General features: G+C 40.3%; 1 protein-coding gene and 1 non-coding gene across 2 annotated transcripts; both read right to left on the bottom strand.

Annotated features, from left to right (window-relative positions):
• Positions 1-32,441: 32,441 nt before the first annotated feature.
• Positions 32,442-42,902, bottom strand: LOC121978483 (GDSL esterase/lipase At3g26430-like). Its single transcript, XM_042530825.1, has 7 exons — positions 42,887-42,902; positions 37,514-37,589; positions 33,848-34,065; positions 33,553-33,762; positions 33,152-33,318; positions 32,777-33,047; positions 32,442-32,704 (listed from the first exon to the last, which is right to left on the bottom strand). Exons 1-7 carry the CDS (start codon positions 42,900-42,902, stop codon positions 32,442-32,444), a joined length of 1,221 nt encoding a protein of 406 aa, XP_042386759.1.
• Positions 42,903-63,019: 20,117 nt separating this feature from the next.
• Positions 63,020-63,125, bottom strand: LOC121978813. Its single transcript, XR_006111157.1, has one exon. It is a non-coding gene; the product is annotated as a small nucleolar RNA R71 (small nucleolar RNA).
• Positions 63,126-72,089: the final 8,964 nt, after the last annotated feature.

The following is a 72,089-nucleotide window of genomic DNA, read 5'->3' as shown; positions in this document are numbered from 1 at the left end:
CTTCTTAGTCTTAGGTTTGTATCTCAAACCTCTATAACCATTGAATGACCTTTGTGTTCCTATGCCTAGGTTATGCTCATTTTGACCCTTAAAAATATTTTCAATTCTCTTTAGGGTCTTCTCTAATCTATCAAGCCTTAACCTTAATGTTGGGATCGGTAGGGCCAGCAAGAGGGAGGTGATTTTATCTATCAAAAATTAAAACAACACCTTTCTCGATCGTTGAACTCAAATTAGCAGTAATAGTATAGTTAAAATAAACAATAAGAAAAATGGAGGAAGAGGCACGGGATTTACTTGGTTACAACCTAAGTGGTTGTTAATCCAAGGACAAATGAAAGCTGTAAAAATCTCCTTCGGTGAAGGCGGAGAAGCCTCTTACACTCGTTAATTGCTCAAACCATTGCTAGGAAAAGAATACAGGAGTTGTGTTGTATTTCCAAGGTCCAAGGGTCTTTTTATAGCTCCTGAAAAATCTTATCCATGGCTTGAAGGCACCTTCTATAGGGCTGGAAGGTGCCTCTAATGAGGTGCCAAAGGATAAAGCTTTATCCTTTGGTACTGGCTAAAATTAGGTTGGTCGAAAGAGCCTTCCATAGGGATGGAAGGTGCCTTCGTACTGTTCATCGAAGGCGTCTTCCAGCCATGGACGGTGCCTTCCACAGTGACGGTGTAGAGGCGCGCGGAGGCGCCTCGAAGGAGCCTTCAACTCCCTTTGAAGGTGCCTCCAGCAATATTTTCAGCCTTCTCTTGCTCTCCTGCTACTCCGACCGCCTGGGTGATGTCGGCCAACTGAAATAGGGCTTACTTGAACCCAATTTACGGCCTTCTCCTCGAGTAGGATTTTGCTCCAGCTTCTCTGTAACGACCCGCCTTCTACTGGCTAGGCTGTAAGGCCGGACCGTCACAATATGTTGTGCTAAGCTATATCCATGACCATCACTAAGTCTAGATACGGAAGCTGTACTAATTAAAACTTGGCTAAACTATTATCATTTCTTTATTCTATATGTGCTAAGGGGTGTAATCAAACTATTCATGTCATATATTACATTCCCCATGGTCAAGGAACTGGAATAAGGGGTTTCCCGCTGCTATCAGGCTTCCCAATCGATCGGTGGATCGATTGGAATGGTCTAATCGATCCAGTGATCGACCCAGCATGCTATTGTATGTGAAACTTAGGCTGGATCGATCCAGTGATCAATTCAGCATGCTACTGTGCTCCGGCAATATTCTGGATCGATCGGCTGATCGATCCAGACTGGCCAATCGATCTAGTGATCGATCCCAGGGCTTTCTGTTCGCGACCGAAGGCATCCGGATCGATCGGCTGATCGATCCAGGAGCTTACTATTCGCGGTACAAACTTCTCAATCGATTAGCTGATCGATTGAGAAGCCTCCAATCGATCGGTCGATCGATTGGGGTTTCTGATTTCGTACCACCAGTCTGATTTCAGCACTGTTTCATGCCAAATTCACACACACAAGTTCTAACATGACCATAAACATCCCAATAACACTAACTGACATTCTAAGCAGGAACACTAACAATCTAACCAGATCTTTCATGATTCATAGCATTAAAATAACTGAAATAAGGAAAGTAACAACTTAATAAAATGCTAAAGTTTCAGATTTATTTCTAGTTTCTCCAAGGTCTTTATTCCAAGTTCCATCCACACACATCTTCATCGCATTGCCCTCCAGCCTCCGCTAGTCCATCTTTCCTTTACCTTTATCTGCAGTATAAGGAAAGAGTATCTGTAAGCTTTATGCCTCGTAAGAAACCATCTACCTCACAAAACATGCATACGATGCAATTTATACTTTGAAAACATGCTATTTGAAATATATGTATACTGAATATGCTAAGCATGGAATGGCATGGCATACAACACATAGGAATCGAACTAATCATGGCAATAAAGCTAATCATAACTATCACATTGTATCAATAGGAAAACTAATTTGATACAGAAAGCTGAGCTAAGCTAATGCTAGACTAATGCTGAGGCTATACTGCATTCACATAACAATCTTGTGAGAGTTTGAAAACTATATATAATAAGTGAAAATACATAATCATGCTGCTGTTTGGGCCCGGCAACTGTACTTGCTGTGCGCGCATCCCTAACTAAACCCGGGGTTGCAAATTCTGAATCTAGTAGGGTTTACTAGGTTAGCTGAACCTAGGGACGACTATGAGAGCCCAACCCAATGGATATCTAATCCAGTACAGTGCCACTGAGAAAGTAAAATACTGAACATAGCTAATTATTACTTGTCTTGCTCTTTCTAGGTTATCTGAACCTAGAGCTAGGTTGTCTGAACCTAGAGGCGACTGTGGGAGCCCACCCATTGGACATCTAGTCCTATAAGAGTTGTAGCAAGACTAAATAAGCTGTGAAAATGCTTATATTGCATTTATCTAAGCTAATAAAATGCCAAAGTTACATTTTAACTATGCTAACAATTTATTCGAACACTTGGTATGCGCTAGTTCGCATCCTTTGTACCGAAAGTCTACATACTACTAAACTGAAGCTTAAAATTCATACGAAAGCTACTTATACTACAGGTGAGGGGTTTCTTACCTCCTGTGCTAGGTTTCTTACGATTCTAATCGCTAAATTCCCGGTGGAGACGATCTTCTCGACGATTTTCCCGCGTCCACGTGTTCCTCTCGCGAAGGGAAGCGTCCTCGTGTCGGGGTCGTCGCCGGAAGGTGCTCCTAGAGCCTAGGGGCGGAACCCTAGCCTTTGCTTGGTGCGCCGAGAGAGGAAGAGGAGGGAAGGGGGCGGCGTGAGGTTAGGGTGAGGAGGAGGAAAGTCACGAATAAAATCTAATAACCCCTCTTTTAATTTCCTATTTATATTAAGTGGTTAAATTCACCCAACTCAAATATAAATATAATTGTTTCCCTTCCCTTTCAGCACGGCCCTGCTGGGTTCACTTGGTTACTAGAGTCCGCTATAAGTCGTAAGACCCAATAGGTCTCGGGTTCAAAACCCGCGTAGGCTATTTTACGACTCCATTTATTTTTGCTACTTTCGCTACTCTAAAAATTCCCTAAAAATATTCTAAAATTCCAGAAAAATCATAGAATATTTCTAAAAATTATTTTAAGAATTTTCGGGCGTTACAATCCCCCATACCTTATAAAAAGTTCATCCTCGAACTTAGAATAACTCTGGGTACTTCTGTCTCATACTGGCTTCTGTCTCCCAAGTTGCCTCTTCTGCTGTGTGACTTTGCCAAATGACCTTTACTAATGGTACTTCCTTATTCCACAATTTGTACCAGCTGCTGAGGTCTTCGCGAACTTGTACCAGCTGGGGCTCAATCACCTGGGTGGCATCTGGGATATGCTTCTTCAGCATAGAGACATGAAATACATTATGGATGGCTGACATCTCCTGTGGTAGCTCTAGCTCATATGCTACCTTGCCAACTCTCCTGCTGATAAGGTATGGTCCCACATATCTGGGACTTAGTTTGCCCTTCTTCCCAAAATGCATTACTCCCTTCATGGGAGCTACTCTGAGGAACGCTGAATCCCCAACTGAAAATTCTAAGGGTCTGCGCCGTGTATCAGCATAGCTTTTCTGGCGGCTCTGAGCTGTCTCTATCCTCTGGCAGATCTGCTGTATAGCTGCTGTGGTATCTGCTACTAGATCTGTCTGAAGTTCTAGTTCTTTCTGTTCACCACTCTCATACCAGCAGATTGGAGATCTACACCTCCGCCCATAGAGAGCCTCGTAAGGTGTCATGCCGATGGTGGCCTGATAGCTGTTGTTATATGCAAATTCTGCTAAACTCAGATATTTGCACGAACTACCCTTGAAATCTAGGGCACATGCTCGGAGCATATCTTCGAGTACCTGATTTACACGCTCCGTCTGACCATCTGTCTGAGGATGGAAAGTTGTGCTGAATTTTAACTTCGTGCCCAATGCCGACTGTACACACTCCCAGAAGTGAGAGGTGAACCTACTGTCTCTGTCTGAAATAATGGTCCGTGGGACTCCATGTAGTCTGATGATCTCCTTGAGATATAACTGAGCTAGCTGTTCCATGGAGTAGGATATCCTGATAGCTAAGAAGTGGGCTGATTTAGTTAACCTATCAACTATTACCCAGATGGTATCAAAACCATTCGTGGTTCTGGGCAATCCCACTATGAAATCCATAGAAATGTCTTCCCACTTCCATTCTGGGATCTGGATAGGTTGCAGAACTCCTCCTGGTCTCTGGTGTTCTGCCTTGACTCTCTGGCAAGTCAGACAGGTGCTAACGTATCTAGCGATGTCTCTTTTCATCCTAGGCCACCAAAAATGTTTCTTTAGGTCCTGATACATCTTGGTGGAGCCTGGATGCATCGCATAAGGAGTCCTGTGAGCCTCGTCTAAAATCTTCCTCGTTAGTTCCTCCTGATCTGGAACACAAAGTCTGTCACCAAAATACAACACCCCGTTAGTGGACACTCTAAACTCTCTACCTTCTGATTCTGCTAGCCCTTGCTTGATCTTCTGAATTTCAAGATCCTGTTCCTGAGCTGTCTAGATGTCACCAAGCAAGGTAGACTCTAATGTCATCGTAGAGAGCTGTCCAACTATGAGTTCAAGACCAAAATATGTGATCTCTCTCTGTAGGGGCGGTGACATGGCTGCTAGCGATAATAAAGTAGCACTGGACTTTTTGCTAAGCGCGTCTGCTACCCTATTGGCTTTCCCTGGGTGGTAGAGGATGTCTATATCGTACTCTTTGACCAGCTCTAGCCATCTGCGCTGCCGCATATTCAGATCCTTCTGAGTGAAGAAGTACTTCAGACTCTGATGATCTGTATACACTCTGCACTGAGCTCCATACAAGTAATGTCTCCAAATTTTGAGAGCGAAGACTACCGCTGCAAGCTCGAGGTCATGAGTAGGATAATTCCTCTCATAGTCCTTGAGTTGTCTGGAGGCGTAGGCGATTACCTTGCCATCTTGCATCAGCACTGCTCCTAGTCCCAACTTAGAGGCATCACTATATATATCAAAGTTGTCTGTGTTTTCTGGTAGAGTCAGAATAGGTGCACTGGTCAATCTTCTTTTTAGCTCGCTGAAGCTATTCTCATAGTCCTCTGTCCACTGAAATTTTCTATTCTTCCTGGTGAGAGCTGTCGTGGGGAGGCTATCCTGGAGAAGTCCTCTACGAATTTTCTGTAATACCCTGCTAATCCCAGAAAGCTTCTGATCTCACTAGCGTTCTTGGGTCTTTTCCAGTTACTCACAGCTTCTATCTTACTGGGGTCTACCATGATACCATCCTTTGAGATGATGTGACCCAGGAAGGACACCTGATCTAGCCAGAATTCACATTTTGTGAACTTGGCGTATAACTAGTTCTACTGAAGGGTCTGCAATACTATTTTCAGGTGCTCTGCGTGTTCTTCCTGAGTTCCTGAATAGATAAGGATGTCATCGATGAACACGATAACGAACTTATCTAAGTATTCTCTGAATACCCTGTTCATGAGGTCCATGAAAGTAGCTGGAGCATTGGTCACGCCAAAGGGCATGACTACGAACTCGTAATGTCCGTATCTGGTCCTGAATGTTGTCTTAGGTATATCCCCTTCTTTAACTTTCACCTGATGATATCCTGATCTAAGGTCTATCTTAGAGAACATTGCTGCTCCCTTTAGCTGATCAAACAGGTCATCTATTCTGGGAAGAGGATACCTGTTCTTGATGGTAACTTGGTTCAGTGCTCGGTAATCTATACACAGGCGCATGCTCCCGTTCTTCTTCTTCACGAACAATACTGGCGCTCCCTATGGTGAGTGACTAGGACGTATGAAGCCCTTGTCAAGCAGCTCCTGTAGTTGCTCATGAAGTTCCTTCAGTTCTGCTGGAGCCATGCGGTACGGCGCTTTGGAAATAGGATTGGTACCGGGAATGAGCTCTATCTCAAATTCAATCTCCCTGTCTGGTGCTAGGCCTGGTAACTCTTTAGGGAAGACTGCTGGGTAGTCACATACGACTCGGACCTCTGCTAGCTGTTGGTCCTTGTCCTGACCGACATTGACTACATGCGCTAAAAATCCCGTACATCCTGTATCCATTAACTTCTGTGCTTTCAGAGCTGAGAGAAACTTTTTGGCTTTTCTCTTTGGTTCTCCGACGTATTCAAACTGTACTTCTGCTTCAGGTTGGAATATGACTTTCTATTTACGGCACTCTATAGAGGCACCGTATCTGATCAGAAAGTCCATACCAAAGATGACATCATAATCAGTCATGTCTAGCATTATCAGATCACAAAAGAGTTCTCGGTCTGCTATAATGACTGGCACCGCTCTGAGCCAGTGCGTGGATGTCATAGTTTCTCCTGAAGGTAATGTCGTCAGAAACTGACTACTGAGTACCTCTGGGGGTATCGCTAACTTTTCGAAAAACATCCTGGATATATAAGAATGGGTTGCCCCAATATCAAACAAGACAGTTGTACTTTGCTGTAAAATACTAATCTGCCCTGTGACAACTGTCGAGGCATTTGCTACGTCCTCTCTGGTGAGTGAGTAGATCCTTGCATTGGTCGTAGCTGGAGGGGCTTCTAATCGGCCCTGGCTGATATGTGGACCATCTAGAACGGCCTGCATCTGATGTAACTGAGCTGGTTGGCCTCCGTACTGAATCGGCTGTGGTTGAGGAAGAATTGTCTTGTTTGGGCACTGCTTAGCCATATGCCCTTCCTGCCCACACTCAAAGCATCCTCGGGTGCCCTTATGACAAACTCCTGGGTGGAATTTCCCACAAGTAGCACACTTGGGATAGCTGGGCTGCTTACTAGCTGGTCCTCCTTTTGGGTAACTCCCTGGTTTGCGCTTGTTGCTAGAGTTCCCTTTCCAGTTAGAGGTGTGGCCCTGTTGTTTCTGAGTACCTGAGCCTCCTTGCCCTTTGGACTCTGAGAGGACTTGCTTCTGCTGCTTGATATTATTCTGGTAGTGCTCGGTGGTCAGAGCACTGCTGACTAGTTCTTCAGTGGTTTGCGGCCTATGAACACCGTCAGCCACGGTTATTGCTATTTCCGGCCTCAGCATCTTGAGCATCAACCGGACTCTTTCTTTTTCTGTGCTGACTAGTTCGGGGCATAGACGAGCCAATCTGTTGAACTTCTTCACGGCTTCCTCCACTGAAAGGTTGCCCTGGCGAAACTCAGTGAACTCGTCGTAGTGGTCGTTTATGACCCGCATGTGAAAGAACTCCTCGAAGAATTCTTTCTCAAAGTCAGCCCATGTCATCTGGTTTACTGGACGCTTCGCTCTGATTCTCTCCCACCACATACGTGCATCTCCTATCAAGCAGAAGGAGGCACATTTCACCTTCTCCTGTTCTGGCCAGTCCAGAAGCTCTATCGTACTCTCCAGTGTCTTGAACCAAGCTTGAGCATCCCATGGTTCACTGGTGCCTGAGAAGTTCTCGGGCTTGACTCTCTGCCACTGGATCAGATAGGCTTCTCTCTTTGCCTCTACTGCTGGAGCTACTGGTGATGTAGGCTGGACTGGGGGAACCTCTATAACTACTGGGGTTGCTATGTTTGGTTCCGGGGTGACTGAGGGAGTATTCTGCTGATTAGCCTTTAAGGTGGCTATCTCCTGTTGCTGTTTAGCTAGCTGCTGCTGTAACTGAGCCACTAATGCTGTAAGATCTGGAGGAGGCACTGAACTGCCTGCCTCATGCTGGGGCTCAGTGGCTGGTGCCCTTCTAGCTGGGCGTTCTCGTGCCATTTCTAGAGACATAGAGGACATACATAACTGATACAATCATAATTGCATATCTATGTTTATCATGTTAGGTACTATCATAAATAAACATGCTTCATTTATCTCTAACATGAAAACAAGAAATATAAACAAAGTGAGAGATGTTCTTACTTGGAAGCGGCAGGTTCAATGCTGATGTGTGTAGGAAGTATGGAAACTGCTCTGATACCACTCTGTAACGACCCGCCTTCTACTGGCTAGGCTGTAAGGCCGGACCGTCACAATATGCTGTGCTAAGCTATATCCATGATCATCACTAAGTCTAGGTACGGAAGCTGTACTAATTAAAACTTGGCTAAACTATTATCATTTCTTTATTCTATATGTGCTAAGGGGTGTAATCAAACTATTCATGTCATATATTACATTCCCCATGGTCAAGGAACTGGAATAAGGGGTTTCCCACTGCTATCAGGCTTCCCAATCGATCGGTGGATCGATTGGAATGGTCTAATCGATCCAGTGATCGACCCAGCATGCTACTGTATGCGGAACTTAGGTTGGATCGATCCAGTGATCGATTCAGCACACTACTATGCTCGGGCAATATTCTGGATCAATCGGCTGATCGATCCAGACTGGCCAATCGATCCAGTGATCGATCCCAGGGCTTTTTGTTCGCGACCGAAGGCATCCGGATCGATCGGCTGATCGATCCAGGAGCTTACTGTTCACGGTACGAACTTCTCAATCGATCGGCTGATCGATTGAGAAGCCTCCAATCGATCGACCGATCGATTGAAGTTTCTGATTTCGTACCACCAGTTTGATTTCAACACTGTTTCGTGCCAAATTCACACACACAAGTTCTAACATGACCATAAACATCCCAATAACACTAACTGACATTCTAAGCAGGAGCACTAACAATCTAACCAGATCTTTCATGATTCATAGCATTAAAATAACTGAAATAAGGAAAGTAACAACTTAATAAAATGCTAAAGTTTCAGATTTATTTCTAGTTTCTCCAAGGTCTTTATTCCAAGTTTCATCCACACACATCTTCATCGCATTGCCCTCCAGCCTCCGCTAGTCCATCTTTCCTTTACCTTTATCTGCAGTATAAGGAAAGAGTACCTGTAAGCTTTATGCTTAGTAAGAAACCATCTACCTCACAAAACATGCATACGATGCAATTTATGCTTTGAAAACATGCTATTTGAAATATATGTATACTAAATATGCTAAGCATGGCATGGCATACAACACATAGGAATCGAACTAATCATGGCAATAAAGCTAATCATAACTATCACATTGTATCAATAGGAAAACTAATCTGATACAGAAAGCTGAGCTAAGCTAATGCTAGACTAATGCTGAGGTATACTGCATTCACATAACAATCTTGTGAGAGTTTGAAAACTATATATAATAAGTGAAAATACATAATCATGCTGCTGTTTGGGCCCGGCAACTGTACTTGCTGTGCGCGCATCCCTAACTAAACCCGGGGTTGCAAATTCCGAATCTAGTAGGGTTTACTAGGTTAGTTGAACCTAGGGACGACTATGGGAGCCCAACCCAATGGATATCTAATCCAGTACAGTGCCACTGAGAAAGTAAAATACTGAACATAGCTAATTATTACTTGTCTTGCTCTTTCTAGGTTATCTGAACCTAGAGCTAGGTTGTCTGAACCTAGAGGCGACTGTGGGAGCCCACCCATTGGACATCTAGTCCTATAAGAGCTGTAGCAAGACTAAATAAGCTGTGAAAATGCTTCTATTGCATTTATCTAAGCTAATAAAATGCCAAAGTTGCATTTTAACTGTGCTAACAATTTATTCAAACACTTGGTAGGCGCTAGTTCGCATCCTTTGTGCCGAAAGTCTACATACTACTAAACTGAAGCTTAAAATTCATACGAAAGCAACTTATACTGCAGGTGAGGGGTTTCTTACCTCCTGTGCTAGGTTTCTTACGATTCTAATCGCTAAATTCCCGGTGGAGACGATCTTCTCGACGATTTTCCCGCGTCCACATGTTCCTCTCGCGAAGGGAAGCGTCCTCGTGTCGGGGTCATCGCCGGAAGGTGCTCCTAGAGCCTAGGGGCAGAACCCTAGCCTTTGCTTGGTGCGCCGAGAGAGGAAGAGGAGGGTGTTGGGTTCGTCGGGCCGCGAAAACCGCTTTTTCGCGTCGCGGAAACCCCGAGTCACCCAAAGCCATGGATCTCGTGCAAAGATTCGTAAACAAAACTTTTCGAAAAAATCTTTTTCTTGTACGAGTTTGTAAAAACTTTAGATCTACACTAAAGTTAAAATCATTACCCTTGTAGCGAAGCCCTTCGCGTTCCCGCTCGTCCAAGAAGTTGCCGGATCTCTAGATCGTCAAGCGTCGGTCCTCTAGAAGTATCCACACGAACAATTCTTGATGGAGAAAAACCTAAACAAAGGTGTGCTAGCACCTTGATAGGTCACGGCAAGGAAGAGGAGAGAGAGCAAGAAGAGAACACAAGGAAGAAGGAGTTACACCACTTGAATGGAAAAATGAATTCCCACTCCAACACAAAGTGGCCGGCCACTCTCAAAAAAACCCCCAAATTAATTGCATTAATTGCAATTAATATGAAGCCATTAAAGAGAATGGCTTTGTAACTTCCATGAGGTGGCACCCATGATGATGTGGAACATCATTATTGGTCCACCTAATGCCAACTCACCAATGAGGTGGCAAAAGGTCAAGTCAAAATTGACCTTTGGTCTTCCTTCTCAAGTCAAGTCAAACTTGACTCAATCTCTACCATGGTTGATCTAATCTAACCATTTGATTCGAGCCAACTTAATATAATGAATCTAATTCATTAAATTAAATTGATTCAATGAGTCAAAATCTAAATTAGACTCATTGAACACATGAATCAACTTGAGTCGAACTCAAGTTAGCCCAATTAGGATTACTCTTAATCCAATTTGATTCATCAAATGAATCTAATCCTCTTGGTTCATCATATGAACCTAATCTCCATCTAATTGTCCTAAGTGTGTGACCCTATAGGTTCTTGTAACGTTGGCAATGCCCTAAACCCATTTAGGAGCATAAGTAATGAGCGGTATCTAGCAACACATCATTACTACCCAAGTTACAAGAATGTCGAGATCCGACATCACCTTGTGACTACTAATTGTGACTCCTCACAATATATGAGACATTGTCCTTCTATCCTAGACATCTAGATTGATCAATATGAGGCATAGACCGTGTCATCCTCTAATCAATCTAAATCTTGAACTCCAAGTAGACTCACTCGATCAAATGAGCTCAACATCTAATGTTGACTCATTTGGGCATGGCCATGCACTTAGTGGTCTCACTCTATCAAGAATACCGATGTCGCTCCCGTCATATGGGAGGGATAGATCCCATCTACATCACTCACATCCCTCTACATAATTTGTTACATACCCAGTAATCGCCTTTATAGTCCACCCTGTTACGGGTGACGTTTGACGAAACCAAAGTACATAACTCCTTATGTAGGGATCCATGGTGACTTCAGGTCTAAGGACTAATAGTCATACTAATAGCCACATGAGAAAGTATATGACACTCATATAACGATCCATGATACTTTCTCATGGCGGGTCATTCAGTATACATTCTCTAATGCATACCCATGTGTCAGCTTGATATCTCTATATCCATGACTTGTGAGATCAAGTCATCGAGCTGACCTACATGCTAGTCTTATTGTATTAACACTGTCCCTGAATGTTAATACTCGACTAGGAATGATTTAGAGTAGTGTTCCCTATATCATCTCACTATCGATTCAACCAATCGATTGATATAGGTAAGAACCTTCTACTCAAGGACGCTATTATACTTAGTCTATTTGGCACTAATATAAATAAGTATAATAACCAAACAAATGCCTTTATTAATATACAAAAATATGATACAATGAGTCCATACAATCATCAAATGATTGGCTCTAGGGCTCTAACTAACAGAGGGAAGGGGGCGGCGTGAGGTTAGGGTGAGGAGGAGGAAAGTCACGAATAAAATCTAATAACTCCTCTTTTAATTTCCTATTTATATTAAGTGGTTAAATTCACCCAACTCAAATATAAATATAATTGTTTCCCTTCCCTTTCAGCACGGCCCTGCTGGGTTCACTTGGTTAATAGAGTCCGCTATAACTCGTAAGACCCAATAGGTCTCGGGTTCAAAACCTGCGTAGGCTATTTTACGACTCCATTTATTTTTGCTACTTCCGCTACTCTAAAAATTCCCTAAAAATATTCTAAAATTCCAGAAAAATCATAGAATATTTCTAAAAATCATTTTGAGAATTTTTGGGCGTTACATTCTCGCCCCTCGGGCCGTCGCGCGCGTCCTTCTCGTCTGCCGGTGTACTCTTCAGCAGTTCCTCGTCCCTCAGAGGCACATGTTAGTTGCTACTCAGAATATCATACTGGTTCCCCTGTACAAAAATTTTGTACAAGTCCTGAACCTTTCCTAACAACTTATTGTGTTCTTTAAAAATTAAATTTGAAATCGCAAACGGAACTTAACATTATTGATTCCAAATTCAACTTATATGTTCTTAGAGGTTTAGACTTGGATCGCAAACAATGCTTAACATTATTGATCCAAATCCACCCATGTTACAAATTTGATTAAATATTTATTTCAGAGATTGGCTTCAAGGTTAAACATGGCGAGGCACTAGGCCTTCTTGGTTATGGGAGGATCCACCACTTCCTAGACAAAGCCTTTCAACAAAATTCAATATTTAATCTCCTTATAGTAACCCTAGGTTTAACCAATAAGAACAATCAAATCACAAGATCGAAAAATAAAAGAAACACAAATTCAAATCATAAATCCGAAACCTAGAATCATAAGCCTCTTGTGTTTGGTATTTCAAGATCTAAACAAAAGGATGAACTAGTTATGATGCGGAAACTAATAACTAGTTATACCTTTTGTAGCTTATAGACCTCACGATCTTCTGCCGTATTCCTCTTCTTATCTCGGACGTCGTGTGGGTGATGATCTACCGAGATGAGAATTGACCCACGCCTCCTTCTCCTTGCAAGTTTCGGCCATCAACAATCTCCTAGAGATGAAGAACTTCGGCCACCAACCAAGCTCCAAGGGATGCTAAGAAACAAAGCCTCCTTTCTCTACTTCTTCTCCAAGCAAAGTCCGGCCACCAAAGAAGAAGAAAAGGAGGAGAGGAAGAAGATGAGGGCCGGCCACCACCAAGGAATTGAGGAGAGGAATAATAGAAGTCTTGTTATGAGATGAGGCACCTCTACCCTCTCTTTTATATTCCTTGGTCTTGGCAAATAAGGAAAGTTTTAATTAATACTTCCTTAATTTCATTGCCAATGAAAGGAAAATTTAATTAAAAATTCCTTTATTCTATTAATGTGGCCGGCCCCTACAACTCCTCCAACCAAGGAAAGTTTTAAGCACAAAATTAAAACTTCCTAATTTGTTTTCTGAAAATTTTATAATAAAAATTTCTCTTTTAAAAATTCCCTTCATGGTTGGTTATAAAAGAAAACTTTTATAAATTAAAATCTCTCAATTAAAACATGTGGATGATTACAAAAAGGAAAGTTTTCTCTAAAATAAAATATTCCTTTTAACTACAAATAAGGAAAGATATCAAATCTTTCTCTTAATCTTTTGTAAAAAGCTATAATAGGAAAGATTTAAATTTTGAAACTCTCTTTTAAAATTATGAGGATGGTTACAAAAAAAAAAATTTATCAAAAATTAAAATCTTCCTTTTAACTACAAATATGAAAAGATATTAAACCTTTCTCTTAATCTTTTGTAGAAAGTTATAAAAGGAAAGATTTAAATTTTAAACTCTCTTTTAAAACCATGACTTCCACATAAAAAAAGATTTTAAAAATTAAAATCCTTTTATTGTGTTGTGGCCGGCCACCTAAGCTTGGGCTCCAAGCTAGGGCTGGCCACCACTTGAACCATCCAAAGCTTATCTTGGTCGACCCTTGCTTGGGCTCCAAGATTAGCTTGGCCGGCCACCTAAGGATGGATAAGAAGGTGGGTATGTGTGGGTATAACACTTTATAATTAAGAGGCTACAATAGGGACCGAGAGGAGGAATTGGCTTTGGTCTCCCGATGAACTTGAGCTTCGGTGTTTACCCCGAACACCCAACTCGAGTTCATCAATAATAACTCATACCACTAAAGAGTTATTATTGAACTACCGCACCAATCCCATATTATTATATTGGCTCCTTCTTATCATGAGTGTGTTAATCTCCCTGAATTTAAGATATAGAATGTCCACTAATTAAATGAGTTATTGGCAACTCACTTAATTAATATCTAGCTCCAAGAGTAGTACCACTCAACCTTATCGTCATGTCGGACTAAGTCCACCTGCAGGGTTTACATGACAATCCTTATGAGCTCCTCTTGGGGACATCATCAACCTAAATTATTAGGACACAATTTCATTCTATAATCAACAACACACCATATAAATAATACCATTTCCCAACTTATCGGGCCTATTGATTTATCAAACTAAATCACACCCTTTGATAAATTAAAGAAATGAATATTGAGTATATGTGCTTGTTATTATATCATGATTAAGAGCACACACTTCTATAATAACAAAGGTCTTGTTCTTTTATGCAGTCAGTATAAAAAGAACTTACCTTAAATGGTCCTGCTCAATACACTCAGAGTGTACTAGTGTAATTTTATAGTCAAGATAAACTAATACCAAATTACACTATGACTATTCCAATGGTTTGTTCCTATCCATCTTAGTCGTGAGCTACTGTTTATAATTTATAAGGAACTGATAACATGATCTTCTGTGTGTGATACCACACACCATGTTATCTACAATATAAATTAATTGAACAACTACACTTAGCATATAAATATAGACATTTGACCAATGTGATTCTTTTTTCTAAATAAATATTTATACAAAAGCTAGGCTTTTAGTATACATTCCAACAATCTCCCACTTATTCTAAAAGACTATGCTACCATATACCCTGCCATACATCTGATTCCCACCCCTTCAATATGCCCATAAAAAGCCTTGCCTTAAGGGCCTTAGTGAAAAGATCTTCCAGGTTATCATCTGATGTAATCTAGGTGACAACAACTTTTCCTCATTATATGATGTCTCGTATTGGGTGGTACTTGCGCTCTATGTGTTTTCTTGCCTTATGGGCTCGTGGTTCCTTCGAGTTTGCTACTGCACCACTTATTATCACAATACACTATAATAATTTTTGGGCAAACCAGGAATCACATCTAAGTCCATCATGAAGTTTCTGAGCCATACAACTTCTATGGCTGCCTCAGAGGTTGCACATACTCAACTTCCATGGTGGAGTCCGAAAAGTACCTATGCTTAACACTCCTCCATTGTTATGGATTTACCTCCTAAAGTAAACACAAAACCCCGAGGTCGACTTACTATTGTCCCTATCTGATTGGAAGTCAAAATCCGTGTATCCCATAGGGAGCAAATCATCTACCTTGTAAACTAACATATAATCTCTAGTTCCTCTAAGGTACTTTAATATATGCTTTACGACAGTCCAATGTCCCGGTCCTGGGTTACTTTGATATCTGCTAGCCATGCCCATGGTAAAACAAATATCTAGTCTCGTGCATAGCATATATTAGGCTTCCTACAGCATAAGGAACTGCCTTCATTTCTTCTATCTCTTTTGATGTCTTCGGAGACATCTCTTTAGATAAAGATACTCCATGTCTAAAAGGTAAAAAACTTTTCTTGGAGTCTTGCATGCTAAAATGAGCTAGGATAGTATCGATATATGAAGCTTGGGATAAGCACAACATTCTTTTCTTGCGATCCCTTATCGCTTTGATCCCGAGAATATGTGTGCATTCTCCCAAGTCCTTCATATCGAATTGCTTGGACAACCATACCCTTACTTCTGACAACACTTTGATATTGTTTCCAACTATCAAAAATATCATCTACGTATAGTACAAGAAATATCACAACGCTTCCATCACACTTCTTGTATACACAAGACTCATCCGGACACTCAATAAATCCGTAAGACTGGATTACAACTAGATGTTCTAAGACCTTGAAGCTTGCTTCAGTCCATAGACCGATTGAGCTTCTATACAAGATGCTCTTTGCCCTTTGCAATGAATCCCTCTGGTTGCTTCATATGGATATTTTCTTCGAGACTTCCGTTAAGGAAAGTTGTCTTGACATCCATTTGCCAAACCTCGTAATCCATATGAGCAGCAATAGATAAGAGTATTTGAATAAACTTAAGCATAGCTACTGGCGAACATCATAATCGATTCCCTCTTTCTGAGTATACCCCTTCGCAACAAGCCTTGCTTTGAAGGTTTCCACCTTCCCGTCTGCCCCTCTTTTCATTTTGTAGATCCATTTACATCCAATAGCTTTTACACTATTTGATGGTTCTACTAGCTCCCAAACTTTGTTAGAATACATAGATTCTATTTCTGAATTCATTGCTCTTTGCCAAAATGTTGCATCTTTATCTTGGAGTGCTTCGTCATATCTCCGAGGATCAGGTTCATGTTTACCAGGGATCAAGTCCGAAGACTCTCCCAAAAACATGAATCTTTTAGGTTGTCTCACAACCCTTCCATTACGATGAGGTAGTATCTATGGTTGTGTATCATTTGTGATACATATTGCAGTTTCTTGTGATATTTCATCTTGTACTATTGGTACTAGAGTAGGCATGTCCTCTCTCATTTCTTCTAGAACAATTTCACTTATGGGCTTATGATTTATTACATAATTTTCCTCTAAAAATCAAGCATTGGTGCTAACAATGATCTTCTGATTTTTAGGATTATAAAACAAACCACCTTTTGTTCCTTTAGGATATCCCACAAACAGACAAACTTCTGTACGTGATTCCAACTTGTCAGTATCTCCCTTCAGCACATGTGCTGGACTACCTCATATCCGAAAATAACTCAGACTAAGCTTATGCTCATTCCACAATTTCATGGGATTAGAGGGTATTGATTTAGAAGGTACCATATTCAGAATGTACACTGCTGTTTCCAGAGCATATCCCTAAAACGAATTTGGTAATTCTGAATAACTCATCATCGATCTAACCATTTCCATAAGAGTCATATTCCTTCATTCTGTCACACCATTCTGTTAGGGTGTACCAGGTGTAGACAATTGGGATTGAATCCCGACCTCTGATAAGTAATTTCCAAACTCTCCAAAGAGGTATTCGCCACCACGATCAAACCGTAGTGTCTTGATACTTTTACCATAACATTTCTCCACATCAGCCTTGTACTCTTGGAACTCATCAAAGCACTCAGACTTGTAGCACATCAAGTAAATATTCCCGTATCTCGAATAGTCGTCTATAAAAGAGACGAAATATTCGAAATCACCTCTTGCCTGGATAGTCATAGGTATAAATCAGAATGAACCAATTCTAACACATCTTTGGCTCTATACCCTTAGGTCTTAAAAGGTCTCTTGGTCATTTTCCCTTCCAAGCAAGACTCGCAAGTTTGGAAATTTTTTTTCCACTACCAATGAACCCAAAAGTCCATCGGCTATTAACCTTTGAATCTTACTCAAGTTAATATGACCTAGCTTTAGATGTCAAATATATGTTTGGTTCATATCCGAAGTTTATTTTCTCTTATTAGAATTAGAAGATGTGTTATTAATTTTCATTTGTTGCATCATGGGAGTTACTGAATTTAAAGTATACAAATTGCCAACCAACATACCAGAACAGATAACATCCCTATTTTTCTTGATAACATCTTTGTTATCAAAATAGACAGAATATCCATCCTTGTATAGTTTAAAACTGAAAACAAGTTCTTTCTAAAACTTGATACGTAAAGATAGTTTCTTAAAACCAATATTTTATTCATATAAACATCTCCCATTGCAACAGCTACTACTTCTGTAGCATTGCCCATGTAAACAGTGATTTCTCCTTTGTGTAGTTGTTGGGTTTCCTGAAACCCCTGCAATGATTTGTAGACATGATCAGTGGTTATCATATCTATACGCCAGGTACTGGTAGATAACACCACTAAACATGTTCCAACTACTAGAGAATAAGATATACTTATATTGTTCTCTTTCTACGAGGACAATCCGCCTACAAATGTCCAGACTGCTTGCAAATGAAGCATTTGCCTTTCAGCTTCTTCATTCCTACTTTTAGTCCAGTACCTAGAGATCATACAGTCTTGCTTGTCAGCCTGATTCTAGTGTCTGAAAAGTTCCTTGAGATTGTACATCATGTCATGGCCAGTAGGCATGGTCTGATGTTGATGTTGCAACACATTTGATATAAAAGCCAAATGTAACTCCGCGTCATCTCATCTGCCTTGACCCATTTCCTATGATACTCAATCTCCTCTTCACTAGAATCGCTATTAGGCACATTAAGGCAAACCTCTAACAGTACAAACTTATAGCCTTCAGCAGTTAGGACAATGTTCAGGTTTCTTTTCCAATCTATGTAATTGGGATCAGTAAGTTTGTTCTCTTTCAGTATAATAGCAGTGAGTTGAAAGTCATCCTAAGAATCATAAAATAAACTTTGGTCAAGACTCTAAATTTAGAATAATATTGATTCTCAAAACAATACTATTTAAATTTACCAACACCTCAAAACACTGTGAATTTTGCATGTCACGTTAGTGTGGACGTATACAAATTCAAACATTTGCAAGAGGAGGTTTTGCCCATTAATTTTATTATCTTATCATCCTAACTTTATGACAAATAAAATTAATAGTTGGTATCCCTTTGGTCACACAAATAATAGCAGTGACTCCGTTGGGGAGGATACTATTAAATGTGTCTAAGTGTATACCATTACTTGATACTTAGTCAATTAAATAGAATTGTGCCCCTTCAGTTGGAGAAGATCACACGCTCCTAAATAATTTCCTATAACCATCCATAAAGGAAATTTGACCTAGTGATCCTCAAACAAACTCATCCGTTATGGAGGGAGGCACTCAGAGCCAACACGTAAGTTTGTTGCATCACTTACAAACCAGTAATGGAGACCGTGGAATTTATTTACTAATCCATCTCCCACTTAGTTATTTAAGGTGAGGAATTTTAACAATGCAAGCACACATCACAGTAAATAAAAGCAATAAATATGGAAATATAATTTTCCAACTATTATGGCTTCTTCCATCATTATCCTCCGTGTGTTGCCAGCCCTAGGGTTCATGTCGTCGGGTCTATCGAGCTTCCTTTTCTGCTGCGCCTTTGGTCCTCCAATAGTATCACGCCTTGCAAGGATATGATCCGCGACAAAAATAAAATTTTACATATATCGATCCTATATTCCTCAAGGGAATGTACATGAAGTATATATCGAACAAAAAAGTAAAATCCTAGGGCTAATACAGCTCCTGCTGTATTTAATAAATACAATCATGCACACACATAAAATGTCCTTGACATGTCCAAGGGTCCAATCACACATAATCACATTAAGTCATAATAGTTGGAGTCTGCAACCACAGAGTTAGCATATCCTACTATTATCCTGCCTAAAATATGTATGACATGTGCATAATTAAACTGAAAACCAAACACAGAGAGGCAAACCCTAGTTCTGGTACCAATTGTTGGTTGCTACTCGGAATATCGTACCAGTTCCCCTGTACAAAAATTTTGTACTAGTCTTGAACCTTTCCTAACAACCTATTGTGTTCTTTATAAATTAAATTTGGAATCGTAAACGAAACTTAACATTATCGATTCTAAATTCAACTTATCTATTCTTAGAGGTTTAGACTTGGATCGCAAACGATGCTTAACATTATTGATCCAAATCCACCCATGTTACAAATTCAAATAAATATTTATTTCAGAGATTAGCTTCCAGGTTAAACATGACGAGGCACTAGGCCTTCTTGGTTATGGGAGCATCCACCACTTCCTAGACAAAGCCTTTTAACGAAATTCAATATTTAATCTCCTTATAGTAACCCTAGGTTTAACCAATAAGAACAATCGAATTACAAGATCAAAAAACAAAAGAAACACAAATTCAAATCATAAATCTGAAACCTAGAATCATAAGCCTCTTGTGTTTGGTATTTCAAGATCTAAACAAAAGGATGAACTAGTTATGATGCGGAAACTAATAACTAGTTATACCTTTTGTAGCTTATAAACCTCACGATCTTCTGCCGTATTCTTCTTCTTATATCAGACGTCGTATGAGCGACAATCTACCGAGACGAGAATCCACCCAAGCCTCCTTCTTCTCCTTGCAAGTTTCGGCCATCAACAATCTCCTAGAGATGAAGAACTTCGACCACCAACCAAGCTCCAAGGGATGCTAAGAAACAAAGCCTCCTTTCTCTACTTCTTCTCCAAGCAAAGCCCAGCCACCAACAAGCTCCTTGAGAGTTGATGCCACCGGCCACCAAAGAAGAAGAAAAGGAGGAGAGGAAGAAGACGAGGGTCGGCCACCATCAAGGAATTGAGGAGAGGAATAATAGAAGTCTTGTTATGAGATGAGGCACCTCTACCCTCTCTTTTATATTCCTTGGTCTTGGCAAATAAGGAAAGTTTTAATTAAAACTTCCTTAATTTCCTTGCCAATGAAAGGAAAATTTAATTAAAAATTCCTTTATTCTATTAATGTGGTCGACCCCTACAACTCCTCCAACCAAGGAAAGTTTTAAGCACAAAATTAAAACTTCCTAATTTGTTTCTTGAAAATTTTATAATAAAAATTTCTCTTTTAAAAAATCCCTTCATGGTTGGTTATAAAAAAAACTTTTATAAATTAAAATCTCTCAATTAAAACATGTGGATGATTACAAAAGGAAAGTTTTCTCTAAAATTAAAATATTCCTTTTAACTACAAATAAGGAAAGATATCAAATTTTTCTCTTAATCTTTTGTAAAAAGATATAATAGGAAAGATTTAAATTTTGAAACTCTCTTTTAAAATCATGAGGATGGTTACAAAAAAAAAGAAAGATTTATCAAAAATTAAAATCTTCCTTTTAACTACAAATAAGGAAATATATCAAACATTTCTCTTAATCTTTTGTAGAAAGCTATAAAAGGAAAGATTTAAATTTTAAACTCTCTTTTAAAATCATGGCTTCCACATAAGAAAAGATTTTAAAAATTAAAATCCTTTTATTGTGTTGAGGTCGGCCACCTAAGCTTTGGCTCCAAGCTTGGGCTGGCCACCACTTGAACCAACCAAAGCTTATCTTGGTCGGCCCTTGCTTGTGCTCCAAGCTTGGCTTGGTCGACCACCTAAGGATGGGTAAGAAGGTGGGTATGGGTGGGTATAACACTTTATAATTAAGAGGCTACAATAGGGACCGAGAGGAGGAATTGGCTTTGGTCTCCCGATGAACTTGAGCTTCGGTGTTTACCCCGAACACCCAACTCGAGTTCATCAATAATAACTCATACCACTAAAGAGTTATTATTGAACTACCGCACCAATCCCATATTATTATATTGGCTCCTTCTTATTATGAGTGTGTTAATCTCCCTGAGTTTAAGATATAGAATGTCCACTAATTAAATGAGTTATTGGCAACTTACTTAATTAATATCTAGCTCCAAGAGTAGTACCACTCAACCTTATCGTCATGTCGGACTAAGTCTACCTGCAGGGTTTACATGACAATCCTTATGAGCTCCTCTTAGGGACATCATTAACCTAGATTACTAGGACACAATTTCATTCTATAATCAACAACACACCATATAAATAATATCATTTCCCAACTTATCGGGCCTATTGATTTATCGAACTAAATCGCGCCCTTTGATAAATTAAAGAAATGAATATTGAGTATATGTGCTTGTTATTATATCATGATTAAGAGCACACACTTCCATAATAACAAAGGTCTTGTTCTTTTATGTAGTCAGTATAAAAAGAACTTACCTTAAATGGTCCTGCTCAATACACTCAGAGTGTACTAGTGTAATTTTATAGTCAAGATAAACTAATATCAAATTACACTATGACTATTCCATTGGTTTGTTTCTATCCATCTTAGTCGTGAGCTACTGTTTATAATTTATAAGAAACTGATAACATGATCTTCTGTTTGTGACACCACACATCATGTTATCTACAATATAAATTAATTGAGCAACTATACTTAGCATATAAATATAGATATTTGACTAATGTGATTCTTATTTTTAAATAAATGTTTATACAAAAATCTAGCCTTTTAGTATACATTCCAACACCATAGAGCCTGTCAGCTCTCTCCTGTGTCGTCCTTCTCACTAGCCGCATCTTCCACTCGACTTCCTGTGCTCCTAAGTTCATATACACTTACACACATGGTAAATACTAATAGGACCTAACTTGACTTGGTTGATCATATCAAAACTACCACAGGGTACTAACAATCTCCCCTTTTTGATGTGATCAAACCTAAGTTAAGTTAGGAAAATTTTCTAAATTTTTGTAAGTAAGAAAATTTTGCAAGTAAGAAAATTTTTCTAAGTAAATTTGCTAGAAAAATTTTACAAAAGAATTTTTTACAAAAATAAATTTTTTCAAAAAAGAAAAAAAAACCTTTTTGCAAGTAGAAAATTGTTCTCTACTCCCCCTTTTGATTACATTAAAAATGGGATTCATTTAAAAGTTTAAAAAAATTCTAACTATTTAAAAAGATGAAAATTAAAACCCATTTAATTAATTTTTAACAGAGAATTAAGGAGAATTGTTCTCTACTCCCTCCACTGCTCCAATTGATTTTGCTTGACTTCTTCGGATGTTGAGTATCTCTCAACTTCTGAGTCCTCCTCCTCTTGTTCCAATGAGTCACCCTCTTTAAATTCCTCTTGAATTGGTGCAGTGGAGGGTTCTTCATAGATTTTATCCAATTTGCTCCATAGCTCCTTGGCATCTTCAATGCTCGGCAAAATGTTGACCAATAATTTGGTCACATTGTTGTTAGCCTCGTTTCTTTGAATTTGTTCCTTGCTCCATTTGCTTTTCTTGAGAGTTTTACCTTTGCTATTTGTTGGAGTTTCAAATCCCTGCATTAGAGCAAACCATTACTCTATCTCCATCATGAAGAAGTTTTTTATTCTTGATTTCCAATAATCGAAGCTTGTCGATGTGTATGGCGGAGGCATCCTTGTGTCATATCTGAATCCATATTGGAATTCCATTTAAAGTTAAACTCTTTTGAAATCTTTGACTTGTTGAAATTTAACTTCAACTTTTTCAACCTCTAGCTCGTTGTCCTTTTCGGCGTTGATTCTGATGAAGAGCGACCTCGCTCTAATACCACTTGTTAGGGTCAATTTGTATCTAGAGGGGGGGTGAATAGCTCGTCCCGTGCTTGTTGACTAGTTTCGTGATGATGATATGCAGCGGATAGAACTTGAAGCAAAACTTACAATGCTAACACAAGGATTTACTTGGTATCCACCTCAAAAAGAGGTGACTAATCCAAGGATCCACACACGACACACACTCCACTGTCAAAACACTCCTTCTTGGTAACTACCAGAGGTGGAGAAACCTCTAACAATCTCCTCACAATAAGATGCACTCAAACAAGATAAAAATTCACAAGTGTATAAATAAAAACCTTTTCTTGCTTGATCTTATTGATGTAGATCGCCCCTTGACTCTTGGAAGTGTAACAACACTTATCCCCAAGAAACTTCAAGAACTGGCGGAAAGATGGTGAGAGCTCATGTGAAGATTGGGAAGAAGAGATGCGAAGAAGAAAGCTCACCACGGCTTTATACTCTGTGCTCCTAGGGCTCCCAATCGATTGCCACGTCAGATCAGCGTCATCTCAGCCATCCATCGTTCCTGTGCAACAGTCATATCCCAATTGATTGACCAATCAATTGGGGAGGCTTGAATCGATCGACTGATCGATTCAGAGCGCCTCTGTGCTCTTGCTGGAAAATGCCTGAATCGATTGATCTATCGATTCAGCCTTCCTCATGTCTTCACGAGAAATTCAGCCCCAATTGATCGGCTGATTGATTAGGGATGGCCAATCAATCAGTTGATTGATTGGGAACCCCTCTGTGCTCGCGACATTGCTTCCCTATCGATCGTTTGATCGATTGGGCCAGCCTCTACTCGCAGCACACTCCCAATCGATCGATTGATCGATTGGGCATCAGTTCAATCGATCGTTTGATCGATTGACAAACCTTTGACTTGCCTAATTCAAGTCCAAGGTTCCTAAACCCAACATCTAGTCACCCGTGATCTGTTGGGACTCCTCATTCCTAGCATCCAGTCAACCTTGACCTGCTGGGACTTTTTTACCAAGTGTCCGGTCAAACCTTTGACTCACTTGGACTTTTCACCTTGTGCCAAGTATCCAGTCAATCCTTTGACCTACTTGGACTTTCCAACACTCGGTATTCGATCATCCTTGACCCATCTGGATTTCCAAGTTCTTGGCTTCACTTACCAGGTCTTTCCATCTGCCTAGCTTCACTCACTAAGACTTTCACCTGGCTTCACTGACCAAGATTTTCCTTAACTACCTGGCTTCACTCACCAAGACTTCCAACTACCTGGCTTTACTCACCAGGTCCTTCCATCTGCTTAGCTTCACTCACTAGGACTTTCACCTGGCTTCACTCACCATGATTTTCGTTCGGCCTATCTTCACTCACTAGGGCTTTCACCTGGCTTCACTCACCAGGATTTTCCTTAACTGTCTGGCTTCACTCAATAGGACTTCCACCACCAAGTATCTGGTCAACACTGACCCACCTAGATTTTTAACTTCTGCTAACCTTCTTGCTGGACTTGCCTTTGCCTAACCTCCAGTTCAAACGATCGCTCTTGCAATCTCCAATATTGATCATATCATCTCCATGTATTACCAAAAATCAAAATCCAAACATCACAACTCAAACTTAAGCCAACTCAAGCTTGGTCAACCTTGACCAGAGGGATATTGCACCAACATCTCTCTCCTTATCCTCTCTCACCATACTTTCTCTTCGATCACACTCCCTTTTCTCATTTTTTTCTCATCACACTTTCTCTCTCATCATACTTTCTCTCTCCTCAATTTCTGTCATCACACACACTCTCCTCATTTTCTCTCATCATACTTTCTCTCTCTTCATTCACTCCCATCACACTTTCACTCTCATCATATTTTCTCTCTCATCCTCTTTCATCATGCTCTCTCCCATCACGATCTCTATTCTCATTTTGTCTCATCACATTTTCCCTCTTTTTATTCTTTGCTATCACATTTTCTCTCTCATCATACATTCTCATCATATTTTTCTCTCACATTCAACTTTCTCTCACATTTATTTTTTTCTCTTATTTTCCTTTAAGGGTAAAAAAGAAAATTTTAGTTTATTCTGATAGAAAATATTCAACTAACCAAATATTATTTTTAAGAGTGATATCCATGCTCATACTCATTTCTATTCTACAATACTATGATTCTCATTCCCATTCTCATTCCTAAGAAAGAACCAAACCTCACTTTGTAAAGAGAATAACATCGTAGCATGTGATTCATACCACATATGCTATACTTATAATAAGGGTAGTAGGAGAATGGATCCCTACTTCTCTACTATGTGAGACCCTTGAGATTATAAGTTAATCTCAATCTTATCTTAAGTGACTATTTAGCTATCTACTTGAAGTTCTAATCAGTGTTTACTACTTTAACATGTTTACTATTGGCTCTGGGTGATTTGGCCTATAGAACATAACTAGGAAAGCGACTGATTAGAATGAATAGATTCTAACTAAAAAGAAAAATTAAATAGATTTATATCTTTTGATGTTATTCATTAGTCGACCTATTTCTGTTGTGTATAGAAATGTTTGTAAATATTTAAATATGGAATATGTTTTTGACATAATAGTCATTATGAATAATTAGATATATTTATATTGATGTAAATGAAAATAATTTAATCTAGGTAAAGACAAGTTATTAATGTCTCTGATTTATTCTATAGAGCAACTATGTAAGGTGTAACAATCTTTTTAGCAATAATTGCTCACTATGCTTGTTGTCGCACAAACCATTTTCCCTAAAGTATGGATTAGATATTCTTATTTAGTCTTTGTAACTAATTAGTGTTTTGCTCTGCTCTTTATGACTTGATTATAATATAGTCTATGTGACTTACATGGTCTTTGTGACTAGTTAACATTTATGGATTGACTTGGACGAGTGTGAGATGTTAGAGTTCGGAAGGTAAGAAAGCACTCCTTCCCCTTACTCTTCCAATCCATTCACATTCCTCCATCAATGAAGAAAGGGGAAGAGACCTTCTACACCTATATAAGGTCATCCAAAGCAATCTAAAGAAGTTGATCATAAGAGTGAAGGAAGAATACAAGAGAAGGCTTGGGATTTGGTTCATGGAATCTTGAAGAGCTTTCTGATTCATTCGTGATCGCTCTTCCGAGGACAAACGAAGATCAAGATCTACTACGAGAGATCACTGTGAGTTTTACAGATTTCATATTTCTATATTTCATACTTTAGAATCAACAACAGCACCACCAACCATCATTAGGCTTTATCTTCACTACCCACTTGATCAATATCTTGATCTTTCTAAAAGTAAGGTAAATCCTTCTTTGTTTGAACTAAAGCATTTAAAATATCTTGACTTAAGCTTCAACAACTTCTCATCCTTGGTGCCTAATATGATTTCCTCGTTTGTCCATTTGGAACATCTTAATCTATCTTGTGTAAACTTTGATGGATTAATTCCTCAACAATTGGGCAATCTTTCTAATCTACGCTTCCTTGACCTTAGTTGTTACGATTGCTATTCTTCACTATGGTTAAATAATCTAGGTTGGCTCTCCCACCTGACTTCTCTAAAATATCTAGATATGAGTTGTGTCAATCTCTCTCCAACAAATAATTGGATTCACCAAATTAATTACAATATCCTAGAGCATCTTGCTTTGTCAAATTGTTTGCTATAAGATGAAGTAGGAGCTAATGAAAATACGATTGATGCGGATATATTTATGGGGCCCAAGGGAATTATGGAGAAGAAGAGGGGTATTTCGGTCTTTTGACATAGGAAGAGGGGCTACTGCTTCTTCTGGGGAGGAGGAGGCCGCCACTAGCGGGAGGAGAGGATTAGGGGGGTTTTCTGGATTTGGACGAGGCCACCGCTAGAGGAGGGGTTTTGGAGGTTGTCCACCATGTTGACGATAGTCGGCAACGACATCTCCACTCCTCTCTTCTCTCTCATGAGTGTCCTCCTTGCTCCACGGCAGTTTGATACCCGCCCCTCAGCATCGCTGTAGGTGACCCTCGACGTGTCCACCATGTTGATACCCGCCACTTCTAGCTGCAGCCATTGGCTGACCCATGGCTTTCGCCGACCGCACAGCGCCATCACCGCTGTTGGCACCCCTATCGCCAGATCTGACTATCCAACGCCGCTTCCATGTTCGCGACGCCTACCCAGCCCTCGATCTGTGCAGTCATACACTTCCAACGCCGATCTAATATTCGATCCATGTCAATGTATGATTTCGGTGATAATCCGGCCCTCGGACCACTACTGATTCGGCCTTCGGGCCACTGCTGTTGTACTCTGCCTCCGTGATCTGTGTTCTACCCTACATGCTGTGTTTCGACTATCAAGACATTATGTTTCGGCTTTCACACTATTATTATGATTATGAGCTATTGGTATTATCCAGTCTACGTGTCGCTTTCATATTCCGATCTACGTGCCACTGTCATATTTTGGCCTACGTGCCGCTGTTGTATTTCGACTGTGCTGACTTCTGGATCCATGCTGCATTCGGCTTCGTGCCGTCACCTCCGGATCTAGCTCCTCATCCTGCTCACATTCACTTACCCTTCTGGATCACGACGACTCGATCATCCTTATGATCAACTCACTAATCTAATAGAGGACGCCCCCCTGGGCCATGATACATCATCGTACTCATTATTTATTCATTTCATTGCTCTACTATTTATCCTGTTCCTTATATATTCATGGGATCTGCCTCAAGCATCGGGGTGCCAGAGACCGAGGAAACCCGGACCCTACTTGTAGGTAGCGTTGACCAGATATCTTTTGACGGGTTGGTCAACATAAAAGACAACTCATCACACTCCCCTTCGGGACATGACGAGTTGGTCAACACACCAGTGACATCATCACCAACACTTCCGTCTTCTCAGATTCCCGATAGGATCATATTGGCGCCGTCTGTGGGAACTACACCTGATCTGCAATGTGAAGATGAACGACATCGAAAAACACTATCATCATCATCATCATCATCCCGATGGTTTTTGACAGACATATCATATTCTCCTCACTCCATGGATATTCGGGAGTCGAGGAACTGAGTCAGATCCTCAGCTGGTTGATAGGTCAGTTTTTTTATTATATTTTTTCCTTCGGTCGTAGGATCTGCCACAACTCCGTGATCAGAAATGAGCGGTACAAGTCTCCGATTAGGATCTCGGGGCCTAGCTCTCTGATCATAGACTAGAAGTCGAACAACGACTTTAAACCCTCGAGTCAGAGACTCCCGTGTCGATCAGCCGGGTTTGAGTTATATTAGAGACATGGGCTATAGAAGTCGAGTGGGGACTATAAACCCTCGAGTCAGAGACTCCCGTGCCAATCAGTTGGATTTGAGTTATATTAGAGCCACGGGCTTTAGAAGTCGAGCGGTCTTCACTGGTCTCAAATCAGCTTATCGGATCCTCTATCCACCCCCCCCCCCCCCCCCGTTCAGGGTCTAGCGGTCATCACTGGTCTCAAACCAGCATATCGGATCCTTTATCTCCCCCGTTTAGGATCAAGTGGTCGTTAATGGTCTCGGGCCAACTTATCGGATCCTTTATCTCCCCCATTCGGGGTCTAGCAATCGTCACTGGTCTCATACCAGCATATCAGATCCTTTATCTCCCCCGTTTGGGGTCGAGCGGTGGTCACTGGTCTCGGACCAACTTATCGGATCCTTTATCTCCCTCATTCGGGGTATATCAGTCATCACTGGTCTCAAACCATCATATCGGATCCTTTATCTCCTGCATTCGGGGTCGAGCGGTCGTCATTGGTCTCGGACCAGCATATCGGATAACTTATCTCCCCCGTTCGGGATCGAGTGGTCGTCACTATTCTCGAACCAGCATATCTGATTCCTTATCTCCCCCGTTCGGGGTCGAGCGGTCTTCACTGGTCTCGGACCAGCATATCGGATCCCTTATCTCCCCCATTCTAGGTCGAGCAGTCTTCACTGGTCTCGGACCAACTTATCGGATCCCTTATCTCCCCCGTTCGAGGTCGAGTAGCCGCCACTGGTCTTGGACTAGCTTATTGTGGTATTTATCTCCCCCGTTCGGGGTCGAGTTGTCTCTACTAGTCTTGAACCAGATTATCTCACGGGCTCTACGCCTGCTGATCTCACAACTTTTGCTTTAATGCGCCTTCAATTTCACGGGCTACGCTCTCGTTCAATTGTCGGGCTCTACACCCGCTCGACTCATAACTTTCGCTTTCATGCACCTTCGATTTCACAGGCTATGCTCCCGTTTAGTTGTCAGGCTCTACGCCCACTCGACTCATGGCTTTCGCTTTCGTGCGCCTTCGATTTCACGGGCTACACTCCCGTTTAATTGTTAGGCTCTACATCGCTCGGCTCGCGACTTTCGCTTTCGTGCGCCTTCGATTTCACGGGCTACTTTCCAGTTTAGTTGTCAAGCTCTACGCCCGCTCGGCTGACAACTTTCGCTTTTGTGCGCCTTCGATTTCACGGGCTACGCTCCAGTTCAGTTGTTGGGCTCTACGCCTGTTTAGCTCACAACTTTTGCTTTCGTGCATCTTTGATCTCACGATCTATGCTCCCATTAAGTTCTCAGGCTCTACGCCCGCTTGAACCATGACTTTCACTTTCATTGCCCAATCACCTGTTTAGCATTCGTATGCTCGACATCACTTGGCATTCACTCAGTCGCCTTCTTAGCCTCGCTCATTGCTCTATCGGTACCTGTCTCATTCGACACTTAGGCAGCGCTATCTTTTACCATTCGCTCATCATCGCTATCGTTGTTCGATTGGCATCGCTCTTGTCACTTGTTCAATGCCGCTTCTGTTGCTCGATCAACATCATCATAGATACTGGCTTGACATTACATGACAAACCTAGTGATCTGACTCTGTACTCGAGAGCGATTCAGCCTTTGCAACATGCTCTCTAGTCAGTCGAACTCGCACCTCCTTTGACTAGATTTGAAAGGGAGACTTGTGATGCGGATATATTTATGGGGCCCAAGGGGAATTATGGAGAAGAAGAAGGGTATTTCGGTCTTTTGATAGAGGAAGGATTTTGGTTTTTAACGGCTACTGTGCATCGCATGTAAAGAGAGAAGAGTGGGGTCATTTCTTCTTCTGGGGAGGAGGCTGCCGCCAGTGGGAGGAGAGGATTAGGGGTTTGTTTTGGATTTGGACGAGGCTGCCACTAGAGGAGGGGTTTTGGAGGCTGTCCACCATGTTGTCGACAACGACATCTCCATTCCTCCTCTTTTCTCTCTCACGAGCATCCTCCTTGCTCCACAGCAGTTCGATAGCTGCCCCTCAGTGCCACCGCAGGCCACCCTCAACTCACTCCAACGCCAAGGGCGTCGCCATCGCACTCCAGGGCAGCAGCTTTCGTGTCGGACTGACCACCGCCTTCGCGCCACAGCTGACTGCCTCACGCATAGGGATATGAGCTCATGCACACCTCCGTCGCCGACTACGCCGACACCCTCAAGCGAGGGCTCCACCGTCGACCGATGATGCACCTTTCCTCCCCCGTATGTGGGTCGTTAGCGCTACAAGCCGTAGCAGTCAAATCTCGCCACTGCCTTAGGCCTCCGGGGTGCTACAGCCATGCACCCCTTGTGGTGCTTTGTGCTAACTCCGCCCCCTTCCGGCCACCGCTTCTACTGGCAGCCATTGGCCGACCCACGACTTTCGCCAACCGCACAACGCCATCACCGCTGTTGGCACCCCTATTGCCAGATCCGCCCATCTAGCGACGATGCCATGTTCATGGCGCCTGCCCAGCCCTCGATCTATGCGGTCATACACTTCCGACGCCGATCGGATATTCGATCCATGTCGATGTATGGTTTCGGCGCTGATTCGGCCCTCGAGCCACTACTGATTCGGCCTTCAGTCCACTGCTGCTGTACTCTGCCTCTGTGATCTGTGTTCTGCCCTACATGCTGTGTTCCGACTATTGAGTTGTTATGTTTCGGTCTTCACACTATTATTATGATTGCGAGTTATTGGTATTATCCGGGTTGCGTGTCGCTTTCATATTCTGGTATGTGTGCCACTGTCATATTCAACCTACGTGTCGTTGTTGTATTCCGACTATGCTGACTTTCGGATCCATGCTGTATTCGGCTCTGTGTCGTCACTTTCGGATCCAGCTCCTCATCCGGCTCACATTCACCTACCCTTCGAGATCACGACGACTCGATCATCCTTATTATCAGCTCACCGATCTACCAGAGGGCATCCCCTGGGCCAGGGTATATCATCATACTCATTGTTTATTCATTTCATTGTTCTACTATTTAGTTTGTTCCTTATATATTCGTGAGATCTGCCTCGAGCATCGGGGTGCTAGGGACCAGGGCAACCCGGACCTTGCTTGCAGGTAGCATTGACCAGAGATCTTTTGATGATTTGGTCAACATAAAAGACAACTCATTACACTCTTCCTCCAGGACATGACGACTTAGTCAGCACTCTAGTCACATCATCACTGATAATTTTGTTTTATCATATTCTCGATAGGATCAACGATAAAACTTAAAAATTCGTTAAGTAATATTTCGATGAAGGTAAATAAGAAGTTGAAGCATTTGGATTTTGCTTGTAATTCTTTAACATAAGTTCCAATTTATATGGAAAGTTTTATCCATCTAGAGTATCTAGATTTATCTTGGAATTATATAATTGGAGAGATACCTTTGAGCATGAGCAATTTTATTCACTTGATGCATTTAGATTTGTCTCAGAATCATATCACTGGAGAGATACCTCCGAGCATGGGCAACCGCTTCTTACATTTGGATTTGTCATCTAATGGATATTTTGGGCGCATACCAGATTTTTTGGGAAACCTCTCTAGCTTGTTACTTTTGGATTTGTCATCTAACGAATATTCTGGACGCATACCGGATGCTTTGTGCAATCTCATCTATTTGGAGGAGTTATTACTATCTGATAATAATATTTCTGGTCAAATATCAGAAAACATTGGTAATCTTATGCATCAATGAATAACTTGATGGGGCAAGTACCATTGAGTTTGGGTGATTATGCAACTTTGAGACTCGATTTGTCTTTGAATAATATTGGTGGAGAACTAACAAATCTCCTGGAGCATTAATGGCAATAAGTTGAGTGAGTCAATCCCTTCCGGTCTCGGGCAACTAGACCCATTAAAATACTTGGAGCTAGTAAATGGAATCAAACTTCACTTCTAATAAAAATAAATATAATTGACAATTTATTAATAATCAAGCTTCCTAACAAGATCGACTAAAATTCGAAATCAATAAGCTAAAACCTATTGCATCAACGACTCATTATGCCTTTGTTTTGCAAGCCAACCGTAGAGGAACCGGTGGATCCGAGAATTTTCCATCCACAATTTGTTGAAAGATCCATTTGTTGGCGGCGTCAGTGTAGTGAACTCCATCCCAAATGATCCTCTTCGATGGATTCTGGCATGCCTTCCCAACAATCACCTCTTTTCCATTTCTTGTCACTGTCGATCCGCATCCTATATTCATATTGTAGTTGTACTTTCCTCCATGCCCACAACATGCTACAAGTGGCAACTCAAATCCTAAAAAAAAAATATCATATTTATAAGAATTTAAAAGTTAAAATTTAAGGTTTAATTGTAATTCTTACGAACCATGCTGGTGCGGATGGCTTAGGAGCTCGCGCTTGACCGAGAAAATATCCACATAGGTGAAGACACCGAGTGGGAGATCCTTTCTCAGTTGACTCAAAGTCTGATTTAGCTTTTGGTTGAATAGCTGGGCTACGTAGTTGAAGGGGGCCCCACAGCCAAAACGATCCACCTCTGGCGCTTTAAGGGTGAGTCGGTCTAAAACATAAGGGAGGCAGCCAAAAGGCCCAGTGTTATGAATCCAAAAGTACCTCCCTCCCTCCGAATAAATACTCTGCAAACACCCAAACAAAAATAGACAAAACAAAACACTCCCTAGCATTAACATTGATATCTCAAAAACGAACAAACTACAAAAGATTAAGAAATTAAATCCACCTGAATGGCGAGAACAAACTTATCCAAGATATCAGGAATGGCCGATTTAACTTCGTCGGTGGTCCAGTTTCTAAAATAACTCTCCGTGAGGTCGTTCTGGCCAATGTCGATCGTGTATAGGGCTTGAGAGAAGTACTCTTCCTTCGGCAGTTGATCCTTGAACAATCCTACACACAAACGATAATTTAATTTCTGTATTATGAACTCATATATTAGCTAGTAGATTTTACATCTGCAATGCAAGAGAAGCCATCAATTTCATTAAAAAAAGTTTAAGTACAATATATGAATTGTATTATGAAGTGAATAAGTGATTAAGTTATATTATAACGAATAAATAAAGAGTTTTTAGTATTATTGTGTACCTTGCTGTATGAGTGCTTTTTAGTATTATTGTGTACCTTGTTGTATGAGTGCTTGGGAGCGAGACTTGAACTGGGAGAACTCCCAAGTCTGGACATCCATGGATATGGGGCTGAAGCCAGACTGACTTAGTGTGGCATAAGGTTGCCTGATTGTTGACCCGGCCGTGGCAAAGTTTGCACCGTGAGAGAAGTTGGTGCCAATAGAGTTGAGATAAGCGCTGAGGAACGGGAGGCCCAAGCTACTTGCTGTAATAATATTATGGTTTTACAAGTGAGATGATGGAAGACTATCAATTGCCATAATTGAGATTGAAATAATGAACGAATATACCTATGAAGTCGACAATGAGACGGCCGTCAGAGTACCGGCCGATCGGCTTGCCAAAAAAGGACTCGCCGTAGGGTGGTGGGGCCGCCCCGAAGGCGGCTGATAGCCCGCCAGTGTCAGAGTTGGAGTCGCCGAAGTTAAAAATGGCTGGGAAGTGACAAGAATCAGAGGAGGCGGCTACGGTGAGAAAGGCTTGGACAAGAAGGAGCCATTGGAGGCAGCTAGAAGCCATGGAGAAGGAGAAGAAAATTGAGTTAATTGGAATAGAATTCCTGTGGTATAAATAGAGGGAAGGGGAGCATACAACGTATATATAGATAAATGTATATTGACTTTTTCATAATTTTATCTTTGGAAATAGCTTATAGATTATCTTTTTGCTAATGGTTTTATCTTATGTAAATCATTATCATAAATTTCTTATCTTTAGTTAGACAATTAAAGATAAAGATAGCTTATTTTTATTAGATAAGATTATTAATAGATGGCTTCGTCTTTAATATTTTCTATTCTTAATTTTTTATTACATATCCATGAATCATTCTATTTTTTTCCTTTAATTATTTATTTACTTATTTGCATTATTCATTTATAAGGATAAGCAATCGTTTAAAAATCAAACTAAAGAAATCAAAAATAATTAAATCGAATTGTGTTAGAAAAACCAAATTGACTGAACTTTCTCATCAAAATCAAATAAACCAAACAGAATAAAATCGATTAATTCGGTTGATTAACACCATCAATTGATTAATATTAAGTATATGAATTGAGCTGGGTAGTTATTGTCTTAGATATATTAAGCAGTTAGCTGATGATATTTCAATTTAAATTGAACCAAATAAATTTTAAAAAAAATATTTTTAAAAAGTCCAGTGGGTCAATACCTTTCAGTCTTGGGCATATCTCTACTGCAATTCTTGTATAGCTCATGGAATTTATTACAGGGCATCATGACTGACGCTCACTTCTCAAGCTCACTGACTTAAGTGATTTGGATACATCTTATAACTCCTTGAATTTGATTTTATCATACGATTGGCTTCCTCCTTTGCATGCTGAGATGATCCATATGAGCTTTTGTCATTTGGGAACTAAATCATTCTTGGATTTAAACACAAACAACTTTGAGAGACTTATCTTTCTCTGAAGTTGGACTTTATGGAAATATTCCAAGTTGGTGCTTGGATTTCATTTTCAATAATTCACAATTTCAACTTGACATAAGCTCAAATAATTTGAATGGTCAGTTACTGATACGGTGATGAGGGGACAACTAAAGATAGCTAAGAACGACTGACGTAGAGGTTAAGGTCAAAACAGTCAAAGGATCCAGATGACAGATCGAGTGGAGTCAGCCGAGCAAGCCTATGAGGTCGGGCGGACACAGTTGTCCGGATGGCCATCTTCTGAGGAGCTTGCACTGAGGATTAGAGACAAAAGCAAAGAGCTCAGACTGTCATCCCGAGTCCTGTCCGATTAGACATCATGACCAATCAGACGAGAAGCAGCTCTCCGACAGTCATACGGCCAAGTGAGGGAGAGCAACTCCGGTCAGGAGGACCTAGCGGGGGTGCCCCAGCTGAGCGGACACCGATCGGTCTACAGTGGGACCCACTTACGCATCTCAATACATTCTTGTAGGAGTTTGTGCCACTGACAACAGAACATGTCAAGTACGCAAATCATACTTTGAAAGATTTCAACTGTCACACCAGATATTTACATGTCCGCTTAAGGAAAGGTATCAAAAACACTTTTGACTTTTCTTTTCTAAGATGCTTGGGAAGCATGCATATACTTGGAGATGCGTGCATAGTCGCTACAATTACACTATAAAAGGAGGAGTTTTATTCACCAGCGGAGGTATGCGCAACTTTATTATTCTACATGCTCTTAGCTACATCATTTTCACTATACTTTGGATCGATAGCTGACTTGAGCGTCAGAGGACCAATGTCGGGAACCCCTTCCTGGACCGACATTGACGTTCTTGCTTGTGCAGGATAGCAAGGAGTCTTCGCTTAGTCAACCGCAGAGCCATATCCCCAGCCAACCGTCTTCTCCGCTTCTGGATAGGATCATATTGGTGCTGTCTATGGGATCTCTACCTGAATCTGGAACGTGAAGATGGAGGACATTGGACGATTTACCACGGTAACGCTAACACAAAAAGACTTGAAGATGCTAATACAAGCCCGAGCTGCGAAGATGGTGGAGCAGCAGCAAATAGTAGTCGACTGCAAAGCAAACGACCCCGTAGCGTCGATGATTGGACAACAAGTTGATCCCAAAGTCCGAGAGGAAAACCCCGTCATTGGCAAGACAAACAACAGGGCAGCCAATGCCTCACGAGAAGCACCAAACACACCCATCCCCTACCATCACTCATTATTCTACATACCCTCGGAAGAGGACGTGCTCGTCCAGGACGAGTGAAAAGGCAAAGCGCCCAGACTGAACGACTCTCCTGAGTGGATCAACAGGTAGTTCTTCCAAGAAATTCTAGATGATCAACTGCCTCTTCATTACAAGCCTTTGACAATCGAAGAGTACACAGGGGCGACCGCCCCGGAAGATTATCTCATCAAATTTGATAACATGGTCACTCTCCATCAGTACACCAAGGGAGTAAAGTGCTAGGTATTCCTCACCACGCTCTCCGGATCGACGTAGAGGTGGTTTAGGCGATTGTTGATCGGGTCCATAAGCAACTTTAACGTTCCTCCAACACTTTGCAAGCAAACACCGCTATCAGAAGACGAACGTTAACCTGTTCACAGTCAAACAAAGGCTCAAGGAAGCATTGTGAGCCTATATTATGAGGTTTAATCAAGTGGCCATGGAGGTCCCTTCATCCACTCCGGAAATCTTGGTAAGCTCCTTTACCCAAGGACTGGCGGAGGGAGAGTTCTTTTGCTCACTCATCCATAGGTCCTCTAGAGACTTCGACCATCTACTCGGGCAGACCATTGAGTACATCAACATCGAGGAGGCCCAAGTAGCTAGGAAGAAGGAAGTGATTCCTGAGCTAGCGAATGTCTTGGAGCGTCGAGCGGCCCATGTACACCAACCACCAAAGGGGCCTTAAGCTGGACAATCACAGCAACACCAAGAGGCCAGCACACATGCCATCCAGCATGTGGAGGTCGATCGGCCCAAGCATACAGAGCCCCGACCATGGACCCCGCTCTTCTGCTCGTATCACCGTTCGACCACCCATAATACTAGAGACTGTTAAATAAGTGAATGGAGAAAAAATGGAAGAGGAAAGATGCTCCATTGTGAATGGGACTTTAGTCCCACATTGGAAGTTTCAAGGCATTTTTGTTGGTTTATATTGATTCACATACATTGAGGATGTGAATAAATGCATGAGGAGAAGCTCTCTTTCACGCGTGGTGCGTAGGGGGGTGCAAATCCAGGGCCCAGATTGTACTGAACCAAGTTGACTCGTGTGCGAGCGCGACCTGCACACACGAATGTCGGACCGGTCAGGGCAAAATTTGCCCAAGTGGAACAACCAACGTTTTGCCACGTATATCTTTTGCTACTATGAAACGGATGCATTAAATTCCATATTAATGCAGAATAAAATCGACCGAGTAATAATAAGTAAACGGTGGTCGTTTCATTGCTTGGCTAATAATGATCATTAAGATCATTAACTCTGGCCATTGATTCAAGCTCCTATATAAGGAGACTCTGATCATAGGCAGAGAAGACACAGACAGCAAAGAAAAGGCTCTCCATTTTTCTTCCTCCTCCTCTGTCGTGCATCTCCTACTCGGCATAGTGCCAGTGGTAGCATTTGGGTACCACTCAGCTCATCGTGACCACCAGTGCTTGGTCGGATTCACGGTCGATCGTTGTATCCTGGGAAACAGACGACCCTTGTAAGCCTTGAAACACAGCCGGAGGTGGGCAAATCTGTTTCAAGGAAACTGCAACTCGCAGGCCTCGGTCAGCTCGCCCGGTCGATCTCTTTGTCAGACCGACAGACTTCTCTGCCCGGCCTGCTAGCTCGCCTGGTTGGCCAGTCTCTTTGACAGCCCGACCTGTCTGCTCGACTCAGTCGACCTCTCTGATAGCCCGACCTATCTGCCGCCCGGTCTGTCTGCTCGACTCGGTCGGCCTCTCTAACAGCCCGACCTATCTACCGTCCGGTCTGTCTGCTTGACTCGGCTGACCTCTTTGACAACCCAACTTGTTTGTCGTCCGGTCTGTCTGCTCGACCCGACTGACCTCTCTGACAGCCAGACATGTCTGCATCGCTCGGTCAGTCTGCTCGACCGCTCGACTTTAAATCCTGATCAGCCGCTCTACCCACTCGGTTGATCTTCCTGCACAAACTGTCTGCTCTGCCCGCCCGGTCGCTCAGTCCGCTCTGTCAACACGGTGCGACCTGCCTTCATCACTTGGCAAAAACTAGCACTTACTGGCAGCCTGAGATTATCAGCTCAGGTCATCTCAGTTGTAAGTTGAATTTAATTCGAGTATTTAAATTTGGCTAATACCCTGTATATCTCCGGCAACAGATTATTTGTGTCCAACAATCTTGAAACAGGGTCGCTTCTGTTGAGATGGCCACGGAATGAAATGTTGAGGTACAACAGACTCAACACGTGCAGACCCCCTCCACCCCGATTGGAATTGTGTCAATCAACCACGAGGAAAAGCCAGAGAAGTTCAGTGGACTGAACTTCAAGAGGTGGCAGCAGAAGATGCTCTTCTACCTGACCACGCTCAACCTGGCTCGGTTCTTGACCGAGGTCCCTCCCAAGCGTGCTGAGGATGCTGATGCGCAGACCATCAGTACATTGGAGGCATTGACTCATTTTGAGTTCCGCTGCTGAAACTACATCCTCAACTGTCTTGTCGACTTGTTGTACACTGTGTATAGCATGAAGAGAACGACTAAGGAGTTGTGGGAGTCCCTGGACAAGAAATACAAGACGAAGGATGCAAGGGCAAAGAAGTTCATTGTGGGCCGATTCTTGGACTACAAGATGGTTGACTCCAAGACGGTGATCAACCAAGTCCAGGAGCTTCAGGTGATCTTGCACGAGATCCACTCAAAAGGGATGGTTCTGAGTGAAACCTTTCAAGTGAATGCTATCATTGAAAAGCTGCCTCCCGGATGGAAGGACTTCAAGAACTACCTAAAGCATAAGCGGAAGGACATGAATGTGGAAGAACTTATTGTTCGACTTCGCATCGAAGAAGACAACAAGAGTTCGGAGAGAAAGTTGTTCTCTTAAGCTACTGTGAAAGCCAATATCGTCGAGCATGGTCAAAGCTCGAAACGGAAGAACCCCAAATCTTCCAAGATGGGACCCAGAGAAGGCATCAGCAAGAAGAAGTTCTCTGGGAAGTGCCTCAACTGTGACAAAGTGGGTCACAAATATTCGGAGTGTAGAAAGCCGAAGAAGAAGTAAGAGGCCAACCTGAACGAGGGACCAGAAATGGACGACCTCTGCGCTGTGGTCTCTGAGTTGAACCTGATCGATTCAAACCCACGACAATAGTGGATCAATACTGGAGCCACCAGATATGTGTGCTGCAACAAGGAGCTGCAACACAACTTTGAAGAAGTCACTAGAGACAAACTGTTCATGGGGAACTCAACAACCTCGGGCATCATGGGCCAAGGAAAGGTGGTACTGAAGATGACCTCGGGCAAGGACCTTACTCTGAAGAATGTGTTGTATGTTCCGGAGATTCGGAAGAATCTAGTGTCCGGATCACTGCTAAGCAAGCATGACTTTCGCATTATTTTTGAGTCGGACAGAGTTGTATTATCCAAAAATGGAGTGTTTATAGGAAGAGACTATGTATCTAATGGGTTGTTTAAGCTCAATGTAATGGTGATTAGACCTAAGATAAATAAAACTGAAAGCTCTTCCACTTATATGCTTAAGTCTTCGTGTTTGTGGCATGGTAGACTAGGACATGTTAACTACGATGTGTTGCATAGATTAATTAATATGCAAGGCATACCTACATTCCACCTTGACCCAAAACACAAGTGTGAGATTTGTGTTGAAGCAAAAATGACAAGGTCATCCTTTCAACATATTGAAAGAAGTAACGAACCACTTGACCTAATCCACACAGATGTGTGTGACCTAAAAGGTATGCCAACACGTGGTGGTAATAAATACTTCATCACTTTTGTAGATGATTAATACAAAATACTGTTATGTGTATCTTCTCAAAAGTAAGGATGAAGCTATAGAGAAATTTACTCTCTATAAGACTGAGGCTGAAAACTAACTTAATAGGAAAATTAAAGTGGTTCGAAGTGACTGAGGCGGTGAATATGTATCATTGTTTGCTGAGTTGTGTGTTGAACATGGCATCAGACACGAAACAACAGCTCCTTATACTCCTCAACAAAATAGAGTTGCTGAGTGAAAGAATCGAACTCTAAAGGAGATGATCAATGCTCTTCTATTGAGCTCTGGATTGCCAGAGTCCATGGGGGGGAATCTGTTTTAAATAAGGTGCCCCGGAAGAAAATAGATAAGAGCCCTTATGAGTTATGGAATGGAAGACAACCGTCCTATAAATATTTATGAATGTGGGGGTGTCTTGCCAAAGTGTTGGTGTATGATCCGAAAAGGATTAAGATATGACCAAAGATTGTTGATTGTATATTTATTGGATATGCACATACAACAGTGCTTATCAATTTTGTGTGTATGAGTCACACATACCGGAGATACATAAGAACTCGATAATCAAATCAAGAAATGTCTCGTTCTTCGAGCATGTGTTTCCATATAAGACTCGAGAGGATGCTAGCTCCTAAAAACGGGCAAATGAAACACACGGCGAAGAAGAAGATGATGATGATGAAGATGAACCAGTTGAGGTTGAGCTTAGACGGAGTAAAAGAGCTCAGGTAGAAAAATCCTACGAATCGGATTTTATCACTTTCATGTTGGAAAGTGAGCCCCGGAGTTACTTAGAAGCAGTAAGCTCGTTTGATGGACCTTACTGGAGAGAGACAATTATATCTGAGATAGAATCTATTTTACAAAATCACACTTGGGAACTCGTGGATCTTCCTCCGGGAAGTAAACCACTACGTTGCAAGTGGATCTTCAAGAAGAAAATGAAATCAGATGGCATAATCGATAAATACAAGGCCAGATTGGTAATCAAAGGATACCGACAACGAGAAGGTTTTGATTACTTTGATACATACTCTCCGGTGTCGAGAATAACTTCCATTAGAGTATTATTGGCTATTGCCGCTCTATGTAATCTCGAAATACATCAAATGGATGTAAAGACTGTTAGTTGCTACTCGGAATATCATCCTAGTTCCCCTATGCAGAAATTTGTACAAGCATAGAACTATCCTAGCTACCCATGTGCTCTACTGAAGTTAAATTTGGATTGCAAAGGATGCTTAAAATTATTAATCCAAATTGTCCTTCAGAAGTTAAACATGGATTGGAAACGATACTTAATATTTTTACTCCAAGTTTAACCGATGTGATCTTCCTTTATCCACACCCAGACGCTCGGAACCCTTCCAAGAGCCTCGATTAGGGCTATAGATACAACCATGATCCCGGTAGCTAAATATAACACTAGCAAACGATTCTCTTTGTGTTTAGCTTTGTAATTGAGTGCTTTAATTGCTATAAGAGGCTTCTCCACCTGAAGAGGATTTTTAGTGAGCTTTAATTTCCTTGGATTAGTAATCTGATTACAAACCAAGTAACTCTTTATGTATCTCTTCCTTTAATTAACTTTTTAATTATTTTATGCAAATATTTATTTTAATCAAGCTATAAGATTGCGATAGGTTTTTTTGTTTGTTTTTATTGTGCAGGCAATTCACTCTCCTTTTGCCGATTGTCAAAAGACCAATAAATGGTATCAGAGCCCAACCGCTTCAGAAAGATCAATCGTCGACCGAAGTATAAGAAATAGCCGGAACTAATATCTATCTACTAATATTTGAGGGGAAATTCTCATTCTGTAAATGAAAAATAGAGGTATTTTTTCGAATTGATTTTGATATAATATTTTTTAGGAAATTTAATTTCGATGTCCCAAAAGTGAAATGGAAACGAACTCGAGCTTTTGACTTTAAAAAAAATTGGGTAAACTATCAGAGTATTTAAATAACATTTGTAAAAATACAAAAGACAAGATATTAATAATGGAACTACAAGAGACATCGGTCAATGAATGTATAAGTAAAATAATATTGTAATATGAAATTCTTTCATCTCTCTGTAGGTATAAACATATAGTTAAGATGAAAAAGAATAGAGTGTCACATAGTTAAAGATACGGTATCATTCTTCACTCTTTAAGTTCTTAATAATTTATGTTTTTGTTAGTCGTTTTCATTTTCAGAAAAAGGTGAAAAATTTTATAAATGAAATTTCAACTAAAGATCAAGTTTGTGATAATTTATAAAATTTTATTGATTGAGCTAAACTGTATTTTTATTCGTAGAGGATTATATTTTGAAAGAAATATAATTAGTTGAAAGAAAAATTACTACTGATTGGTTCTCTGTTACCAAGAATATGTTGTCGGTCAACTGTGATCGTAGGCACGTTGGAATTATGGTGCCACAAGACTTGGACTAAACAAAGCAATAATGAGATTTTTATTGGATATAATTATTCCATTAGATGATTTATTTATAGATTGTATATGTGAATATGATCTAAATTTATTAAAGTGATCTAATTTAAATTTATTGGATTCGATTATTGGATGTAAACCTTATATGTATAAAATCTTTAGTCCCGCATCTATTATTATTTATATGCTGATAATAGATATTCAGTATATATATGGACTTATAATCCCACATCTATCATTATCTATGAGTTAATAATAGAAGTCCACTATATATAATGTTAGTCCCCAAAGAATTAGGATAATAATCTTGTCATAGTTTCTTGTTCCTCATCAAGTTTTTATTTTTCTTATGATATGTTTAATTGATGAAACAAAGATCCATGCTCATATGTTCTTGTATTTTCTATATGTAAATTCTTATACGGTTCTTAGAATCCATGCGACTTAGGTTTTATAAGAATTATCAATTGATATCAAAGCCACGATTTTATTTCATTAATTTCATGATTTAAAGTTTAATGTTTTATCGATTTTTTGAGTTTTATGCTAGATTAGATTTTATTAGTATAAATAATATTTGATCGTCGAAATCATTTATATAGAAAATTAAAAAAAATTTGATCTTGCATGATGTAGCGATGATTTAATTAATTGATATGATTGTCAATCGATTATTAATTAATTATCAAGTCTGAAATTTTTTTTTAATCAATTTTCAATCTAAACTCGCGACGAAATTAATTAGTAATTGATTAAATTTATTTTTAATCGATTATAATTTTTTCTTAATCGATTGAATGTTATTTTTAATCGCTGAATTTAATGATGGCATGATTTCATAAAATAATATTATTGTTACATAAAAAGAAACAATTACTGTTACATAAAAAAAATATTGTTTCAACATGATGAAATGTTTCAAGAAAAATGGTACCACTGTTTAAAAAAACAATTAGTTTTTTTTTATGTCCACGTTGAAGGAGTATTAAAAGTGTTCATGCAGAGGTTAAATAGTATTAATTAATATTATTTAATTAAAGAATTTAAACGAAGATTTTTAATAAAAGTTTCTGTATATAATTACTTATAGTAGGCTTTCAGATTAATTGAGATAATCGATTGAATTATATCAATTGATTATCATAAAGTATCAATCGATTAATAAGTCTAATTTTATGTTGTTAAAGTTGATTAATTAATTTCTGTTCGAATAAAATTCTTAGGATTTTTTTGAGTCTATTCACACAATGTGTACTAAGTTGAACTAATGTGTCGGTCCAAAAGAATGCACCTTAGGTAGATTTAGTGCATTTTGTGTTGGTAGATGTATATCTATGCTAAAAGTAATTGGCCCAAAGGAAAATTACTTTTATGCGAGATATATGCATAAGATAGCTTACAACTATGAAACAAAATATTATTTTGTTCAGATCATGCACAAAATATGTCGGCTCAAAGGAAGACATATTATGTGGCCGATTAAGGTTGTTGTGAGTTATGGACCAAAATATAACTATATAAAGTATCATATTATAGGTAAATGGATTGACCCAAATGAAGGCACATTGTGTGGTCAATTAAAATTTGAGTTATATTAGAGAGTATCGCTAACAAATAATATGTCGGCCCAAAGGAAGACACATTATGTTGTACTTGGTATCTCATAAAGAACTCATTTATATACATTTAAAATTTTTATTTTATTTGCATAATTTTATATATTATTTATATGTTTTTGGCTTTAATTAAATAATGAGCTTAAATAAATATCTCTCTTTAATTTCAATGTAATCTGTAACGGCCAGCATTAATAACATCTCAACACTAATTGTTCGAATTTTGTTAAATGGAAAGAATATGTGACCGTTGTCTGCATAGATTTAGACTATGCATTAAGGAATGATCGTCTCGCACCTCTGACCAGTGCTAGCACTATAGAGCAGGGGGCTGAATTTCACCTGTAGGAGAAATCAAATCGCATGTGTCTGAGTATCATGAAGTTTTCTATACCGGCACCAATAAAGGGCTCAATAACAGAGAGAGGATATTCTAGGAGTTTCCTGGACCAATTAGCAGACCGATTCATCTCAAATGAAAAGGTCGATACTACCGCACTTCTTACGAAGTTGGTAACCATGCAGTACAATGGTAAAGGAAACATAAGGGATTACATTATGGAGATGTCCAATATAGAGACAAGTCTGAAAACACTAAAACTCGATATGTCTGAGAGTATGTTAGTGCATTTCGTCTTGATGTCTCTGCTTGCACGGTTCACTCCTTTTAAGATATCGTATAATACTCAAAAGGAAAAGTGGACATTGAATGAGCTCATTACTCAATGCGTGCAAGAGGAAGGGAGACTAAAGATTGAGATATCTGAGAGTACTCACTTACCATCTAGTTCTCAAAGTGCGAGTAAGAAATGAAAGATGATCAATAACAAAGGAAAAAAACAAAACAAACTGTAGATTCTGGAGGTAATGGTCATAAGGAGCACAAGAAGCAGGATAAGGAATCTACTTGTTTCTTTTGCAAAAAGAAAAAAGGTCATATGAAAAAAGACTGCCTCAAGTACGCCAACTGGCGTGTAAAGAAAAATAAACTTCTCAACTTTGTTAGTTCGGAAGTCAATTTAGCTATTATACCCACTGACACTTGGTGGATAGATACTGGTGCTACTACTCACATAAGTGTCACTATGTAGGATTGTCTCAAGAGCCTACTTTCGCTTGATGGTGAAAGATGCATCTATATAGAAAATGGAAAGAAGGCTAAAATCGAGTCGATTGGTGTTTTTAGGCTTTATTTAGGAACCAATGTCTTTCTAGATTTAAAAAATACATTTATTGTACCATCTTTTCTATGAAATTTAATTTCAATTTCTTGTTTGGACAAATCAGGTTATTCTTGTTCATTTAGAAATAGAATTTTCAATATTTTCTTTAATTCAGTGTTGGTTGGCAATGGTTCCTTGGTTGATAAGCTTTATAAATTGAACATCTTTACTCCTACAATTGACAACATGATAATGCATAGTATAGGTACGAAACGTAAATTGACTAACGAGAATTCTTTCATATTGTGGTATAGACATTTAGGACATATATCCAAACAATGCCTAGAAAGGTTAATGTCACATAGAATTCTCGATTCCCTTAACATGTCAGACTTTGATGTCTGCATATAGTGTATCAAGGGAAAGACCACTAACAAAAGGAATAAGGGGCTAGCGGTTGTAGTGATATTTTGGAGCTAATATATACGGATATTTGTGGACCATTTCCTAAGGCATCTTGGAATGGACACACATATTTTATTAGCTTCATAGGCAACTATTCCAGATTTGGCCATCTATACCTTATTCATGAGAAATTGTAATCTTTAGATATGTTCAAAATTTTTAAAGCCGAAGTTAAACTTCAACTAGGTAAGAAAATTAAAGTTGTCCGATCCGACCGTGGAGATGAATATTACGGTCGATATGATGGACCAGGTAAACAATGTCCAGGACCTTTTGCGAATTACCTTACTGAGTATGGAATTATGCCTCAGTATGCTATGTCTAGTACACCCAGTCAGAATGATGTAGCTGAACATCACAATCGAACCCTAAAAGACATGGTAAGAAGTATTATTGTTGGGGCAATTTCCTTAAGTCAAGGTTGACCAGTTTGACTAAGCTTGAGTTGAGTCAAGCTTGAGTCAGGATTTGAGTTTTGATGTTCGATAATATAAGGAGATTGCTGGAGCAATCGTCCGATTATGGAGATGGTCAAAGGGTTGATCACGTTGATGAGAATACAAGTCAAGCAGATCAAGGTTGACAGGAGACTTGACTGGGAAAATCCTAACTGGATGTTAGGCATTTGGAAAGTCCTAGTGAGGAGCTAGGTAGGAGAAAGTCCTGGTGAGGAGCCAAGCAATTGGAAAGTCCTGGTGAGGAGCCAGGAAAGTGGAAAGTCCTAGTGAGGAGCTAAGCAGTTGGAAAGTCCAATTATGATCTTGGCAAAGGAGAAAGTCCTGGTGAGGAGCCAGGCAACTGGAAAGTCCAAGTGTGATCTTGGCAAAGGGTGTAAGTCCAAGCATGTGGTCTTGGCAAGGTAACTCCTGGTATGACTTGGCAAAGAAGACCCGACAACTAGGATAAGGCCGAAGGAAGCTCCTGAAGGCAAGGCGTGAAGGATGGGGAGATATCTGAGGGACGCAAGGCTGATGGAGGAAGCTAGAAGGCTAGTTCGAGGTTGGTCGGGTGTGGCCAAATGCTAGGCATAGAGACCCAATAGGTCACAGTTGACCGGAAGTTGGGTTTGGGAATTTGGACTTAAGTTTGAGTCAAGTTCAGAGTGTTCAATCGATCGGGCGATCGATTGAACAGGGTCCAATTCGATCGATCGATCGATTTGGACTGTGTTGTGATCGTGGGAATGCTCAATCGATCGGCCGATCGATTAGGATGTGAAATCGCGACCACAGAGGCTCTCCCAATCGATCGGTCGATCGATTGGGCAGCAGAAGCTCTCACGCAAACGTGAGAGCACAGAGAGGTGCTGAATCGATCGAGCGATAGATTCAGGCAGTCCCAATCGATTGGTCGATCGATTGAGAAGTGACAGTTGAGCAGGATGCAGGTGATGGACGACTGCGATGGAGCGATGCTGACGTGGCAATCGATTGGGGTTGATTTCAATTGATTGGAGGCACTGTATATAGCCTGGGCGGAGCGTTTTCTTTGCCAGATCTTTGCGATTTCTTCCTGCGATTTCTCTGCGATTTTCAGCGATAGTCTCCAGCATTCACTGCCAGTCTTGAAGGCACTTAGAGGTGTTTCTCCAAGGTTCAAGAGGCAACAACAAGCAACAAGTAAGCAAGAAGAAGTAGTGTTTTCATTTGCATCTTCTATTCTCTTCTTGTAATTTTTTGTTTGTGTTGTTGTGTGAGTTTGTACGAGGCTTCTCTGCCTCCAGCTGCGATCGAGAAGGAGTTGTTCTTAGTGTAGATAGCGTGTCGTGTGTGAATCCTTGGATTAGTCACCTCTTCTTGAGGTGGATACCAAGTAAATCTACTTGTTAGCGTTGTGTGAGTCTTGTATTTTATTTTCGTTGCATATCATCATCAAGATGCAATCGACGAGCGCGCGACGAGCCGCTATTCACCCCCTCTAGCGGGCACATTGGTCCCAACAATTATCACTTTCACTTTTCTACCAGAGTCCTTATGGGGTGAAACACTCAAGACTGCAGTTTACCTACTCAATAGAGTACCTAGTAAGACAGTAACTAAAACCCCATTTGAGATGTGGACGGGTAACAAGCTTAGCATTAGACACTTACACGTCTGAGGTTATCCAACTAAAGCTAGGCCTTACAAGCCTAATGAAAGGAAATTGGACTCAAGAACGGTTAGCTGTAATTTTGTAAGATACTCTTAGAAGTCAAGAGGGTATAAATTTTATTATCCCTCTAATATATCCTTTTTCAAAACGGGAAATGTCAAGTTCATTGAGGACAGTGGGAGTAATAAAATCAGGGAAGTATCTTTTGAGAAAAACATTGATGATCATCTTGTGGCTACTACTAGTGTGATCAGTAGTAGTATGGTTATCATACCGCACATTATGGGTATCACACATTAGTGAATGTAGAGAACCAAGATATTCCCATCACATTTCTAATGCATTTGGAGGAACCTGCCACTGAAATTGAAGTATTACCTCATATTGATGAGTAAGTACCTCAACCATCTCAAACACAAGTACCTTTAAGGTGATCCACATGGGAACGGAGAACCATGAATTCTCGTAATTATGTTTATCTCCAAGAACATAATTTTGACATAGGGTTGGAGAGTGATCCTACATCTTTCCAAGAAGTCAAACAATGCTCTAACCTGAAAGGTGGATTAACGCTGATATGGGTTATGATAAGTGGACCCTTTGTAGGAGAAGGAAAGGGGATGACAAGGACAGGGAAGGCTGAAAAGGGCGAGATGAGGGGCCGCCTGGCAAAAGTCTGACCAAGTAAGGGGGTCGCTACACATATGACAGACAAAGATCGGTCGAACGTAATAGACCGATCGGGCATATAAGTTCGGCAGGCAAAAGCCGACCGAGGGAGGGTCAATCAGGCGAGAAGGCTAATATACTCCCGACTGATTAACTTCGGCCGATAAGGCATGACTGGTCGAGCTCCCTAGACCGGTCGAGCATAGTGGATTTGTAGAGCATATGAGACCGACAGACAGAGTCCGACCGAATATATAACACCGACCGAGTATGTATGGTTGGTCGGGTATAAAGGATCAACTCAGTGTAAAGAAAGTTTAACCTTAGGCGGTCCGAGACATGGTAGGGTCATTTGAGCATATGAGTTTGATAAGCAAAGACCGATCGAACATGAATGCTCGGTCGAGCATAAATAACCGACAGAGCATAGAGAGTCGGCCGAGAGTAGAAGTTCTTAACCTTGAGCACAACAGACAAAGATCGAATGAACGTAATAGACCGACCAAACATATGAGTTCGGTAGGCAAAGACCGACCGAGTGTAAGAGACCGATCGAACGTAGAAGCACTTAGCATTAAGCTGTCTTGAAGGCCTATACACACCCGACTGGTTAAATCTCGGTCGATAAGTTAGGATCGATCATGCTCAATAGATCGACCGAGCACAGAGGCATTTAGTAGCATGCGACCGACTGAAGGAAGGACTACCAGGCAATAGTACTTTTATATGCCCGACTGGTTAATCTCGGTCGATAAGGTGTAACCGGCCGGACTCAACAGATTGGCTGAGTGTGAAAAGTAGATGGAGCATAAAGATCTTCAACCTTGCACGGTTTCTGGCATATCTATAATAGTAAAGTCCTGGTCGGGTATAAATAACCAATCGAGTAGAGAATACCAATCAAGACTAGTACAAATAGAAGATATTCCTCATATATACAGAATGGGCTTATGTGACTAATCAAGTGTATGTAATAGGTGAACCATAACAATATGTGATCATATGATAACATAATTAATTTGGCGGCAAATAGCTTCTAGAAGTCTCTACAGGTGTACTAAACGACAAAGAATATACATCTGGGGTAAGAAAAGGATTCCTTAAACTATTGTTGTAGTTTCGATTTACGTCACCTCTTAACAAACTTCAACAAATCGGGGTCCACCTCATGACTGTGGAGGATAGATGAGGTGGAATAAAAAAGGGAATCCTCTCCATTGGCCAAGTACGCAAGCATACGTATTGCATCAGAATCAAACCCTAATTTTCATCTTCTTTCACACTACTTCCTCTTCTCGCCAGAGACTAACTTGAGTGTCAGAGGGCCTAGCCAAGGATTCCCACCCCGGTCTTAAGTCACTAACGCTTTGTTGGTTGATCTCATTGTTCGCAGGAATAGGAGATAGTCCATTGGATTGCTGAGTCTTCACTGATCCACGGAGGCACCTCATCGAAGTTCACTTTGGAGAGGTATTCTTCATAGATCCACTTTGGTTTTCTCGGGTCTATTATTTCTCCTTTAGTCTCTCGTAAGGTCCGCTATGGTTTTCTCGGATCCTCTCTTGTTCATCAGCATCAGTGTCATTATTCTCCATCGCTCATCGTCGCCCAGCGCTTCATCTCGCAAGCTCTCAGACAGCATCAAATATAGCGCCGTCTGTGGGAACTCTCACCTGAATCTGAGACTACATGATGGAGGAAGCTGGAAAGCCTAACACTATTACTCTGACCCAAGAAGACTTGGAGTTGGTCATCAACTTCAGGATTCAAAAGGCATTGCAACAACAACAGTAACAATAGGCAAACACTGGAGGTACCTTACCGATAGCGATAAATCCGACGATCTCGACTACAGATCACCGCAAGAACAGAGATATGGAGGAGGATGATGTAGCTTATATAACTCCTGCTCCTATTTCTCCCACTCGACACCCTCGAACATTCTTTCGCACCCCTGTGGAACAAGGAAGACGAAGGTCGGTACTACAAGAATCTTCCGATGAAGCACCAATAAAAGAAAAACGCAAGGGGAAAATGGTGACTAGTAATGGTTCTCCTAAGAGAATTGTTACTCCATTCTCTTAGAGGGTTCTTGATGATCCATTGCCCAAGCGTTATCAGAATCTGAATGTTGGGGAGTACTCTGGGACTACCAATCCAGAAGATCATCTCGCTAAATTTGAGAACGCTACTCTGTTACAACAATTTTCCGATGGGGTTAAATGTCTAATGTTCCTTACCACCCTTGGTGGAACGACCCAAAGCTGGTTTAAACTATTACCCGAAGGCTCTATTCGGTGTTTCAAGGATTTCCACAAAGTATTTCTGCATCATTTCTCTAGCAACTGAAGGTATCATAAAACTCCTTGGAGTCTGTTCTCTATCAAACAGGGGCCCAAAGAAAGCATTCGGGCATATATTAAGAGGTTTAATCAGGTAGTTATCGTGCCTGTCTCTGCCATAGTTCTCGATGGATCCGCAGCTCCTGTTCATCCGCCAAGGGGGCCTTGAGGAGCTCCCCCTCCCCACCATCAGCCTGATCGAAGACCTCAAGTAGTCTAGCATGTGGAGATGCCACAAGAAGTCCCCTGAAGGTGGTGTATCTATCATATGTCGAGTACTCATTACACTGAAGATTACTTTGCCTTGAGGAACCAGAGAATAAATAACAATCGTTATCACCGGCGATCTCCCAACCGACAACCTTACCAAAGGCAAAATAGCCTGCTTAAACGGGAATATTAGGTGACTAAGATACAATAGGGGGTATTGCAATTAATGGGTGGGCTAACTCGGGCGCCTGAACCAGCACAACCCGAAATAGCGATTGCTCGACAGGAGGAAAACTGGAGCAATGCCGCCCGAGGAAATATTAATATAATAACGGGCAGACCTACCGATGGCGATTCTAATCAAGTGAGGTAGGCACACACCCGACGATTGCAGATCCATGAAGTAGGATGCAATACAGAAAAAGTAGCAGGACCAGAGATTAGTTTTGGTCCTAAAGACCTAGAGGGGGTAGAAGTACCCCATGATGATGCTCTGATAATAAAAGTTATCATAGCTAACTATAATATTTCCTGTACTTTCATTGATACTGGTAGCTATGTCAATATTATTTTCAAAAAGCTTTTGACCAGTTATAGATAGATCTGAGTGAGATCCAACCCATGGTGACCCCTCTTTACGATTTCACGGGCAATGAAGTGCAACCGCTCGGCCAGATAAAACTAGTCATTTCTTTAGGGGAGGAGCCCCTAATGAGAACCAGGAGATCATATTTCATGGTAGTGGATGCGCCTTCTACATATAACGTTATACTGGGTCGACCGGCCTTGAACGAGTTTCGGGCAGTCGTTTCTACTTTCTTCCAGAAGGTGAAGTTCCCCATTGACGACCAAGTGGGAGAAGTCCATGGAGATCAATTACTCGCATGGAAATTCTATGTGGAGATCATCCGAATGGAAGCTAATGTCGCTCGCAAAGCTCAGAGGATGGAAGTTAACGCTATCTAGAAGAAACCACCCAGTTTGATATATGAAGAAAAGGAGGAAGTACAAAAACAGGCCGAGCGACCAAAAGCTGTAATTTATGTGGTGGCCGACTTAGACCTTCCACTCAAAACTGAGTTGATACAGTGTTTGAGCCGGAATAGCAACGTGTTTGCATAGACTCCCAAGGAGGTCACAGGTATTTCTCCCCTAGTGATACATCATTATATGTTTATCCTGATGCTAGGCCTGTCAAGCAAAAGAAAAGAGACTTTGGAGCCGACTAGAACGAGATCATCAAGGAAGAAATGGATAAGCTATTGGAGGTGGGATATATTCGGGAGGTACAATTTCCTAGCTAGTTAGCTAATGTCGTCCTCGTACCTAAACTAGGTAATAAGTGGAGAGTGTGTATTAACTTTCGGGACCTCAACAAGACTTGCCCAAAAGATTACTATCCTCTGCCGCGCATCGACCAAGTGGTGGACTCTACCGCTGGATGCGAGTACATTTGTATGCTGGATGTCTACCAGGGCTATCATCAAGTACCTCTCGCTAAAGACGACCAGGAAAAGGTTAGTTTTATTACGGCTGAAGGTACTTATTGTTACAGGGTTATGCCTTTTGGACTAAAGAAGCTCGGAACAAGGCAGCAACTCGTCTTGTATCTTATCGACAACGAATGAGACAAAACTACAACCAAAGAGTTATCCCCCGATTCTTTCAAGTAGGGGATTTAGTGTGGAAGCATGTTAAACCTGTGGAAGATGTAGGGGATTTAGTGTGGAAGCGTGTTAAACCTGTGGGAGATGTTACTAAATTAGCGCCCAATGGGGAGGACCATAAAAAGTTATACAGAAGATTGCTTCTGGTTCTTATTACCTTCAAGACTCAAAAGGGAGAAATCTCGAGAGACCTTGGAGTGCAAATCACTTACAACCATACAGAGTCTAACAAGTATACATGTAATTCATCCATGTATTTCATTTAATTTATGAGATATAATGAAAAAATGCAGGCGCCTGCTCTCTAATTAATACATATATTTGCTAGAATAGATAGATCGATTCTTTTCGAGCGTGCTTCCTCCGCTCGGCATCAGTCAATCAGGGACCTTAAGGAGTGACCGGTCTAGCTTCCTTGAGGGGAACCGGAGACTTTAAACCCTTGATAGTCGAGCGTGTCTCCTCCGCTCATTGCTATTCAAGCGTGCTTCCTCCTCTCGGCAACAATCGATTGGGGACTTTAAGGAATGACCGGTCTGGCTTCCTTGAGGGGAACCGAAAACTTTAAACCCTTGATAGTCGAGCATGCCTCCTTCGCTCATTGCTATTCGAGTGTGCTTCCTCCGCTCGGCAACAGTCGATCGAAGACCTTAAGGAGTGACCGGTCTGGCTTCCTTGAGGTGAATCGGAGACTTTAAACCCTTGATAGTCAAGCGTGCCTCCTTCGCTCATTGCTATTCGAGTGTGTTTCTCTGCTCGGCAACAGTCGATCAGGGACCTTAAGAAGTGACCGGTCTGGCTTCCTTGAGGGGAACCGGAGACTTTAAACCCTTGATAGTCGAGCGTGCCTCCTCCGCTCATTGCTATTCGAGTGTGCTTCCTCCGCTCGACAACCGTCGATCATGGACCTTAAGGAATGATCGACCTAACTTCCTTAAGGAGAACCGGAGACTTTAAATCCTCAAAGTTCGAGCAGGCTTCCCCCGCTCAGCACCAATCAATCAGGAAATCCTAAGGAAAATCCGGCCGCGTCTCTTTGAGGATGAGCGGAAACCTTAAGCCTGTAACTAGTACATATCAGATTTAAACTTCCTCAATATATCATTATCATAGGCTAACTCGCTCGGGAAGATATTTCCCGACTGAAATGTGATAATATTCTGGCCTTCCCATATTCATTTGAACTCACTCGAGAATACATGTCCGATCGAAATGTGATTATATTCTGGTCTTCCCATATTCATTTGAACTCACTCGGGAATACATGCCCGATCAAAATGTGATAATATTTTGGTCTTCCCATATTCATTTGAACTCGCTTGGGAGGATATTCCCCGACTGAAATGTGATAATATTCTGGCCTTCCCATATTCATTTGAACTCGCTCAGGAATACATGCCCAACTGAAATGTGATAATATTCTTGTTGGGTTCTTCGGGCCGCGAAAACCGCTTTTTCGCGTCGCGGAAACCCCGAGTCACCCAAAGCCATGGATCTCGTGCAAAGATTCATAAACAAAATTATCGAAAAATCTTTTCTTGTACGAGTTTGTAAAAACTTTAGATCTACACTAAAGTTAAGATCATTACCCTTGTAGCGAAGCCCTTCGCGTTCCCGCTTGTCCAAGATGTCGCCGGATCTCTAGTTGTCAAAGTAGACAACCTCTATATGTATCCACACGGACACAAGTAGAAGGAGATGACCAAAACACAAGGTGTGCTAGCACCAATGGAGTGTTCGGCCAAGGAATGGGAGAAGGAGAAGAGAGAGCACCCAAGGGAGAAGAAGAGTGAATGAATCAATATGAGAGGAAAATCAAAAACCCCTTAGCCATCAGGTGGCCGGCCACTTAGGAGGTGTAAAACCCCCACATTAATTCCAATTAATGTGGAGATCATTAAGAGTTGTAACCCCCATGAGGTGGCACTCTAGGATGATGTGGATCAACACTATTGGTCCACATCTTGCCACCTCTCTAAATGACATGGCAACAAGTGTAACCTCCTCATTTAATGTGGGCCGGCCACATTAAATGCTATGGAGGCTTGTAACCTCCATGAGGTGGCACACATTGATGATGTGGAGCAATCCTATTGGTCCACATCTTGCCAACTCACTAGTGATGTGACAAAAAGTCAAGTCAAACATGACTTTTTCTCTTCCTCTCAAATCAAGTCAAACTTGATCAAATCTCTCTCATGGTTGATCTAATCCAACCATATGATTCAAGCCAACTTAATATAATGAATCTAATTCATTAAATTAAGTTGATTTAATGAGTCATAATCTAAATTAGACTCATTGAATACATGAATCAACTTGAGTCCAACTCAATTAGCTCAATTTGGATTACTCTTAATCTAATATGATTCATCAAATGAATCTAATCCTCTTGGTTCATCATATGAACCAAATCTCCATCTAATTGTCCTTAGTGTGCGACCCTATAGGTTCTTGTAACGTTGGCAATGCCCTAAACCCATTTAGGGGCATAAGTAATGAGCGGTATCTAGCAACACATCATTACTACCCAAGTTACAAGAATGTCGAGATCCGACATCACCTTGTGACTACCAATTGTGACTCCTCACAAAATATGTCAAATGTCCTTCTATCCTTGACATCTAGATTGATCAATGTGAGGCATAGACTGTGTCATCCTCTAATCAATCTAAATCTTGAACTCCAAGTAGACTCACTCGATCAAATGAGCTCAACATCTCATGTTGACTCATTTGGGCATGGTCATGCACTTCGTGGTCTAACTCTATCAAGAATATTGATGTCGCTCCCGTCATATGGGAGGGATAGATCCCATCTACATCACTCACATCCCTCTGCATAATTTATTACATACCCAGTAATCGCCTTTATAGTCCACCCTGTTACGGGTGACGTTTGACGAAACCAAAGTATATAACTCCTTATGTAGGGATCCATGGTGACTTCAGGTCAAAGGACTAATAGTCATACTAATAGCCATATGAGAAAGTATATGACACTCATATAACGATCCATGATACTTTCTCATGGCGGGTCATTCAGTATACATTCTCTAATGCATACTCATGTGTCAGCTTGATATCTCTATATCCATGACTTGTGAGATCAAGTCATCGAGCTGACCTACATGCTAGTCTTATTGTATTAACATTGTCCCTAAATGTTAATACTCGACTAAGAATAATTTAGAGTAGTGTTCCCTATATCATCTCACTATCGATTCAACCAATCGATTGATATAGGTAAGAACCTTTCTACTCTAGGACGTTACTATACTTATTTTATCTGGCACTAATACAAATAAGCATAATAACCAAAAACCAAATGTCTTAATATATATATATGAATATGATATACATGAGTCCATACAATCATCAAATGATTGGCTCTAGGGCTCTAACTAACAATTCTGGCCTTCCCATATTCATTTGAACTCGCTCGGGAGGATATTCCCCGACTAAAATGTGATAATATTCTGGCCTTCCCATATTCATTTGAACTCGCTCGGGAATACATGCCCGACTGAAATGTGATAATATTCTGGCCTTCCCATATTCATTTGAACTCGCTCGGGAATACATGCCCGACTGAAATGTGATAATATTCTAGCCTTCCCATATTCATTTGAACTCGCTCGGGAATACATGCCTAATCGAAATGTGATAATATTCTGTCCTTCCCATATTCATTTGAACTCGCTCAAGAGTACATTCGATCGAAATATATCAATCTTCTGGATTTCAGGCACTATTTCATATTCGCTTGGAAATACATTCCCGACCGAAATATATCAATCTTCTGGATTTCAAGTACTATTTCATATTCACTCGGAAGTATATTCCCGATCGAAATATATCAACCTTCTGGATTTCAGACACTATTTCATATTCGCTCAGAGGTACATCCCTGACTGAAATATATCAATCTTCTAGATTTCAAGTACTATTTCATATTCGCTCGGAAGTACATTTCCGACCGAAATATATCAATCTTTTGGATTTCAAGCACTCTTTCATATTCACTCGGAAGTACATTCCTAACTGCAATATATCAATCTTTGGGATTTCAAGTATTATGTCAGATTCATTCGGGAGTATTTTCTTGGTCGAAATATATTAATTTCATATTCGCTCGGGAGCATATTGATCGAGATATCATAGCCCTTTGATTTCTATGAAACTTGGCCAAAGTACATAAGTGGAAGGAATCCTTTATACCAACATGGTTCACTCTAAGAGAGTACAAAGTTTGTAAAAAATAAGTGTTGATTTCTACCAATATATTTTTAGGTAAAGACGATAAGGGAAAAATGCTCATGTTTAATCGTTTGTCCCGTTACATACCCACTTATGGGGTTATGTTGTTTCACGACTACTTCGATAGAACACCTATTCTTTACCTCTTGTCTCTTATGAGTAAAACAGGTACAGACTTAAGGATGCAAAAGTGTCAGAATGCAATGGACCGTAAAGCAAGGGTGGCTCTAAAGATTAACAACCTTAAAGACCGGTAGACGACCAAGTAAGTATCACCTCTCGGATGTCCACCTGCATACATACGTGTAAATAACTACCTTGCATATTCATTTCTGATACCATAATCATCACATGTCTGCTTTAAAAGCCTGTGAATAGATATAACATGCTATGATTAACACATACCCGATTTAGAGATTTGCAAGTGAACTCACCATGATCTAAAATATATACATATATGTACCAAGTCGCAAGTCATTAATGTTTTTTGTGGCACAAGGCTCGCCGAATGATGGGGAGCAAGCACCCATAGTTTGTCATACAACCAGTTCACCCACACAAGGCTCACTTGAAACTACTAATAAGGTGTTTGGGTAGCTCCTTGTTAAGTCGTCGATGGTCTATGAATCGGGGAGGAGGTTCCCGAGGCAAGAGCCCTCCTTCTCGCAATTGTGTCACAACCCCATTTGAACTGTTCCAGATCAAGTAGGAGGAAGGGAATATTTTGCCTGGTACTATGATAAGGAGAGAGAGATCTGGCATCCAACAGAATCTCACTGTCATTTATAGACGTCAGATTGTGCTTCCGAACCTAAATGGGAGCGGGAAGTAGAATGACAGCTTGGGCAAGGAGGAGAAGTTGACCCTGTCCTCTGCCATTTGTGAGGTTCCCCCTCACAAATAAGTAACTGAAGAGCCCTCTCCGACCTAATCTGAGCCAGCTCGGCTTGTAGAAGATCCACCTTAGCTTTCTACCGATCCAGAGCTCGTTGCTACCGGGATATTAGTAAACCATCCGCATGGGTTTTCCTATTCAGAGCGGCTACCTATGAGGTATGCTAGAATCTTAGATTATCCAGCTCCTCAGTTTTTTGTTGTAACTCCAAGTAAGCCTTATTCCTCAGAGCCACTTCTGATTGAACCTGTGATTGAGATGAGAGCAGCTGCACCTCTAGTTCCTGTTGAGGGGAACGATGTGAATCTAGGGCTTGCATGGCCTCCCTTAAAACTTTCTCCTTCTCTCATAATATTGGATCCCAGAGGGAAGGGTCTGAGGCCATGAGTCTCAACAAATCTGTAGAGTAAAATGGAGTAAAGAGGAACGAGGATGGGTATGGAAGGAAGCAAGAGCACAGCTCTATTTAACTTGCCAAAAGGAGTCACGAGATCACTGTAGGAGAAATCACGGGATCACTGTAAAAATGTTACAAGATTATCGTAAAAGTTATCGCAGAGTTGCCACAGAAGGTATCAAGAGGTCAGAAATAGACTTAGGTCTAGTTAGTCGACTACACCTCCTTCGACTAGACTTGAAGGGGCGGCTAGTGATATGGGTTATGATAAGTAGACCTTTTGCAAGAGAAGGAAAGGGGATGATAATGACAGGGAAGGCTGAAAAGGGCGAGATGAGGGGACGTCTGGAAAAAGTCTGACCAAGTAAGGGGGTCGCTACACGTATGACAGATAAAGATCGATCGAACGTAATAGACCGACCGAGCATATAAGTTCGGCAAGCAAAGGCCGACCGAGGGAGGGTCGGCTGGGCGAGAAGGCTTATATATGCCCGACTGATTAACTTCGGGCGATAGGGCATGACCGGCTGAGCTCCCTAGAACGGTCAAGCATAGTAGATCTGCGGAGCATATGAGACCGGCAGACGGAGTCCGACCGAATATATAAGACTGACCGAGTATATATGGTCGGTCGGGTATAAAGGATCGACCCAGTGTAAAGAAAATTTAACCTTAGGTGGTCTGAGGCATGGTAGGGTCATTTGAGCATATGAGTTTGATAAGCAAAGACTGATCGAACACGAATGCTCGGTCGGGCATAAATAATCGACCGAGCATAGAGAGTCGGCCGAGAGTAGAAGTTCTTAACCTTGCGCACAACAGACAAAGATCGGACGAACATAATAGACCGACCAAGCATATGAGTTCGGTAGGTAAAGACTGACCGAGTGTAAGAGACCGATCGAACGTATAAGCACTTAGCATTAAGCTATCTTGAAGGCCTATACACGCCCGACTAGTTAAATCTTGGTCGATAAGTTAGGATCGGTTGTGCTCAATAGACCGGCCAAGCACAAAGGCATTTAGTAGCATACGATCGACTGAAGGAAGGACTACCAGGCAATAGTGCTTTTATACGCCTAACTGGTTAATTTCGGTTGATAAGGTGTAACTAGCTGGGCTCAACAGACTGGCCGAGTATGAAAAGTAGATGGAGCATAAAGATCTTCAACCTTGCACGGTTTCTGGCATATCTATAATAGTAAAATCCTAGTCGGATATAAATAACCAATCGAGTAGAGAATACCGGTCGAGACTAGTACAAATAGAAGATATTCCTCGTATATATAGAATGGGCTTATATGACTAACCAAGTGTATGTAACAGGTGAATCATAACAATATGTGATTATATGACAGCTTAATTAATTTGGCGGCAAATAGCTTCTAGAAGTCTCCACAGGTATGCTAAACGACAAAGAAGGTATATCTGGGGTAAGAAAAAGATTCCTTAAACTATTGTTGCAGTTTTGATTTACGTCACCTCTTAATAAACTTCAACAAACCGGGATCCACCTCATGACTGTGAAGGTTAGATGAGGAGGGATGGCAATGGGTCGGGTTCGGGTCGGATTCTATATCCTCCGTCCCCATACCCATCAGGTATAAGATCTCCGATGGGTATACTCATACCCATTAAAGGATCGGATATCTTCTATAGTTTTAATTTTTCTTCTTTCTATCCAACTATTATCATTCAATAAAAATATATTAAAATTAATATCCTATTTAAAAATATATATATATATAATTAAAAAAATAGATTAAACATCTATATAGTCTCCTCCTAATATCAACAAAAATAGCAAGTTAATTTTGGAAAAAGGAAATTTTCTTTAATATATGTATATATATTATTTAATCGAGTATTTGGGTCGGGTATCAGGTATTGATAGTCCCTCCATACCCTCCTCCATTCGGGTCAGGTATCGGATCCTCCCTCGGGTTCGGGTGAAATTGTCATCCCTAGATGAGGTGGAATAAAAAGAGGAATCCTCTCCACTGGTCAGGTACGTAAGCATACGCATTGCATCAGAAATAAAACCTTAATTTTCATCTTCTTTCACACTACTTCTTCTCGCCGGAGACTAACTTGAGCGTCAGAGGGCCTAGCCAGGGATTCCCACCCCGGTCTTAGGTCGCTAATGCTTTGTTGGTTGATCTCATTGTACGCAGGAATAGGAGATCATCCATTGGATTGCTGAGTCTTCACTGATCCACGGAGGCACCTCGCTGATGTGCGTAGATTGTATACTCTTGTTTAGCATGTTTTGACGCATATTCACATACTTTGCACGTGTTTTATCTATGCATTTTCATACTTCCAGCTTTGCTTTTAGCATATTTACTCTTTTTGTTCGCAGATCTACTTTTGTGCATTTTTTGTACACAAGAGTCGATTTTGGAGAAGAAATGATGTCCAAGGCAAAAATTACAAAGGAGGACGGCACCATCCATGAGTGCCACAGGGCCCTGCCATGGGGGGATGCCCAGGTCGTGTGAGGATCACCACCCATGTGGCTACAGCAGGAAGGAGACTGGTCATGGTCGTGTGATCTTCACACGGCCGTGCCAAGTTGTGAAGCCAATAGAGCTAAGCCGTGTACACCACACGGCCTTGCAAGCACTCCAGAGATGAAGCAGTGCACGACCGTGTAGACATACACGGTCGTGCAACATTTTCATAGGCCAAAACACCCTGGTCGTGTGCACCACACGACCATGTAGGAGCTCCAGAGCTGGAGGCAGTGCAGGTCGTGTAGATCTACACGGCCGTGCAAGGGGAGCAGTGGCAGAGCAGGCCATGGCCGTGTCTCACACACGGCCGTGTGAGACAGGCAGAGAAGGGAGTAGCACAGGCCGTGTGATCTTCACACAGCCGTGTCTCGAGGCCGTGTGGCGCCCAAACCCCTCCTCTATATAAAGCCTTCTTCAAGATTTGAAAGGGGATCTTCTCCCCTTTAGGGGAAATCAAGATTTGGGTGTTCCTCCACCTTCTTGGAGGGATTTTCCAGTGATTCGAGGGCAGATCTTCAACGTTTCGACTCCGGGAGCAAGGATTGGATCCGAAGACCATTCTTCATCGTAGATAAGCCTTTCTTCCCTTTCTTTCTTGGATTTGGGAATCAAGATGCTTGTAATCTTCTTGTTTTCGAATTTCTTTCCTCGTTCTCTGGATTAGATCTCTTGTTCTAGGATGGAGGGAGTATTTGTAATGAAGATTTGATGTAAAACTCTTGTGGATTTGCCAAATTCCTATTTCAATGATTTTGCCCTATTTTGTATCTCTTTGATCTTGTGTGAAATGTTGTGATTTGGACCTAATGCCCATTCTTGATTGAATGTTTGAATACCTTGTGAATCTTGTAGAGATTATTTCTCATTCGATTTTTTGAGGGGCGTTCGTGACAGGAACAAGCCCGTGTAAGGACATTTGAGAGATGATCTTGAGGGTGAAATAGTGTTATTCATCGGGGTAGGATAGATTATATGTGTTCATATCTTATATCTTGATGCGGTTGAGGAGTGATGAATTCTTATGTTGATTATCCGAGGGACGCACGTGACAGGCAAGCCTGTGTAAGGACAACATAGATTCATTACTAATTGATCATATTTAGGTATAGATTTTAGTCTTAGGCCGGTTGTCTATTGCAAGAGGGAACCGACAACCTCCTACAAATGATGGACAATTGAGGAATAAGATTTGGTAGATCATTTACATTGAATAATCTTACAAAGAAACTGAAACTCTTAGAACATACCTTTATCATAGCCCTTATTCTTGTTTCATATTCTTTATGTTTCTATGTTTTACTTTGCATAGTTGTACTTAGCTTTTGTTAATCCATTGATTAGTTGCTTAGCTAACTCGTGTTGAGATGTCTTTAGTGGTTATTCCAGTCCATGTGGATATAATATCTTTTATTATTACTTACGATATTTTCGTACACTTGCGGAACGTCAACAAGTTTTTGGTGTCGTTGCCGGGGACTGCGCTATAACATTAGAGGTTATCAATTGAGTTAGACTAAACATAACTTTTCTTTTCTTTTCATTAGCATAATTGTAACTAATCTTTAAAATTATATTTTTCTTGTATATCTTTCTACTTCTTGTCAATTCCTTTTTGTTGCAATTATAATTCTTCATTTTTAATTTCTAACATTCTAGTCTAACTTTTTTCTCTTTTGATTTAGTTTCTTTCTTCTTTTCTTTTGTAAACATATCTTGCAATCTTGTTCTTGGCATATGAATTATTCTAGATATTTTTCTTGTTCCTTTTGTCTTTTCTTTCTTGTTTTCATTATGCACTTTCTTTCTTGCAATTTAAATTTTGCAGTTTCTTTCTTGCTTTTCATATTGTGTTTTATTTCTTGTTTTTTATTCTTGAATATCCATGAGCACTAACATGTCAAGCAGGCCCACGAGAAATTTTTCTACACCTTTTTCTGCAAGATTTTTATCTCCCATTGTGCAACCTCAAATTGAAGCAGAAAGTTTCCAACTAGACTCAGAGTTAATTTTCATGATACAAGGTCAAAAATTTGGAGGAGAAGTATCAGAAAGTCCTTATCTGCATCTTGAAACATTTTTAGAGATTTGTGATATGGTGAAATGTGAAGGAGTGTCAGCAAATACAGTTCAATTGATGACATTTCCTTTCAGTATCAAGGATAAAGCAAGGACTTGGTTATATTCTCTCCGTCCTCAAAGCATCACAAGTTGGGGGCAATTGGAGAAGCAATTTCTGAATCATTTTTCCCTCCAAGCAGAACAGTGTATATGAGGAATTGCATAACAAATTTTGCTCAGGCATATGGAGAATCATTATTTGAAGCATGGGATAGATTCAAGAGTCTTCAAAGATAGTGCCCTCATCATGGTTTTGAAAAATGGTTGATTCTGCACATATTCTATGGGGGAATTTCTTTCTCAGACAAGAGTTTATTAGATTCATCAGCGGGAGGTTCTTTTATGGACAAAAGTGTAAATGAAGCATATATATTAATTGATCAAGTGACATTGAACCTCTATGAATGGTCGAACATAGGTTGGATGAAATCTCCCTCAAACATTCAAGAAGTACAAGCCATAAATATTATAGAGCCTGTCAAGCAAATTGTAACTCAACCATCTATGAGTTTTGAAAATCATAAGTCATAGAACGGGGAGTTCAAACATTTGGGGGCAAAGATTGAAAGTATTGTTTCAAAATAGTTTAAAGAAGATCCCCCTCCTTCGCAGACCAGATCTAGTGAAAAGTGTGATGATGTTGGGTTGAGAATTGAAAAAAAATCATGAAGAACTTCTGAATAAGGACATGTTTAAAATTGAGTAGAAGAATAATAGAAGATCACCATAACTCAGTTCCATTTCTCCAAGAAGTTCCCAAAGGTCACAACAAGTACCTTTCCCTCAATGATTGATCACACCAACACTATATAAGCAAGTTGGTCCTCCTCCAAAAGCTCAAAGGAAATTTGGGAAAAAGGAAGTTCAATATTTCCCAGGACCTTCACTAAGGGTTCCTTTTCCACAAAGGTTAGTGGGGGTCAATGAAAATAAAGACTTCGACAAATCCTGCGACACTAATATGGTTGAGTACAGATTTTTGAATGTATATGAAGATGAAGACTCTTCAGATGAGGATTTTATTGATAATGTAGTAGTAAATAAGTTTTCAAATCTACCTCCAAATTTTATAGGGTGTTATAGTGACATTGAACTTTCAGATGATAAATGTGATGTGGTAGATCAACTTAAAACTGCAAGTGAAGTTATTGATCCTCTTGTTATTGATTCTCCTATTGAGGTAATAGATGTTGGTTTATTTTTTAATGTTTGTGTTGATGATGATGATATGGAAGAATGTGTAGGGAGTTGTGTTGTGGAAGCAGCATCTCAAGGATCACTACCTTTGTTCATACAACCCTTAGAGGTTGTAAGAATTGATCATGTTGTGGAACAATGTGTAGGGACTCATGTAGTTATGGTTGAGTCTCAAGAATCACCATCTTTGATATCACTAACACTTGAGCCAAAGTCAGAATCATCATTTGATTCAGAGGAATTCACTTCTACATGTTTAGAAATTTCATGTATCTCTCAGCAAAGTAAGGTTAGTACTTCTTGTGATCTTTTAGGAAATTTTATAGAGATACCTATTATTGACTTTGTTGGATGTGATTCAGTTTTTATTTCTTATTCTGCTTATCTTAATATGGTTATGGCTCTATCTTATCTAATATGCTTGTGGGAGATTCGTACTTTTTTTGCATGTGCAGATTTTACTTGGGCTACTGATTGAAAGCTCAATCTAAACCGTCTTCGACCACCTAAAAGAACTTTAAAGAAGACGAAGATGGAGAGAGTGTTACTTCACTTTTTAATGCAAATGTTGAAAGCTCCCACCAAAATAAGAACCCTTAGTAGGAGGGTGATAAAATATCTTACCCCTCCAAGAGCAAGATTTAGATGAATCTCATGAGGTGGTCAAGCTAATGACCTTAAACAAACGCTTCTTGGGAGGCAACCCAAGTTCAATCTTGTTTTCATTTTCTAGTTTCTTTTTAATTTCATTTCTTTCCTCATAATAAATTTGTATCCTCTACTTAATTTTTCTTGTCTATCTTATTTTTGTAGATTTTAAAGTTGTGGAGGAATGTGAGCATTGGATAGAGGAGTATCTTTAAAAACATGAACGCCAACCATTTGGAGCTCATCACTTGGTAACTTCTCTAAACATCATAAATCTCCTCCATATATCATTTCTAGTTTTCATTGGGACAATGAAAAGTTTAAGTCTGGGGGGATGCATTATATGTATTTGATTTGCTTTGTTTATTTTTGTTTTTTTGCTTATGTCTTGCATTTTGTTTTGATTTTTCGTGGCATACATCTTGAGAACATCAAACTTCACTTATGTATTTTCTTGTCTTTTAGTAAAAATGTTAGCACGTTCATTATCTAGATTCATGATGTTTTAAGTGATGCTAGTAGTATGCTTAGTGTACCTCTTTTCTCTATCTTGGGTGGCATGAAATAAGCTAAGTATCATATGGAGATAAGTTTGAGATTTGGCTTGACCTTAAAGATCTTACCTTCACTTCATTATACTTGAGCTTGGATTGTTGATATCATTGAAATAGTCATGATTCATCTTGTTTGTTTAGTACTTGGTTTCCATGGTGATTTCTCAAACTTCATTTTGGTTACTGGATGAGGCTCAAGTCATGTAAGCTCATTTAGAAAAATCAAAATATCCCAACATTTGTGCTAAAAGTACATTTGTGAATAAGATTTGCACAATACAAATACTTATGAAAAAAAATAAATAAAAATAGAAAAAAATGAATAAGGGATATAAAAAATAGTTGTCATGAGTGGAATCTAACAAGTCATCCTTTTGAGACCGAGTTAGGTTACTGGGGAAATGACTGCTTAGCTTCTCTTGAGATTGAGCACGCCTTTGAGACCTTGGGTTGATTGAGAAATATGAACCAAGTATGTGGCATGTAAGTGTCTATCACCGGAAACATTAGGAACTCAAATTTGATGACGACTTGACTAGAACGAAGATTGAAACTTGAAGGGTTTTGAGTTACTTAATGCACTGTGCACAAGATACTTATGCTTGAGCTATTCATGACTTGTTTCCATGATCATGCTTGTTAATGAAACTTTTTGATAGAGTTAGGAAAATGCATTAGGGATATGAGTGCATTGTAGAACATATGAATTTAGATTGCAGCATTTTGCTTGAGGACAAACAAAGGTTTAAGTCTAGGGGTGTGATGTGCGTAGATTGTATACTCTTGTTTAGCATGTTTTGACGCACATTCATATACTTTACACGTGCTTTATCTTTGCTTTTAGCATATTTACTCTTTTTGTTCGGAGATCTACTTTTGTACATTTTTTGTACATAGGAGTCGATTTTGGAGAAGAAATGATGTCCGAGGCAAAAATTACAAAGGAGGAAGGTGTTGGATCGTGAAACGTCGATAGAGGGGGGTGAATATCGATTCGGAAAAAAACGCGTTAATAAGAGTTAAGCGCAGCGGAATAATAAAAAACTTAGGCAAACTGAACAAGGTGTTTTTTTACTTCGTTCGGAGCCTGTGACGACTCCTACTCGAAGGCCCGTACTCCTTGAGTACTTTCGTTGGGCAATTCACTAGCAATTCGAAATACTATTACAAATTAAGGTACAGAAATGCTAATGGAAATAAAGAGATACCGACAAGAAAGTTAACCATAGAAGAAGGAGCACTTTGTCGGAGCTTTGTTAGCGTCGCAGGAGCGTAGAGCAGCAGAGCAAGCAGTCGAAGAGTTCTCAGTTGTTGTACTTGAAGCTCCCCTCTGACCCTCCTTTTATATGAGGCTCGGGGCGCCCTGGATCCCTTCCGGGCGCCCTGGTGGGACGTGGCAGGTCCAACCAGCAAGCCCCACGTGGCGACGCTTGAGTTTGGATGAAATTTCCCTCCCGGGCGCCCGGACCCTGTTTTCCCGCAAAATCCATCCTGCAAGACAAACGTTAGTCCGGAGGCAAATTTACCCTGCAACACAGATTGTTAGCAAAAGCAAAGTGAGTATGAATTAGCAAAAAGGAGTATTAGATTCCGTCTTTCCGAGACGGGAATCTAGTCACGATCTCGACTTAGATATCCGAAATGGATCTAAGCCGGATCGACGCCTAATGTTCCCTTCCCAGGAATGCGTCCTCGCAGTCACTCCCCTCTAGTGACTTACCTTACTTACCTGCCAGACGTCCGGTCAGCCCGTCGACCCGTCTGGACTTCGTGCCAGCTATCCGGTCAGCCCGTCGACCTAGCTGGACTTCATGCCTAAGCGTCCGGTCAGCCCGTCGACCTAGCTGGGCTTCGTGCCAGACATCCGGTCAGCCCGTCGACCTGTCTGGACTTCTCCTGCACACTCGATCAAAGTGTCAGACAACAATAAACTAACTTAACCTAATTTGTCATTCATCAAAACCTGGGTTAAATCGTTGGTGCTAACCGCACCAACAATCTCCCCCTTTTTGATGGAATGACAACTTGGTTAAGTTAGTGAAAACATATGCAAGAAACAACATGCATTTAAGTTAGTTAATATTTTCAAATTGGTTTAGCTAACTTAACCACCTAACCCTCCCCCTTTGGCATTCATCAAAAAGAAAGCATGGATAAAGTAAGCATAGATATAGACCTCAGACAAAGTAAGAAATAATGTCAAGTTAATCTGGGGGAGTTAAACTTATTTAAAGCATTAGCTGTTTAGAAAAATAGCTAAGTTTAGATAGTCTGATTTTCAAACATAATTGTATAAGTTCTAAATTTCAATATCAAGTTTAAATTTTCAAAACAAGTTTCAATTTTGAAACGCTTTTCAATCATAAGTTTACAAATTCAAAATTCTAAAACTAAGTTTTAGATTTAAGGAAACAATCAGTTTTAAAACTTTGAAATTTATTTTTCAACAAAAAGATTCAATTTTCAAAATTAAGGAAAAATGATTTTGTAAACTTAAGTTTTTTTTTTAAAAAAAAAATCTAAGTTTCACAATTTTCAATAACAAAGCAATTTTTACAACTAATTTAAATCAAATTGTCAGAATTAAGTAAAATCAAATTTTAAGAACTAGATTTTTAAATTCAATTTTCAAAACTAAGTTAAAGCTAATTTTCAAAATCAATTTTCAATAAAAAGTAAAACCCAATTCTTAAAAACAGCTTAGTTTTTCAAAAATAGGTTTAAAAATTTTTTAATAAAATATTTTTCAAACACAAATTTTTAAAATAAAGGGAAAATTTTAATTAATACCTCCCCTGAACCTGACATAAAATTTTGAAAAGAAGATTAAAAAATAACACTTAATGAGATAATTAAAAAATAATTTTTAATTTTTAAAGTTAAATTTTTAAATAATTTTTAAAGTTTAAAATAATTTTTAAAGTTAAATTTTAAAATAATTTTTAAAGTTAATTTAATTTTTAAAATAATTTTTTTTAAAGTTGATTTAATTTTTAAAATAATTTTTAATGTTAATTTAATTTTTAAAATAATTTTTTTTTAATTCAAAATTTAATTTTAATTTGGAATTCAAAATTTAATTTTAATTTTAAATTCGAAATTTAATTTTAATTTAGAATTCGAAATTTAATTTTAATTTGAAAATTAATTAATTTAATCCTTATTCATCTCACCCAATCTAGATTATTAATCAGGGAATCCTATAATTTTGTGAGATGAATTAGATTTAATTACAGAGTTTGGTTTAACTTGTGTTAGATTCAGGTTTAGTTTTGGTCTCAACAAATAGGCATTCTTCGGATAAACTTCTAAGCTTGGTGAGTCACATGGACATCATTAGAAGTAACCAACCCTTCGAGGTTTTCCGAATAGTCCTATCCACGGAGCTTAGTACTAAACCTTGGTCTACCTAGTTAGGATCCGTAAGGGGTAGCTTCAGTCAGTTCCACTTGGCCAAATGCACCAGATCGAAGCCATATCTTTCTAGACATGCGATGCCAAGCTTCCCCAACGTACTATCATCCAAAACTTCACCAGTACTACTTGTCAAGTTAAACTTTTGTCTCTATTTATTCTATTCCTAACTACCTTGCCAGGTAGTCTACTCTTATTTTACCTTTGTCGGGTAGATTATTTTGGAGGTGTCAGCTATTCTTGAGCCTCCCCTGAATTATTGCCCTTTAATTTAAGATTTTTGTATAATTAGAGTTGGTTTTAGTTAAGTTTTAATGTTTAATTTTAAATTTAAGTTTTTAATTTTGAATTAATTAAATTGGTCAAATTATCTTTCTTTAAGAGAGTGTATTTAATATTTGAATTTTCTTTCAATTTCAATTTTATCGAGTTAATTGAATTATCTTTCTTTAATAGCTTATTTTTAAAGTTTAAGTTTTTATTTATTTTTAAATTTGAATTAACTAAACTGTTTGAATTATATTTTTTTAACGGTTTATCTTTTAGCTTTTTATTAATTGTTAATTTTGAAATTTCTAGATTATTTTTGTTTAATATGTTATCTTTAACATTTAATTTTAAGTTTGTTAAATTTCGTTTTGATTTTATCAAAGTGTTTGATTTTATCCTTATATTTTCTTTGCCTTTTAAATTGATATGGTTAATTAAATTTATTATATTGGTTTTATCTTTAAAGTTTAATTTTTTATTAATTAAATTATCTTAGTTTTGGATAGCATTTTCTAGACTGATTTTATCTTGATTATTAAATATTTTATCAAAGTATTTATTGATTTTATCCATTTTCTCATTCTTAGTATTTAAATTCAAATTTATTTTAATGTTTGACTTATTTATGTCTAAATGCTCACCTAATTTCAAATTTTCTGAATTAATTAAATTATTTGAATTGATTTGGTCATTGTTCTGTTTGACCAAGATAATGTTGATGCCAAATTGATCAGAGTCTTGATTGACTTGATCAGAGTGTAGATTATTTTGTGATTTTGAATTTAAATCATTTAAATCTAGATTATCATGCACCATACTTGGACTAATTTCATACTTATCATCATGCTGATTATTTAAACTACTATTAGCAGGGGTATTTTGGTAAATATTACTAACCTTGAGCGCAACCCCTAATTCAGTAGGCTTCTCCGTTGGATTTGACTCGAGTCCATATTTGACTTTAACTTGATCTTCTAGCTCCATCGGCGTCTCGTGAAGCTTGATCAACTGGGTCCACAGCTCATATGCATTCTTGTACTTTTCTAATCTGCATAAAATATTGTTAGGTAAAACATTACAAATAATGTTACTTACCTTTGTGTTCAGTTCCGAGTTTTGAGAAGGTTTCCTCAAAATTAGCATATAATCGATGTCTACGCTTCCTAAGAAGCATTCCATTAATCGCTTCTAGTAGTTGAAGTCTTCATGATCGTAGGGTGGTGGTTCGCAGGGGTTCCGTCCTTCTAGAAGAGTCATAATTTCTTGCACACAGAGAAACAAATAAAAGATCCCAAGACTTGGTCTTCGATTAGTAGTGCTGAAAAAATAATATTTCACTATGAAAAACTAATAAAATATTATTAAAATATTAATAAAAAATATTATTTCAAATTTTTGAAAATGTAATATCTTGTCAATGCTAAGCAATGGTGTAGAGATGGCAATATAATTTTCAAAAATAGTTTTGGAGGGAAAAAACGAAAGGCACGATCTAATTTTTCTTTCAAAAATTCCCCCCTTTGCCTGATTGGTGGTTGCACCAAATCAGAGCGGTACCTGCTCTGATACCACTTGTTGGATCATGAAACGTCGATAGAGGGGGGGTGAATATCGATTCAAATAAATCACGTTAATAAGAGTTAAGCGCAGCGGAATAATAAAAAACTTAGGCAAACTGAACAAGGTGTTTTTTTACTTCGTTCGGAGCCTGTGACGACTCCTACTCGAAGGCCCGTACTCCTTGAGTACTTTCGTTGGGCAATTCACTAGCAATTCGAAATACTATTACAAATTAAGGTACAGAAATGCTAATGGAAATAAAGAGATACCGACAAGAAAGTTAATCAAAGAAGAAGGAGCACTTTGTCGGAGCTTTGTTAGCGTCGCAGGAGCGTAGAGCAGCAGAGCAAGCAGTCGAAGAGTTCTCAGTTGTTGTACTTGAAGCTCCCCTCTGACCCTCCTTTTATATGAGGCTCGGGGCGCCCTGGATCCCTTCCGGGCGCCCTGGTGGGACGTGGCAGGTCCAACCAGCAAGCCCCACGTGACGACGCGTGAGTTTGGATGAAATTTCCCTCCCGGGCGCCCGGATCCCTTCCGGGCGCCCGAACCTCCGGGCGCCCGGACCCTGTTTTCCTGCAGAATCCGTCCTGCAAGACAAACGTTAGTCCGGAGGTAAATTTACCCTGCAACACAGATTGTTAGCAAAAGCAAAGTGAGTATGAATTAGCAAAAAGGAGTATGACTTAGATTCCGTCTTTCCGAGATCGGAATCTAGTCACGATCTCAACTTAGATATCCGAAATGGATCTAAGCCGGATTGACGCCTAATGTTCCCTTCCCGGGAATGCGTCCTCGCAGTCATTCCCCTCTAGTGACTTATCTTACTTACCTGCCAGACGTCCGGTCAGCCCGTCGACCCGTCTGGACTTCGTGCCAGCTATCCGGTCAGCCCGTCGACCTAGCTGGACTTCGTGCCTAAGCGTCCGGTCAGCCCGTCGACCCGCTTGGACTTCGTGCCAGCTATCCGGTCAGCCCGTCGACCTAGCTGGGCTTCGTGCCAGACATCCGGTCAGCCCGTCGACCTGTCTGGACTTCTCCTGCACACTCGATCAAAGTGTCAGACAACAATAAACTAACTTAACCTGATTTGTCATTCATCAAAACTTGGGTTAAATCGTTAGTGCTAACCGCACCAACAGAAGGCACCATCCTTGAGTGCCACACGGCCCTGCCATGGGGGGTTGCCCAGGACGTGTGAGGATCACAACCCGTGTGGCTGCAGCAGGAAGGGGACTGGTCATGGTCGTGTGATCTTCACACGGCCGTGCTAAGTTGTGAAGCCAATAAAGCTAAGTCGTGTACACCACACGGCCTTGCAAGCACTCTAGAGATGAAGCAGTGCACGGCCGTGTAGACAACGATAAGGGAAAATCATTCGGGGCAGATAACGATAAGGGAATTTTTCGGAATTTTTTGGAAATTTTTCGGAAATTTTTCGGAGACCGTATGGACGTGTTTACGGGGATAAAAATGAGGCCCGGAAAGGCCTGTTTATGCTACCCATTTAAGCGAGGAAAAGTTGGATTTATTTTTCTTTTTCTATTTCTTTTTCCTTTTCTTCATTTCTCGCCATTT

Source organism: Zingiber officinale, chromosome 4B (genome assembly GCF_018446385.1).
Source record: "Zingiber officinale cultivar Zhangliang chromosome 4B, Zo_v1.1, whole genome shotgun sequence".
Classification (NCBI taxonomy): domain Eukaryota; kingdom Viridiplantae; phylum Streptophyta; class Magnoliopsida; order Zingiberales; family Zingiberaceae; genus Zingiber; species Zingiber officinale.
The sequence above is the reverse complement of the archived record's forward strand: the minus strand, read 5'-3'. Positions and strand labels throughout refer to the sequence as shown.

Coding starts and splice junctions, on each gene's coding strand:
- LOC121978483 (XM_042530825.1), bottom strand. Junction 33,763..33,847: donor TCTCATTGTCGACTTCATAG/GTATATTCGTTC, acceptor ATATTATTACAG/CAAGTAGCTTGGGCCTCCCG. Junction 32,705..32,776: donor AAGCCATCCGCACCAGCATG/GTTCGTAAGAAT, acceptor TTTTTTTTTTAG/GATTTGAGTTGCCACTTGTA.